This window comes from Archocentrus centrarchus, chromosome 19, assembly GCF_007364275.1.
Source record: "Archocentrus centrarchus isolate MPI-CPG fArcCen1 chromosome 19, fArcCen1, whole genome shotgun sequence".
NCBI classification, from domain to species: domain Eukaryota; kingdom Metazoa; phylum Chordata; class Actinopteri; order Cichliformes; family Cichlidae; genus Archocentrus; species Archocentrus centrarchus.
The window spans coordinates 11,108,899-11,180,987 of record NC_044364.1 but is presented as its reverse complement, the minus strand read 5'-3'; the positions used below and the strand labels follow the sequence as shown (position 1 = coordinate 11,180,987).

At 40.6% G+C, this 72,089-nt stretch overlaps 1 protein-coding gene and 2 long non-coding RNA genes across 3 annotated transcripts in view; 1 reads left to right on the top strand and 2 right to left on the bottom strand.

The window, feature by feature from the left end:
- LOC115798687 (uncharacterized) overlaps positions 1-440 on the bottom strand; it is a 2,338-nt gene extending 1,898 nt beyond the window's left edge. Inside the window, exon 1 of the long non-coding RNA XR_004021496.1 lies at positions 371-440. This is a non-coding gene — a long non-coding RNA (uncharacterized LOC115798687). The remainder of the gene's footprint in view (positions 1-370) is intronic.
- A 1,437-nt stretch (positions 441-1,877) lies between these two features.
- On the bottom strand, positions 1,878-5,764 carry LOC115798686 (uncharacterized). Its single transcript, XR_004021495.1, has 4 exons — positions 5,362-5,764; positions 4,169-4,272; positions 2,883-2,926; positions 1,878-1,980 (listed from the first exon to the last, which is right to left on the bottom strand). It is a non-coding gene; the product is annotated as an uncharacterized LOC115798686 (long non-coding RNA).
- A 14,525-nt stretch (positions 5,765-20,289) lies between these two features.
- On the top strand, positions 20,290-65,741 carry LOC115798696 (glycylpeptide N-tetradecanoyltransferase 2-like). The gene is made up of 13 exons (XM_030755638.1): positions 20,290-20,411; positions 58,419-58,570; positions 58,679-58,787; positions 59,018-59,162; positions 62,205-62,323; positions 62,493-62,584; positions 63,169-63,285; positions 63,420-63,590; positions 63,831-63,939; positions 64,062-64,232; positions 64,355-64,522; positions 64,608-64,745; positions 65,125-65,741. Exons 2-13 carry the CDS (start codon positions 58,560-58,562, stop codon positions 65,146-65,148), a joined length of 1,374 nt encoding a protein of 457 aa, XP_030611498.1. The 5' UTR covers positions 20,290-20,411; positions 58,419-58,559; the 3' UTR covers positions 65,149-65,741.
- The last annotated feature ends 6,348 nt before the right edge of the window (positions 65,742-72,089 follow it).

The window sequence follows — 72,089 nt, the reverse complement described above, 5'->3', positions numbered from 1 at the left end:
GGAAACACTTTTTTCACATGTCCACATCTCTGGCAGACCTGGATGTGACATAGTCAATCTAAAGTCATCAAAATCTAGTTTCCAACTGTTTTGGCCTAATTAATACGAAGTAGTTGTCCTGTAACACGACCTAATCATTTGTCCATTTTCTTCAATGTTAAGATTTTGTTTTTCATTGTTTTGAAGAGAAGTCTCGCAGGACAAGATACAAAGAGTTACAAGAATTACACACACACTCGAAAAACAGCGATCAGTGGAAACACTGACCCCCTGCAGCACTGTCTTTATCGAACTTTCAGAGATATGATTTTCTTTTGTGCAAAAGTGTCATGAAAATACAGCTATCGTTAATTGACAATTTCATCCATACCTGGTGATCTGGAAGATGAAGTTGCAGCATCCCTCTCAGCTGAGTCAACCTCCTCTTCAGTTTCTGATCCACTGTCCACAGACATTTTCTCTGAAAAACAAAGTAACATCATCCATCATATTAAACTATTAGATGTCTAAAGCCACTTTAAGCAAAACTAAAAAGGCCAAAAGAAGAGGAGTAATGATAGAGCTAGTACTGAGCAACTAATAACGAAATATATATGCTGCCATCAAAAAGTTAGCGCTATTCCTTGTTTTATTACCATTCAAGTGAGCAATTTGCAATGGAAAATTATGTGGTAAATTGCCCAAAGGTTAAAACAGAACAATAACAAAAAACTTACCAAAGACTACAAGAATTAGACTATATAATATGTAAAAGTGCCCACTGGGCTACTTGTTCCTACAGGTGTCAATTAAAACTTTTTTTTGTGTGTGTGTGTACAATTAACTTGATTTTGTATCTCTAAATCTGTGACTAGGAAAGCTCTTTGGGAGTAAATGTCTTACGCTAAAAACAAGCTTAGGTTATTCTTATGGTACAAATAATTTTAATTTCTTTGGCAAGAGAGTCAAAAATAGAGGACATATTAAAAAAATATTGGGTTCCTTTGATTTATTAATTTTCTTCACTTTTTTAAAAAAATTTCTTTTTTTTTTGAGGCAAATGCATCACAATCCATATTTAGAGAAATGAAATTAACTTACTAATCATAATCAAATCATGAGTAAAGATTCACACCAACAAACAAGGTTACCCCAAAAAGTGACAGATTTACCAGCACATGGCCACTAACTGAGTTAGACAATTTGTTTTTAAATAGTGTAATAAAACAATACAATAATCCAGGAAAAATAGAATTTAGGTGAAAAGACACTGAAACTATGTAAATTGATTTTATAGTTCAATTTGACAGGTCATGAAAATTTCATAGACTGGCAGTTAATAAATCCTTCAGAGTGTTTTGAGTTTAGTCCTGATTAGTCCATGTTTGTATTGTAATGGACGCTATATAAATAAAATTAATTGAATGACAAAGGTGGGTCCCCCTCAAAGAAAGCTCCTGTGCACATTCTCAAATTTCATGTTGCAGAGATTCATCTGCAACGTGATTTTGCTCAGCTGCCACCACCACATGCATTTCTTCTGATAAGCACAGTGGCTGCATCATGATGTTGGCCATTTGAAGTCTTGTAATGGATAACTGAATGCAATTTTTGTTTAATGAAGTTTTAAAGTTGAAAAGACTGTTTTATCAAACATTAATTATGGCTGTTTAAATTTGAGTTGATTTCATAATTATAGCAGGTACTAAGAAATTTGCAACTCCATTTTACAAAATATTTTTACAAAACTAAGTCAAAACAGCTCAAGCCATACATACTCTGGTACATTTACTGATGACACACCCATAACAGTTCTCATCTCTGGGATGTAAATCAGAAAAAAGGTGAAGCAAAACTAACCATTAAACCCTTCTCATGTAGACAAGAAGTCCTCTCCTTCTCTTCATTTGCCATCTTTACACAGGCTGCCTTGTAACTAGCTTCACATGTATCATGATGGGCTTTGAGTTTCTTGAGGCGACGAGTGTGATGTGTTTGATCCTATAAAATACAGAAAACAAGCATTTGTAAATGTCCACATTTGTGAGGTGAAACAGACCGGAAACACAGTAGAAGACCTCGGATGGAACTGAAACCTGACCACAATGAGAATGATGCATCCAGATGAAACTTTAAGTCAAGGATCAGCAACTCTTGTCCTGCAGCAGCACACCTGATTCAAATCAAATGGTTCTCCACTAGCTTGTTATCACACATTTGTTAAAGATCAATTTTGGTCAAGTGCAGTGGAGCAGGCAAACATCTAAAACAAGCAGGACACCAGCCTTCGGAGACCTGAGCTGCAGATCCCTGTTTTAGGCATTTATCTACTTGACAGTTTGAACACAGATAGTGATCTCATGTGTCTCAAACTTCTTGTGATCAATTTTTAAAAAAAGCCAAAAAAAGTGAAGCAGTGTGGCTTTAAAAAAACTTCACATTATTTTCAAAATCAGAGACATCTTAACAGGCCTGATTTCAGTGGTTATCTATGATCCAGACATAACATCTGCTTTACACCTGAAATGTCAGCTTGGTTGGAGGCATATTTTCAAGATATAGCTTACTCCCAAACTCAATACCACAAGCTTATATCACAAGTCAGGGACTTTAGACATCACCTTTTACTCCAGTTTATCTTTTTTAGGCATTTCTCTACATAACAATATAGACAACCTCTCTACAGTGAAAATAGATATCACCACTGTAGGATTTGTAAAGTATTATTGAAAATACTGATGAATACTTTGGTCATGTTCAGTGGTTAAGACTAGAAAGCAACCTTTCCAAACTTAAATTTAGAATAAGATTTAAATCAACTTTGCAGTATGTAGAGTACAAGTGAGCTAGAATTAAACTGAAATAGTGTCACATCATTTGGACTTCTTCATAGGCACACTTACCTTTTGCCTCTGTTCAAGATCAAGCTCATTTGTCTCATCAGTGGCTGAAATAAAAAAAAAAAAAAAGAGAAAAAAGTTAATTGATTTAATAACTGGTCAGTACCACCTTGAAGCCATTCAGAGGTTGTGCATCTAGATTTGTTCTTCTCAAAATAGTTCTGGGCCTTATCCCTAGGTCACGAATGCTAAATTTGGGATTAGAAATTAATACCCTCCCTTAAGGATTCAATAATTCAGGTAATGCTTTAAGATTTCTCACTTTATCCATTTAATATTAAAGGTTGGCAACTATGAAGGACTGAAACTGACAATATAAAATAAAAGCAGAAATATATATATTTTGTTTTGCCTTTTCCTTATTCAAGCACTTGTGCTTTTACATTTCCTTGTCTCTTCTTTTTACTTTGCCATCTGCATTTCTGCCTCATTATGCAAAGGAGGAGGGCTGCCTTCTTGGTCCAACTCCTCTACTATTGGTCAATAAACGGGAAGGAGCAGGATCCATGTGCAGATCAATTGTGTATCCCTAATTTTTGGCCGTTTCAGGACAATGCCTTATTTGAGAGGAACTGAAGTCCTCGCACTATACTTAGGTTGCCTAACTGAAGTCAAGGGTGCAGGCATGCACAATCGATCTGCACATGGATCCTGCTCCTTCCTGTTTATTTACCAATAGTAGAGGAGCTGGACCAAGAAGGCAACCCCCCTCATTTGCATAATGAGGCAGAAATGCATAAGGTCAAGTAAAAAGAGGAGACAAGGAAAGGTAAAAAGTATACATACATTTCTGCTTTTATTTTTAATGATGTCAGTTTAAGTCCTCCATAGACAACAACTAGACTAAGCCTAATTAAATAAAATTTGCAAAGCCATGACAAATCAACAATGGAAGCATGCAAAAAGTAAAGCAGTTGAGCTGGGTCCTAACAAAACATTATTCCCCCATCAGAGATGACATCACTAATCTTTATTTCCTCTGATATTCATAAACAATTGGCATTTGAAATAAAACTGCTGAAGGACAGATGTGCTGAGTCTTTTCTGGTTTGACAAGAAAAACTTGAGTACTCTTAAACATTAACTGATATTAGTGGTACCTTCTTCTAGGCAACTAAAACCATGTGAAAAAAAATTATAATTTTATTAGACTTCTTGTTACACCTCCCTTCTCTCACCTGTCCAATTATAAGTCACATTATATTAATTTAGCATAAACATTTATGCAAAACAACTTACAAGTGAGAAACATATTGTGGGCTAATGTATCTTTCCCTAGGATAATTCACCTTTTGAACTGGGACAGCTGGGTGTAGACTCGTCAAACTTCTCCCACGCTACAAGCTCTCCACCGGCACTCCCATCACATGATCTAAAACTCTGGTTGGCATTCCTTGAAGAAAAAAAAAAGTGTAATGTTTAGAAGTCAGTGTCAAAGCCCTGAAATTCATTTTTCTAAAACAGGTGCTCCTGCCCCCAAGTTATGATGCTGAAGTTAGTTCCCAATTCACAGCTCCTGATTCACAATAACCCCCCCAAAAGACAAAAACAAAAAAAAAACTCAACCTTTATAATTCTACAAATAATGTAGGGTCTGGTGTAATGTGGTCTGCAGGCCCCACCCCAGCAGAATCAACCTTTATGCACAATGAGTCATCCATTAACTTCAACCTCATGTTTTAGCTCTTCATGTCTACCATCTCTCCATTCAAAACACATGCAAAAATGTATAACCCTTTTCAATAACACAAGCAGGCTGACTAAAATAAGTCTTATATTTCATGATTTCTGCTCTATTAGCTTTGCAGGTTTCAAACTTTTTTTTTTTAATTTTGCATTCGGGTCATTTTTGTGAACAGTCATATTTAACTAACTTCTGTTTTTTGTGGTTAATTGTGACTTTCATTTCTATTTATTTGCTGTAAGACTGGACCTCAATAAACTGAAATTAAAATGTGCACACTTCTCATTAGCTGTAGCTTGGCTAATGTCAGCTAGCCATCCTAATAAGTCATCCATTAACTTCAGCCTCATGTTTTAGCATACCATGTCTATCATCTCTCCATTCAGAATACATGCAAAAATTTATAACCCTTTACAATAACACAAGTGGGCTGACTGAAATAACTTGTATATTTCATGATTTCTATTCTATTAGCTTTGCAGCTGTCAAACTTTTTTTTTTTATTTTACATTCAAGCCCTTTTTGAGAGCAGTCATATTTAACTAATTTAACCTTTTTTTAGGTTAATTGTCACTTTCATTTCTATTTATTTGCTGGACCTCATTAAATGGAAAGCAAAACATGCATGTGTCTCAATAGCTGTAGCTCAGCTAATTTCAGCTAGCCATCCTAGCGAAACTCGATTGAAATATAGCTTTTATGGATCAATACGTATAAACAACATTTAAAAGTATATCTAACTGGTGCTATGACATATAGATAATAAATAGGAGCTTGTTAAAATAAGAAGAACCTTACCATTTTCTTCAGTGTGGCACAGCTAGAATGCTCCTCATTCCTCAGACATTAGCATGAAGGTCTGAATGCCGTCGTTGGTGCAGGTGTGAGGCAGTGATAAAGGAGCGCTTGATTTAGGCTCCGGCACAAACCGGAGTTCCTGCTTGGATACAAAAAGCAGCTAGCTGAGGCTGACGGCTCAGCCCTGTGTAAACAACTAATGACACTTTAACTCAGCCTTCACAACGTTACCACGCATCAATTAAGTAATAAAACTATGAAATTAATTAATAAAATTCGATAATCTCCCACAGTAATGCTTCAGGAGACAAAGTTATTCGTTATAATGGACATTTTGTAGGTTTCACACCAGTCAAATCTGCAAGATTTGAGAGTTTCAGCAAGCCATGGAGGGAGTGTTGAGGGGGGATGGGCGTGGGTGCGGTGGGGACGTCAAATCTCAGGATGCGTGTGAGATGGCAGCCATTACAGAGACTGGGTGGAGGGGCTACAGAGAGTGAGGGCTCCACTGAATTATAAAGGGGGGTTCTGAGGTTTTATAAGGGGGTACAAAAAAATTTTTACACCTCCCATCTCTCACCTGGCCAGTTATGACTCACATTACATTTTTTTAGCATAAACGTTTATGCAAAACAACTTACAAGTGAGAAACGTTGTGGGTTAATGTAGCTTTCCCTGGGATAATTCACCTTTTAAACTAGTACAGCTGGGTTAACTCAGCCTTCACAACTTTAACACAGATCAATTAAGTAATAAAACTATGAAATGAATTAACCCCTTAACTGGCAGCAAAAAAATCACCTGACAAAAACTACATAACGCCTTCTGGTTATTATTGGCTCTGAAAAACCCATTTCATAGCCTATTAATCAGCTGCGTCTGGTCCGCGGGCCGAATGAAGTGCATTTATATGGCAGGCTAGACCCGCCCATTTTGACTGACACCTCATTCGGCCAATAATGTTAAGAAATGGGTTTCCCAGAGCCAATAATACTCAGAGGGCGTCACGTAGCTTTGTCAGGTGATTTGGTGCAGCCAGTTACATGATTGGCCGAATGACGTGTCAATAAAAATGGGAGGGTCTAGCCTGCCATATAAAAGGGACTACAAACGGCCCGTCACCGGGCCTTTGCCAGTTAAGGGGTTAATAATATTCGGTAATCTCGCACAGTAATGCCTCAGGAGACAAAGTTATTCATTGTAATGGAGATTTTGTAGGTTTCACACCAGTCAAATCTGCAAGGTTTGAGAGTTTCAGCAAGCCATGGAGGGAGTGTTGAGGGGGGATGGGCGTGGGTGCAGTGGGGACGTCAAATCTCAGGATGTGTGTGATATGGCAGCCATTACAGAGACTGGGTGGAGGGGCTACAGAGAGTGGGGGCTCTACTGAATTACAAAGGGGGGTCCTGAGGTTTTATAAGGGGCCCAAAAAAATCTTGATGCAAAATAAAACAGGAAGTGACCAACATAACATGCAGACCTTGACACTGAAAACATTACACAAAGAAAGAGGAAGGGCACTAAATACAGAAGGGCCACACACAGACAATACACACAGGTTCTGGTTCTGGGGATGCAGAGTAGACCAGAACCAAAAGACCTGAGTGGTCTTGAAGGTTGATACAATGACAACAGGTCTGTAATGTATTTTGGTGCTAAGCCATTCAGTGATTTATAGACTAACAGAAGTATTTTAAAGTCTATTATCTGAGCTACAGGTAGCCAGTGGCAGGACTTTAGAACTGGGGTGATGTGCTCCATCTTCCTGGTCTTAGTGAGAATATGAGCAGCAGCATTTTGGATCAGCTGCAGCTGTATCTGTAATGGTCCAGGGCCCTTTTAACCCTGTGTGTTATTGTTTTATTTTTTCTGTTCTGGGTTTCTTTTGGTTGTCGGGTTTAGATGTTCTAGCATCACCTGTGATCCCACCTGTTTCCATTCCCTCGTTATCCCTCTGTGTATATATTGTCTGTGTTCTCACTCGTTCCTTGTTGCATCCTCATCTCTGGTCAGTGTTGTCATCCCTGCCCTGCTGTGTGCTTCGTGATTCATGCCATGTTATGTTCATAGCTATGTTAAAGTTTAGTATTGTGTACTGCTGGCACCCGACTAGCCCCACTTTGGTTCATCGTTATAAAGTTTAAGCTTAAGTATAAGCTCTGCCTCTGAGTCCTGCTTTGGGGTCTTCTGCCTTCCCTGCACCAGCAGAACGTGACAGTATCACTGTAACGAAGAGGTTTTTCATTATTTGTTTTTTATTCATTTGTATGGTTTGGGTATTAAATGTTGGAACACATTTACACTTTATTAGCACTCAGCACTTTTTGACAGACTCAAAATGAGGGCTCCTAAATATTTGATTCTTTATTGAGTATTTTACTTAGTATGGTTCTGTCTTCCAGGCACTTGAGCAGCTACTTGGTGTGTGGCAGACAGATGCTGTAAAATAAACTAGTGTTAGCCACAAATGTAATTGACATGTGATTAAGAAAAGTTTAGGTATTTACAGTTGTGTTCAAAATAGCAGTCCAACATGAGTAACTAGATCAGTCATTTTACTACATGGCAAACAATTTACCAGTAGGTGTAGTAGAGTCATAGAAAACCAATAGACCCAACATTCATGATATGCATGCTCCTGAGTCTGTAATTGAATAATTAATTGAAAAGGGTGTGTTCAAAATAGCAGTGTAGAGTCCAATCGGTGGTCATTCATACTATGAAAAAACAGGTGTCAATCAGGTGGCCCTTATTTAAGGATGAAGCCAATACATGTTGTACATGCATTTCTCACTGAAAACCTGAGAAAAATGGGCCGTTCCAGACACTGTTCAAAAGTAAAGCGTTCTTTAAAATGTTGACTGAAAAGGAGAAAACAAAGTGCAGAAAACGATAGGCTGCTCAGCTAAAATGATCTCCTGTGCTCTAAAATGGAAAGCAAAGCCAGAGAGAAATGGATGAAAATGGAAGACTACCAATTCATTGGCTCGAATAGCCAGGATGGCAAAGACTCAGCCAATGATCAGCTCCAGGGTGATCAGAGACAGTCTGATGTTACCTGTGAGTACTGTGACAATTAGAAGACACCTGTGTGAAGCTAATCTGTCACCTAGAGGCCCCATAAAGTCCCACTGTGTAAAAAAAAAATAAATAAATAAAAGGCATATGCTAAGAGGTTACAGTTTGCCAAAGAACACATTGACTGACCTGTAGAGAAATGTAGAAACATTTTGTGGACTGATGAAATTAAGATTCTTTTTTTGGTCCAAGGGCCCCAGACAGTTTATCAGATGAACCACAAGCACCGAATTCAAGCCACAGTATGCTCTGAAGACAGTGAAGCATGGTGGCGCAAGCATCATGATATTCAAATGTTTCTCTTACTGTGGTGTTGGGCCAATTTATTGCATACCAGGGATCATGAATCAGTTTGCATGTATCAAAATCCTTGAAGAGGTCATGCTGCCTTACGCTGAAGAGGAAATGCCCTTGAAATGGGTGTTTCAACAAGACAACCCCAACCACACCAGTAAGTGAGCATCATCTTTGTTCCAAACCAACAAAATTAAAGTTATGGAGTGGTCAGCCCAATCCCTGGACCTTAATCCAATAGAAAACTTGTGGGGTGCCATAGAAAATGCTGTTATTAAGGCAAAACCAACAAATGCAGAGGAATTGTGGAAAGTTGTCACATCCTCCTGGGCTGAAATACCTGTTCACAAGTGCTAGAAATTGGTTGACTCCATGCAACACAGTTAAGAAGTTCTAAAAAACAGTGGTTATACAATTAAATATTAGTTTAGTGATTCACAGGAATGCTAATCAGAATCAGAAGGTTTTTATTGCCATATGGGTGAACAGGTTGACAGCATTAGGAAATTGCTGCGGTACTTCGTGCTTACATAAAAAACAAATAAGTATAAAAACTATAAAACAATATACAAATTACAAATATACAGAGATATTAGAACTATAACTATAACACAATATTACAAAATATACAGTGCAGAGAATAATTAAAAGATAAAATGTAAACTGTAGTCCAGTATTATACACATTAGTGCAATTCCTAAAGATTTGTCAGTTCATAAAGTGAAATTTGAGTTTATAAAGAAAATGCAGACACTGCTATTTTTTTTGAACAACCCAACATTCATTCTTTATTTCCTGTTAAGTAATTGGAAAAATTATACATTTTTCTTCTTGTTTTGATTTAGAATATAATGTGCAGTGTTCCCAATGTCTGTAAATAAAAACAATTTAAAGATTCCAAGCTTTACTCATGCTTTTAAATGCACTGCTATCATTTTGAATACAACTGTAACTTGTGCAGTGATTGGATGCGGATATAGTGCAAGTGGGTTTGTGGTATAGCAATTACTCACCTGTTTCTTCTTTTGTCTTTCCAGGGTGTGTTTAGGCAAAAATGTTTCCTAGGCTGTCTGAACACAATTTAAAGGTTCCGGGAGAGACCAAGGAGGAAATTGGGTGGGGGACTTGCTTGGGATTTTTTGGGTATTTTTGTAGATGTTTTGTAGGGGTATCTGGTTTTATTGTAGATAATGGTTTATGGAGATGTTTGGGTGATGGTTTTAATTATAAATGCTGTTGTCTAACTGTTCGTGTATTTTTATTGTTGTAGGGAAAATGTGTGATGCTCCTGCAAGATGTGTAGCAAGGTGTGGCTCATCAACAGCTGGGTATGAAAGGGGGTGCTAATTGCCCAATTGGCAACTTCTGCTTTACTTGGCTTGGGGTTGCTGAAAAGCTTACGCCTGCCTCACGAGGCAGCTGAGTTAATGGTTTATATTGAGCCTTGAGAAATAAAATGGAAAAAATGTGGTACAGAAAATAAAGTCTGCCTGCAATGATTTAAAGCCTTGTTGCTCATGGTCATCTCTGCGTCACAATCACCAATCACCTTTAAGAGCTTGTGGAGAAAACCACTGGAAGAAGATAAGGGAAGTTGAGCAAGATGTAATATTAATTTGTGCAATTATGTTAAGCATATGTTATTGAAATATTCATAAGAGCCTGTTGATTGATGTAAATATGAAGTGCTTCATGTGGTGTCAGTCACAGCTCAGTTCATTTTTATAGATAATTTCTTCAATCAAGGAGGATATTAAAGGCAACTATGAGATCTCAGTTGGGTTAGCTGTCTTTGATGTGTTGTTTGATGGCCATTAACAATGGCCAAAGATTTTGGGGGACCAGGCATGATATATTTTTGACTGACAATGCCTACTAAGCAGAAACGCAGACTGTCAGCTCTGAAATTAGATTTTTGTTTATGTGAAATTTTGTTTTGGTGAGCCGCTTAAAGCTGCAGTATATAACTCATAAAAACAATATTTTTCTACATATTTATTGAAATTGTCACTATTTCATGACAGTAAGGTAGGAGACAGATAATCTGTGTCTCAGGGAGGAGGTGGAGGAGATTGATCTTTTTACAGGTTATCTGTCTCATAACATATTGTCACAGCATGGTGATAGTGAAATATGTGGAATTTAGAGCCAAACATATTGCAATGGCATGACATCTGACTTCGCCACGCCACCACGGCCAAGCAGGTCTTTGATAATGTCAGCATATGACCACAAAGTATCGTTGGGGATCCCACATGGATGACTCATACCAAGATTGGTGTAAATCAGTCTTTCTTTATGAAAGTTATAGTGTTTCGAAATTTGTGGCGTGTATGTCAATTTTGAGACCTGGCCACGCCCCTTTAAATTGCACGAAAGTTCATTGTTTTGATAGCTATTACTATCTAATGTCTTAAGAACATATTGACCAACTTTGAAGCTCAAAATCCCTAGGAGGAGTTCATTAAAGTTTAACATTTAAGAAAAGTCAAAAATGCTTAAAGAAAGCCCTTTGACCCAAAAAGGCTGACTTCCTGTTGGGGTTAGTGCATACTTCCAAGAAACTTTTTTTTAATTGTTTCAGTGCATTCTACCCACATACCAAATTTCAGCTCTGTATGACTTACCAGTTGGCCTTGCTCATGTTAGGGGGTGCTGTAAAGCCATTTGGTGACACCCACTTTCAATTCCATCAGTTTTGGGACAAGTATAGTGAGTTTTAAATTATGTTTGGTCCCCCAAATTAGTGCTTATTTTCAGAGGAGAATCATAATAATAAACATTTGAATAACAATAAGCCTTTACAATAATTTTGTTAAAATAAAAAAGTAAATATTCAATTTAAATAAAAATAAAATAAGTTAAACGAAAAATACTGTATTAATCCCAGACTGTAAGAAATAAAGGTAAAAAGTTAATTATAAAAGTTAAAGTTTAATTTGACCATTAAATTGCAATACCCTTTCTGACCAATAGGTCAGAAGGGCGCTAGAGAGTGAGCAGGCAGTTACGCACACTTCCCGCACACCAACCTAATGGGGACTGCAGTACTCGTGTGTGTCCACAAGGAGCGCATGCCTATACACTTCACACAAATTTTGTCTTGAAATGACGTTCATGGGGACTTTCTAGAAAATTGCATGGGGCATATCTACACACTATTTTCTGCTTGAAAATGGGGTTGTGCCGGTGGGGACCTCAAATGTGGTCCCCACGGGTAAACAGGTCCCCATGTGTATGTATAGAGTCAGGCCAAAGTCCCCACGAATGAGGAAAAACGAGTACACACACACACACACACACACACACACACACACACACACACACACTCACACACACTCAGCTGGACTGTGAAACAGTCGCCATCATGCAACATAATGTGTTGTATGACTAAGTCAAGTTTAGCACAAGTTTAACACATCTGTACACCCACCAATGGAAATTATGAGCATATGGGTGCTCATAATTACATTTATTTTGCTTGATCATTCTTAATTGTTTATTCTAGGCTACAGAAGTCTTCACCTGGACCTATCAAGCCAGAATTTGAATACTTCAAAGTTGATGTCATTTGCCCTCCATCAGAGAGCTCAAACTTCTCAGATCGTCCGAGAAGTTGGCCACAACCTTTTGAATGTTGGACATATGCTACAGAGGTGCTGACACAGGAAGGAAGGGCTTTCCTCACTATGTTTATCGAGCAGTTGGTGGCTCACATTTGTAACAGGAGCCACACATCAACAGGAAATGTGGACATGGGTGAAATAGAGGCACTTGTGAGAGCACGGACAGCGAATGAGCTGCGTTTTTCTGCCCCACAAACCTTTGACAAAATGCACATTCCCATCTACAAACACCTTTGCCAACAGTTTGGCTCTAAATACCTGCTGCGAGAAGCCGTGGTATTGGGGGGTGGTGCTTTTGAAGCAGCTGTTGCAGAAAGACTGAAAGCACAGCTTAAAGCATCTGCACAGAAACCTGACAGCCTGCTGAAGAGACACTTCTTCAAGAGGTCAACTAAGGTTTCTCTATTGTGTGACATAAAATCCTGTCACAGTGATGAAAACGTCCAGGAGAACAGAGCAACGCCCCCAACTCTGACGAGGAGAATGGCTGTCCGGAGTAGGCTGTCCTCCATGGCTTCAACTGTGAAAAAGACATTTAATAGCAATATCATTGCCAGTGAATCCTAAAAGTTTGATTTTTCTAATGGAAAGCTTCAGCTTTTGATTGCTTCCATTCTTTAATGTTTATCCTGAAAGATTTAAATTGTATCTATTAAATTTGTACTTTTTGTAATATACATCCTAGAATGTTTACTCAGCTGTATTTAGCTAACAATTTTGACACCTCTGTTGGAAGATTGAAACAATTAAATCATTTTTAACTTTTCAGCATCACTGGTTTATTATTAAATTCTTGCTGGATATTTCAGGCAAAGGAACACTGAACTGAATGGAGCAGGTTTGAATCTCCTCAATTCATTGTTGTTAATTTGGGGTCCAGAGTTGATGAAGATGTATAAAAATCAAGATATTACATGTCAGTATATTATGTAAGCATCAAAGCAGTCAGTTAAAGTGGTTAGTATATCAGGAAACACTGATGCTGATGAATTTTCTCACTGCTCTGAAATCACATGTCATCAGGAAAACCCCTGCAATTTAATAGCAGTTAATTTCTTCTCTCTGGCTTTTAATTTGAGCTAATCGTGACATTTTTATATTATGTTATTATATTTTGTTTGGATCTTTGTTTGTTTGTTTTTTTTTATGTATGGCCTTTTTATTTTTTGGCTGCCTGTAAAGCACTTTGGTCCACTCAGATTGTTTAAATGTGCTATATAAATAAATTTGACATTGACATAATAAAGCCATATCTGCAGTCTATGAAAAAAAAGGTCCTAAGTTAAAAAGTGATAAAGACCCCTTCAGTGCTCGGGGCCGCAGTAACCAAAGTCCACATGCTCTAAGACAACCTTTACAATCAGAAGAGCCGTTTTAAGCAATTCTAGACTCGAAAAGAGCTGCAAAACTAGTCTGAGCCTTATCATCCCTACTTATTTAAGCTATTTGTTATACGTTTCTTTTATTTAACCTACAGTAAATACCCTCTGGCCCTCTAGTGATTCTAAATGGTGTTACAGCAAGTGCTGTAACACCATTTAGTGTCCTGCAGGTTTTAGATGTTTCCCTGATTCAACACCCGCACCACAATGTGGCATATACGTGTGGTCACCTGCTCCACCGCTGAGCTACCCGGGCGCCCACGGAATACTGCATTTTTAAATCGCCTAATATTGCTATCGGTCTTATCAGTCAGGCTTCATTAAAAATCTAAAAGTGTCACCCGGGTTTATGCTTCACCTTCTGACCTCTCTTTTATCTTTAGTGTGTCCAATACCGTTCTCATCACCAACAGATGAGATTATATACGACAGAATTTTAAGATTTCAGAAAGGTTCGTAATGATTTGGTCAAAATGCACAGAGGGATATATGGATCAAGATAGAATTCTGATGCACTTATGATTCATCCACACTGACTTTGCAATGATTTTCCAGCCTAAATATGGGATCCTCTCAGTTTCCACATGTTGAAGCACTTTGTGAATTAAGTACTTACTTTTGGATTTCCTCTGATAACTGCTGCACACTGGTATCCTCCTCAATCTCTTGCTGGCTGAGTTCAATGTGTCACTGAACTCCAATATGGTAATGAACACCCTAATTTCCCCAGGGAGCCTTTCGCGTGCCGCGGTAATGGTGCATTGCCTTTTGTGAGGCCTAAGTGAAAGCATGAATAACTTTGGCACTATATTACACTTGATATGTTGTTGGAAAAGGCATGGGAGGTGATACGGGCGATGCAATGCAGAATGAATTTATTAGTTATGCCACCTCAACAGGGATCTTCTGCTGCAGCTGTTGAAATGCTCTTAATGGTTATTTTTTTTTTCAGCAAAGCTTCATATATTTGGAAACTTGATGGCAACAAGAGAAGGCAGTAACCAGCATTATAGAGTTCCTCCTATATAGAATACATTTGTCATGCCCTTAAAAAGAAAAGGTTTCAGGCAGAGGCAAAGAAAAATGACCGTGATGGAGTAAAAGTATTTTTGCTAATTCAGACCGACTCACTCAAGCATAATCACAAATAATTCTTTGTTAATCAAACTAACATGAAAATGCATTTTACTGACCAGCACTATTTATTGCCGTGTCTTTCTCTCCTCCCCAAAAGCCCATTCTAAGCCACGGGAAAACCCTGCATTCCAGCTGCTCTTCTAAGTCTGTGTTCCTCCAGCTCCGTTTACTCTTGGCTGGATGTCCTGAGCAGTGTCTGCTGCTTGTTCATCAGCATTTTAAAATGATTGATGGTTCCCATATCCTGTGAGATCAAGTCACTCTGGCCGATGTCAGACTTTTATATTTGGGAAAATGGTCTACACGCTTCTCTGTTCTTGCACTTAAGATATAAGACCTGACATGCACTTAACTTTATGTACTGCAGACAAATAATAGTGAATAATTCCTGCAGAAGTTAGGTCTCAATAAATCACATATAAGTCCCAAATACGCTATCTTGCCATATTTGTGACACTATTTAATATGGTGGCTTCGTCTGTCAGTAAGCAGATAGAACAGACAGAGGCGAAGCCAGAAACCAGAACATTTTAGGTGAGTGCAGAAAAAGTCAATGATGTTCAAAAAAGTAGAAGGAATAACAGAAACACCTCTGTGCATACTGCAGTGCAATTCAATAATACCACAGACTGCACCTTCAGAAATCACCTCTATAAGCTCAATGGTTATGGAGCACCGTTCTGGCTCCATAAACGTGCATCTCTATCATACAGTTTCAACAAAACCTAAACATTGTAACATGCACTCATTAGCCACTTCATTAAGCACACCTGTTCTCTAGGGTTTACAGAGAATGGTTCGAAAGAGAAACTATCCAGAAACTATTTTCTGGGTGAAAATGCCTTGATGATGCCCAAGGTCAGAGGAGAATGACCAGACAGCCTCAAACTGACGGGAAGGCAACAGTAACTCAAATAACCACTTGTCACGAAGAAGGTATGCAGAAGAGCATCTCTGTTAAACCTTGAAGCAGGGTGCTACAGCAGCAGAAGGCCTCACCAGGTGCTACTTCTGTCTGCTAAGGAAACTGTGGCTACAATTCACATGGGCTCACCAAAACTGGACAACAGAAGACTGGGAAAATGTTGAAAAATGTTGCCTGGTCTGATGAGTCTTAATTTCAGCTGCGACATTCAGCTGGTACCCATTTCCTGACGGCTGCTTCCAGAAGTATATTGCACCATGTCATAAACTTTAAACACTCACTTTAAACAACGTGAAACCATGGATAATCCTGCCTTGTATCAAGGATACAGGCTGCTGGTGGTGTCACTTTACTTGAGCAAGACAATAAATTCTTTCTACTCCACAGTCACCAGATCTCACCTTTAGCATGTGGTGGAATGTGAAATTTGCATAGTGAATGTGCAGCCAAGAAATCTGCAGCAACTGTGTGATGCCTGTGTGTACCTAACAAAGTGGCCAGTGGGTGTATATAATCTGTATAAAACTGCATTTGTGTTTTATTCAGTGGCTGAGTTTACCTAATAAACCAGCAGCTATGTGTAACAGTCCAGGTAGATGGCAGAAAAACTAATTACTTGGCACTTCCTAACAAAGTCACAAACTGAAGCAAGCAGCACAAACAAAAAAAAAAGAATACACACAGACAAAGGCATGAAAAAAAGCAGCCTACTTAAAGCAACAAAGAGCTCAGCGTAGTGGCCAAATTACCACACGTCAACACATCTGGCAGGCGCAGCAATATCTTCCACTTGCATAATAATCTGTATACTGCTGTCTTCCCAATTAAGCACAAGTTTACATAAACAAAATGTCCCTCATAAGCTAGCTTAAAATCACTTACTATTGATGTCAAGAACAGTCAGATGAGCATCTTCTCTGAAGAAGATTACTGAGTGAGAGATATGTGTCATGTGTGTTTCATCCAGGAAAATACCAGCCTGAAGTCCCTGGCCCCTTATTGGTGCATTAAATACAAACAAAGTTGGCAGGAGGTTCTAGGGCTAAATAAGCAGGCATGTTTGTCCACCTCCTGGCTGAAAGGGGGGAATGGTGCAGGTAGTCTTTTTATTTAGAAACAAGCCACAGAACTGTTTTTCTCTTTGAATTGTTTAGTGAAACCTCAAATAACCTTTTCCGGTTATAAGAGGCCAGCTACTCTCAGCCTCCCTTTTCTCACAATGAAAAGGACCACAGGCACTTGAACTGCTAACAAGTCAGAAACAGGAGCCTACAAAAACCAAATAAAAGAAGCTAAGAGAATTATTGAACTGGCATCACTTTATGTATTAATCAACTCTTATTATCGATGAAAAACAGAAGTGCTTTATACATTAAATAGTATATGAAAATTCACATAAAATATAGAAGGCTCACTTTCAAAATTTCCAAACCCTAAATGTCCTCAAACTGTTCTTCAGCATTAATACAATTTAATAACTGCATTCTTAATAGAGAATGTGGGTGTCTGCAACTGCTACTATGTTATGTATTAATCAATTCAAATTATCTGTGAATAAAATATAAATACCTATAAAATACAAAAGAATGATCTCCAAAATTTGCAAAGCTTATGTCCTCAAACTGCTACTTTTACTTTAAAAATGTATCACTTCATAACAGCAGTCTTATTAGAAAAATTAGACAGCTATTTATTAATGTGCCTGCTTTTCTCTTAGACTTAAACCCATCCTTTTTCTTTGATAAATAACTGGCAGAGAAGAAATCAGAAAATAAATAAAGTTTTTTTCCATTAATACTTGCTTTCATTTTCTCATTTTTCTCCTTTCACTGGTCCTCCTCTCTGAATCTAAAGAGAAGAAAATCCTCCCACATGTTTTTTTTTTTGGGGGGGGGGGGACTTGCATCTATGACATTTCCACGTTTATTTTAAGCTTCTGTAGACTTCATTGCCACCTTCATCCAAACACTACAAATAAATCTGAGATTTAGTGATTAAAGAGCAAACATCTGTGGAGGCGCAATAGCATCAAAATCTTGCAACTAGTTTTCTTTCCATTACTCTCTCGATATTGGTTGAATGTCAGCGCTGCCAAACATGTGCCCAAATGACTTGGGTGCACAGGTGGTGTAGGAGTGACAGGTTGTGGATTCTCAGCTGACAGAATTTGGCATAAATTAGGTTCTGGTATTTTTTTTTTATTTATTTATTTTTGGTCGCTGTAGAGAAAGTGAAATGGGTGAGTGGATACAATGCATCGGTCCTTTTGTACATATGCCAACAGAAATATGGTAAAGACGATAGATTTTTGCATGTGGATTCAACCGGCTCTATGAGTGAGATCTCAAAAAAAAAAAAAAAAATAGAAGAAGAAGAAGACACGGGAGAGGAGAGACAATCAATTAGAAAAGAAGAACAAGAATAATCTCTCTCTGAATGAGATCAGTGACTGCATGTGCACACACTGAATGTGTTACACATTTGGAATTCATAACCAAAACATGGAAAGAGTGATTCACATATGCTACTAATACTTTCCCCCACAGCACTTCACGCTTTAACACACACCTCACCTAACCTATTTTACCCCATAGTGAGAAAACTAATCATGTCCAACAACGATTCAACTGTCAAGCCCTTCCTTTGGCAGTCGCACAAATATTGCCCTGCTCGCCTCTTATGTTCAGCCATCTGTTGGAAGTCCCTGAGTCACCACAACACAGGATCATCACCTATTCTTCTCCTTTTAAATCAAACAGACTCCACTGAGGATTTTTCAGTGCAAACCTAATCCATCATCAATGCCTGACATCACTTCGCTGCATTGGAGCCAAAGAAATTCATCATCTTCACCTCTCTTCACACAAACAATGCAAAATTTTAATAGATTCAGCGGCCTAATATTGAAGGCTATCCTTTCTAGCCCAGTGGATGTCAAATGTTTTCTCAAGTGCCCAGACTCATCTCACTTTTTTTGATTGCTGCTTCTTTGTATATTCTTAATGCTCCCACTGCTCTACAGAGATCTGAGATTTGATGGCACAGATTTGTGTTTGCATGCCGAGCCCACAGTCCGGAACTCACAACTTAGAAAAGTTCTCAAAAAGTACAACAGAGAAGTACACCTACACCTACCGTATTTTCCGGAGTATAAGTCGCACTTTTTTTCATAGTTTGGCTGGGGGTGCGACCTATACTCCGGAGCGACGTATATGTGACATTTATAACACATGAACCAAAATACTTCAGCCACTTGACATCTCCGTGAACTGCAGCTTTATGGCAGTCTTGTGTAACCTGTGGGCGCAGTGGATGGTGGATGGAGAGCACAGCTTAACGGCAACTGGGAGAATGCGCCACCCAACTTTCCTGGAAGTCATTGGATGGATCAAGAAAACATGGGCTTCAGTGACAAACCATCCTGTTGGGATTCAGAAAGGCTGGAATAATTGGAACTGCAGCTGACGACGAGTCTGACTAACGCGACACAGAAGAGGAAGCGGCGCTTCGTCTACGGAGTGTACGGAATTGTTTAGAAGTGACACCGAGGATGAAGAATTCAATGGATTGATGGTTTGGTTAACTTGTTAGTATGTTCTTTATGCTATGGTTATCTGAATAACTTAATGTTACGTTAACATACTGTAGCGATTCTCTTAGTTAGAGAGCGTGTTGATGTTGTGGGATTTCGGACTGTTCGGGAGGTTCGTGAAGGCAGCATGGAGAGAGAGAAAAGACCGAGAGCTTGCCTGTGTGTGTGTGTTGCTGTTCCGCTGTTGTAGTTGTGGTTGGCGTGGCTGTGGCCTACAGCAGCCGTTTTTCTGTTAATAAAGACGACCTTTGTTGTGAATATCGCCGACTTTGGAAGTGTGTTTACAACGTTACAATACCGAACACGTGTTCGTTGTGCGTCATGTAGCTGAATGTGCTACGTTAGCATAACGAACACGGTTACGCCTACGTTATGCTAACGTAGGCGTAACCGTGTTCGTCCTGTTCTTTAATCCATTATTATTTTAAATTGCCGTTCAAGATGGAATTTGTGCTCTGAGTCTCGGATTCTATCAACCCCCCCCCCCCAAAAAAAGTGCGACTTATAGTCCAGTGCGACCTATATATGTTTTTTTCTTCTTTATTATGCATTTTTTGGCTGGTGCGACCTATACTCCGGAGCGACGTATAGTCCGAAAAATACGGTATATGTTTCTATTTTAATATGAGAATTATATCTGTCCAGAAGAGGATTTCATAAATAATCTACTATATTGTCATGCAAACACATCATATGGTCATTCATGTGCCAGTGTAAACAGGAAGCAGAATTTAAGAGCAGAATGCTCGCTGTGCATCACCGAAGCTCGTGGCTCAAATGTTGATTACAGACATTTCAGTTGCCTCCCATTGCCTGGGTAACCGTCTAATGTATTTACTATCAGGTCATATGTCAATTAATGGTATCCTGCCTTCTCATTGGTAGTTGATTCAACTGGTCAACTGAAAGTTGAGAAAAAGTTTATCTTGGGTCTCGCCCACTTCTTGTCTTTATTGACTTTCTTTGGCCTCTGAGAAAAGAGAAAGGCTACCTACAGAAAAAAGAAATCACGAAAGGTATGTCATAGTTTGATTTTTACTACTGGTAATTTTTACTACTGATAAGGCACAATCATATATCAAACGTGAATGTCAGCCTTTTCAGGCTAAGAATAGGGCAGCACCATTTCCCTTAATCTCTATTTTAGGCATCCTAAGGGCCGTTCTAGAATTGCAGGACTTTTTCTGTCCCAACAATGAATTTGAAAATAATCTGTGAGCAAAACATACAAGTGTACAAGGATAATTTTCACTAGTTATTTAAAAAAGTAGCTCCAAAATATTATTTAAAATACAAAATAGTTACAGTGCACTACATTCTACAGCAAACACGAATGCATATATAACAAACATTGCAAAAATATGTTAAAAACATATAAAATATTATTAAGAAACATTTCCATGGTCCTGAGTATTTATTTGTCACATTAATGTCATAAACTGCAAATAAAAATATATCTGTTCAGCCATGTTATCGCGTGTAACCACATTATTCTAACCCTGTTACCATATCATAAAAAAGTGCACCTTTGATGCCTGAGCTGGACAAATCAACAATTCTGAAGTTTTTATTACTCGTCTTTTATAAAAACATATACTGATATAAATGGAACATTAAGTTGATCCTTCATTAAAGTGTCCATTTTTCGACACCTAAATGAAAACAGACTAATAATTTGGATAGTATAGGCATAGACATATTAATATGTTTGTTTGTTTTGGGGAGGGTGGGGGAGGTTAAAGTAAACATGTTACTGTGGATGAACCCAGAGCTCTTAGAACAGAAAGTCCTTCAAAAAAAAGCATGAAATACTCCCTGGTCTTTACCAACGCATTTTGTTTAAAATAACAACTTCAGCTGCAGAGCATTGTCTGCTGGTAGTGTGTGATGTTTTTGCCCATTCAATTTCCCAGTGTAGACTGTGTCACTACAATAACTTTCAATGGACAAGAGTTATATTTTTATACCGCTAAGGAACTGTCACTGACTGAAGAGAGTTGTGTGAATGAATTTCAGTGCCCTGAAAGTGTCTCTCAGCCAAATGAAACTGAACTTTGAAACCTTTTAGGTTTTTTATTTTGAATTAGGAGAACTAAATTTGAATTCTGAGGAGTGAATGCAGAAGTATATAAAGATTTTAACTGAACTGAATCAACGAGGATCAAATACAGTTTCAGCTGAATTCAATTTCATAACATTACATTAAGTTTTTAAATTTATTAAAACTTTTACATGCCCATGGTAAAGTACTGTTTGTTTTGTATAGTTCAACTTTTGTAGATATAAATAAGATGTTGTTGTCATGCAGTTAAAACAACAGGATGGTTTCATTTGGTGCTGTAGGTGCATAAATGCAAAAACACATAGGCATTTCTATGTGGTTCCCAGGCAGCCTGATGCCATGATAATATATCAAGCATAATTTAAGTTTTATGGATATTAATCAGGTGTTACTGACATGAAGTATAATTGATATGATGCTATAGATGCATGCATGCTAAAAACAGGCCATTTTGGCCATTTGCTAGGTGGTTGCTAGGGAACATGATGATCTCATGATATCTGATATAGATAAGAACATTCAAGGGCCTAAGATGCATGTGCGTGCGGAGTTTGGTTTCTCAGCTCCTGATTGTGTAGGAGGAGTTTGCAGACAAAGAAACACACAAACACAGTTTTTGCGTGTTATAGAAAGATTCAGATTCAAAAGATTCTTATTCAATTTATGTGACTATTGCAATTATTCAGGTTGAGAAATTCAAATATTAAAGATACTAATTCAGTGTCTACTGACATATTTCAGTATAACAGCTACTCTCCCCTCCAGATAAAGACACGCAGTGAAAATCTCCCGAACGACACCCAGAAAACAAGCAGCACTGTCCACGAGGCCTTCATAGATGCAGCCAAACAGGCTCCACCAGTCCTAACCTTTCCAGGCCTATCTGTAGTATTAGGAACTCACTAAACAGAGGGAGCAACTCCAAAATGTCCATATTAATTATGGCTGCCAGAAGGCTTTTGTACTTTGTAAATGTAAATTGCTGAAATATTTGATGGTCTTTTCTCTTGGGAGCACACTCTGTATGTGTCCCTGACTTGCTGTCTGCTCTCTCAGTACTCGTTGAGAATGACTGAAGGTCTTGTAGACAAGCCAGAGGTATTGCTTTTTGTTTTGATAGTTCAGGATGAGTCACCCTCTTCACCCTTCAGACAAGTGGCAGCAGCTCATGAGTGCAATGCTACTTAGACCCTCAGGTAATTAGGCCCGAGCCGACGAAGTCTCGGCGAGGAGCCTATTGGATTCACTATGCCACATACCCCAAAATGCGTTAAAATCCCCACGGTCGCATGGGACGCGGTCGCCAGTGACCCCTGACCTCATAGGGACGTGGGTCAGGACGAGACGTTTCCGAAAAGGTATGCGTCGGGGTGACTGGGAAAACGCCTAATTGTTTTTGCTCGAATTCTCCATTATTCTTTATTATTTTTAGGCCCGAGCCGACGAAGTCTCAGCGAGGAGCCTATTGGATTCACTATGCCACATACCCCAAAATGCGTTAAAATCCCCACGGTCGCATGGGACGCGGTCGCCAGTGAGCCCTGACCTCATAGGGACGTGGGTCAGGTCAAGACGTTTCCGAAAAGGTATGCGTTGGGGTGACTGGGAAAACGCCTAATTGTTTTTGCTCGAATTCTCCATTATTCTTTATTAGGCCCGAGCCGACGAAGTCTCGGCGAGGAGCCTATTGGATTCACTATGCCACATACCCCAAAATGCGTTAAAATCCCCACGGTCGCATGGGACGCGGTCGCCAGTGACCCCCGACCTCATAGGGACGTGGGTCAGGTCGAGACGTTTCCGAAAAGGTATGCGTCGGGGTGACTGGGAAAACGCCTAATTGTTTTTGCTCGAATTCTCCATTATTCTTTATTATTATTTTTCTTTATTATTATTATACTTTCTCTCTCTTTGAACCCAATTTTGACCCCCTGAACATGCGCGAAAAGTCACCATTTTTTGCATGGTGGTCAGGTCTGGCGAAAAATTACGTATTTTAATGTCGCCACAAACTAACTCAAAAACACGGCTACACTGCGCCCCCTGGAAATTTCATTTTTCGGGCCCCTATGGGAGAGGCCAAATTCAAGTTTGCCCTAGATTCATGAAATTCTCGTCACACATAGATCATGTCAGGACAAACAAAACATCCTCTTGAGGCACCCCTGCATGACCCACAGGAAATCCACCAGGTTCACTTGAAATTTGGCTTTTGCCGAGTCAGCAATTTCGCTCACCTTGTATTTGCGCGAACTTCTCCTACAGCATTTGACCCACAAACACCAAAATGGCTCAGCATCATTTAGACACATAGGGCATCTAAAGTTATCGAAGGCTTCGTATTCATTTCAATTGTCTTGTCACACTAGGCCCCTGAAGTTGGCCTTCGTTTGACCAATAATTCCGGTCCTCTTTCCTGCCATCAATCGCACATGCTTTGCCCGATCTGCCCCAAAATGGAATCATTTATGAACACACCTACACTGAATCCATAAGTGCAGAAACCACGTCGATTGATGCCATAGCGCCCCCTACAGAACAAAATGAAACTTTGTATGGGGGTCCACAAAATTAGTTTCTCTGGTATGCATGAAAATTTTGGTACACAATCCTCAGATCCTCCTGGTCAGAAAAGGCAATCAGACCTATGCCCAATTTTGCACGCCACACGCGCCACCACAGCGCAAATGTGCGTTGCGTTTATATGGGGAGCCAACAATTTACTTTCTCAGACATGCATGCAATTCGAGACAAACATTCTTTACCCCAGCACGATCAAAAAAGTCAATGACACCCATGTCCACATTCCCACAGGAAATCCGCTAGCTTGGCTTGAAATTCTGTTTTTGCCAATTTTGCACTGTTGGACACCTCGTATTTGCGCGAACTTCTCCTAGGGCATTTGACCCACTAAACCCAAAATGGCTCAGCATTATCTAGAGACATGGGGCATCCAAAGTTATCGAAGGCTTCGTATTCAATTCAACGGGCTTGTCACACGAGGCCCCTGAATTTGGCATTCGTTTGACCAAAAATTTCTGTCCTCTTTCCTGCCATCAATCGCTCGTGCTTTGCCCGATCTGCCCCAAAATGGAATCATTTATGAACACACCTACACTGAATCCATAAGTGGAGAAACAATGGCGATTGCTGCAATAGCGCCCCCTGCAGAAGAAACTGAAATTTTGTATGGAGGTCCACCGCATTGGTTTCTTTGAAATGCATGAAAATTTTTTTACATGTTCTTCAGATACTCCTGATCAGAAAAGTCAATCAGACCTATGCCCTATTTTGCACGCTGCAGCCGTGACCACCACCCCAATGTCAAGATGACATCATTATGGAGAAACCACAACCTTCTCACACGTATTGCGCAATCACTCACGCACTCTTTCTGCACTTTGCTTGCAATTTCCTTTCCCTTATGTACTGGACAAGACTTAATTTAGATTTGTGGATTCAGAGCAACAAGTGCACTAGTGCCCCCTACAGATGGAACAAAATCATTAGATGGTGGGAATCACATTTAGGTTTTCTGAAATGCATGACAAAAAGGTAGAAAACTTCGCAACAGTCAAATAGATAGATTCAACAGTGTTATCATGTCCATCCTTGCCAAGATTTTCATCTTTTGCCAGTGGGGATTACATTTGGCAGAACAGGTGGCTCTCTGACAGCTTGAAGGGGGATCTCAGGTGGCTCGCAGGTGGGTTGCAGGCTGTTTGCAGGGCACGTTGTTCGCAGGGAAGGCAGGTCGCAGGTTGCAGGAGCAGCGGCTCTCAGGCGGCATGCAGTGGGGTTTGCGGGGCTCGCAGGTGGCTGGCTGGAGATTTGCGGAGCTCGTAGGTGGCTCGCTGGGGGTTCGCGGGGGCTCACTTGCGGCTCGCGCTGGGTTTGGCGGTCGCGCACGCAGCGAGGGCCGTAAAACGCCGCTTGCGGCTTTAATTATTATTATTTTTCTTTATTATTATTATTATACTTTCTCTCTCTTTGAACCCAATTTTGACCCCCTGAACATGCGCGAAAAGTCACCATTTTTTGCATGGTGGTCAGGTCTGGCGAAAAATTACGTATTTTAATGTCGCCACAAACTAACTCAAAAACACGGCTACACTGCGCCCCCTGGAAATTTCATTTTTCGGGCCCCTATGGGAGAGGCCAAATTCAAGTTTGCCCTAGATTCATGAAATTCTCGTCACACATAGATCATGTCAGGACAAACAAAAAATCCTCTTGAGGCACCCCTGCATGACCCACAGGAAATCCACCAGGTTGACTTGAAATTTGGCTTTCGCCGAGTCAGCAATTTCGCTCACCTTGTATTTGCGCGAACTTCTCCTACAGCATTTGACCCACAAACACCAAAATGGCTCAGCATCATTTAGAGACATAGGGCATCTTAAGTTATCGAAGGCTTCGTATTCATTTCAATTGTCTTGTCACACTAGGCCCCTGAAGTTGGCCTTCGTTTGACCAATAATTCCGGTCCTCTTTCCTGCCATCAATCGCACATGCTTTGCCCGATCTGCCCCAAAATGGAATCATTTATGAACACACCTACACTGAATCCATAAGTGCAGAAACCACGTCGATTGATGCCATAGCGCCCCCTACAGAACAAAATGAAAATTTGTATGGGGGTCCACAAAATTAGTTTCTCTGGTATGCATGAAAATTTTTGTACACAATCCTCAGATCCTCCTGGTCAGAAAAGGCAATCAGACCTATGCCCAATTTTGCACGCCACACGCGCCACCACACCGCAAATGTGCGTTGCGTTTATATGGGGAGCCAACAATTTACTTTCTCAGACATGCATGCAATTCGAGACAAACATTCTGTACCCCAGCACGATCAAAAAAGTCAATGACACCCATGTCCACATTCCCACAGGAAATCCGCTAGCTTGGCTTGAAATTCTGTTTTTGCCAATTTTGCACTGTTGGACACCTCGTATTTGCGCGAACTTCTCCTAGGGCATTTGACCCACTAAACCCAAAATGGCTCAGCATTATCTAGAGACATGGGGCATCCAAAGTTATCGAAGGCTTCGTATTCAATTCAACGGGCTTGTCACACGAGGCCCCTGAATTTGGCGTTCGTTTGACCAAAAATTTCTGTCCTCTTTCCTGCCATCAATCGCATCGTGCTTTGCCCGATCTGCCCCAAAATGGAATCATTTATGAACACACCTACACTGAATCCATAAGTGGAGAAACAATGGCGATTGCTGCAATAGCGCCCCCTACAGAAGAAACTGCAATTTTGTATGGAGGTCCACCGCATTACTTTCTTTGAAATGCATGAAAATTTTTTTACATGTTCTTCAGATACTCCTGATCAGAAAAGTCAATCAGACCTATGCCCTTTTTTGCACGCTGCAGCCGTGACCACCACCCCAATGTCAACATGACGTCACTATGGAGAAACCACAACCTTGTCACACGTATTGCGCAATCACTCACGCACTCTTTCTGCACTTTGCTTGCCATTTCCTTTCCCTTATGTACTGGACAAGACTTAATTTAGATTTGTGGATTCAGAGCAACACGTGCACTAGTGCCCCCTACAGATGGAACAAAAGCATTAGATGGTGGGAATCACATTTAGGTTTTCTGAAATGCATGAAAAAAGGTAGACAACTTCGCGACAGTCAAATAGATAGATTCAACAGTGTTATCATGTCCATCCTTGCCAAGATTTTCATCTTTTGCCAGTGGGGATTACATTTGGCAGAACAGGTGGCTCTCTGACAGCTTGAAGGGGGATCTCAGGTGGCTCGCAGGTGGGTTGCAGGCTGTTTGCAGGGCACGTTGTTCGCAGGGAAGGCAGGTCGCAGGTTGCAGGAGCAGCGGCTCTCAGGCGGCATGCAGTGGGGTTTGCGGGGCTCGCAGGTGGCTGGCTGGAGATTTGCGGAGCTCGTAGGTGGCTCGCTGGGGGTTCGCGGGGGCTCACTTGCGGCTCGCGCTGGGTTTGGCGGTCGCGCAGGCAGCGAGGGCCGTAAAACGCCGCTTGCGGCTTTAATTATTATTAGGCCCGAGCCGACGAAGTCTCGGCGAGGAGCCTATTGGATTCACTATGCCACATACCCCAAAATGCGTTAAAATCCCCACGGTCGCATGGGACGCGGTCGCCAGTGACCCCCGACCTCATAGGGACGTGGGTCAGGTCGAGACGTTTCCGAAAAGGTATGCGTCGGGGTGACTGGGAAAACGCCTATTTGTTTTTGCTCGAATTCTCCATTATTCTTATTATTATTTTCTTTATTAGGCCCGAGCCGACGAAGTCTCGGCGAGGAGCCTATTGGATTCACTATGCCACATACCCCAAAATGCGTTAAAATCCCCACGGTCGCATGGGACGCGGTCGCCAGTGACCCCCGACCTCATAGGGACGTGGGTCAGGTCGAGACGTTTCCGAAAAGGTATGCGTCGGGGTGACTGGGAAAACGCCTAATTGTTTTTGCTCGAATTCTCCATTATTCTTTATTATTATTATTATTATTATTATTATTATACTTTCTCTCTCTTTGAACCCAATTTTGACCCCCTGAACATGCGCGAAAAGTCACCATTTTTTGCATGGTGGTCAGGTCTGGCGAAAAATTACGTATTTTAATGTCGCCACAAACTAACTCAAAAACACGGCTACACTGCGCCCCCTGGAAATTTCATTTTTCGGGCCCCTATGGGAGAGGCCAAATTCAAGTTTGCCCTAGATTCATGAAATTCTCGTCACACATAGATCATGTCAGGACAAACAAAAAATCCTCTTGAGGCACCCCTGCATGACCCACAGGAAATCCAACAGGTTCACTTGAAATTTGGCTTTTGCCGAGTCAGCAATTTCGCTCACCTTGTATTTGCGCGAACTTCTCCTACAGCATTTGACCCACAAACACCAAAATGGCTCAGCATCATTTAGAGACATAGGGCATCTAAAGTTATCGAAGGCTTCGTATTCATTTCAATTGTCTTGTCACACTAGGCCCCTGAAGTTGGCCTTCGTTTGACCAATAATTCCGGTCCTCTTTCCTGCCATCAATCGCACATGCTTTGCCCGATCTGCCCCAAAATGGAATCATTTATGAACACACCTACACTGAATCCATAAGTGCAGAAACCACGTCGATTGATGCCATAGCGCCCCCTACAGAACAAAATGAAAATTTGTATGGGGGTCCACAAAATTAGTTTCTCTGGTATGCATGAAAATTTTTTTACACCATCTTCAGATCCTCCTGGTCAGAAAAGGCAATCAGACCTATGCCCAATTTTGCACGCCACACGCGCCACCACACCGCAAATGTGCGTTGCGTTTATATGGGGAGCCAACAATTTACTTTCTCAGACATGCATGCAATTCGAGACAAACATTCTGTACCCCAGCACGATCAAAAAAGTCAATGAGACCCATGCCCACATTCCCACAGGAAATCCGCTAGCTTGGCTTGAAATTCTGTTTTTGCCAATTTTGCACTGTTGGACACCTCATATTTGCTCGAACTTCTCCTAGGGCATTTGACCCACTAACACCAAAATGGCTCTGCATCATCTAGAGACATAGGGCATCCAAAGTTATCGAAGGCTTCGTATTCAATTCAACGGGCTTGTCACATGAGGCCCCTGAATTTGGCGTTCGTTTGACCAAAAATTTCTGTCCTCTTTCCTGCCATCAATCGCACGTGCTTTGCCCGATCTGCCCCAAAATGGAATCATTTATGAACACACCTACACTGAATCCATAAGTGGAGAAACAATGGCGATTGCTGCAATAGCGCCCCCTACAGAAGAAACTGCAATTTTGTATGGAGGTCCACCGCATTACTTTCTTTGAAATGCATGAAAATTTTTTTACATGTTCTTCAGATACTCCTGATCAGAAAAGTCAATCAGACCTATGCCCTTTTTTGCACGCTGCAGCCGTGACCACCACCCCAATGTCAACATGACGTCACTATGGAGAAACCACAACCTTGTCACACGTATTGCGCAATCACTCACGCACTCTTTCTGCACTTTGCTTGCCATTTCCTTTCCCTTATGTACTGGACAAGACTTAATTTAGATTTGTGGATTCAGAGCAACAAGTGCACTAGTGCCCCCTACAGATGGAACAAAAGCATTAGATGGTGGGAATCACATTTAGGTTTTCTGAAATGCATGAAAAAAGGTAGAAAACTTCGCAACAGTCAAATAGATAGATTCAACAGTGTTATCATGTCCATCCTTGCCAAGATTTTCATCTTTTGCCAGTGGGGATTACATTTGGCAGAACAGGTGGCTCTCTGACAGCTTGAAGGGGGATCTCAGGTGGCTCGCAGGTGGGTTGCAGGCTGTTTGCAGGGCAGGTTGTTCGCAGGGAAGGCAGGTCGCAGGTTGCAGGAGCAGCGGCTCTCAGGCGGCATGCAGTGGGGTTTGCGGGGCTCGCAGGTGGCTGGCTGGAGATTTGCAGAGCTCGTAGGTGGCTCGCTGGGGGTTCGCGGGGGCTCACTTGCGGCTCGCGCTGGGTTTGGCGGTCGCGCAGGCAGCGAGGGCCGTAAAACGCCGCTTGCGGCTTTAATTATTATTATTATACTTTCTCTCTCTTTGAACCCAATTTTGACCCCCTGAACATGCGCGAAAAGTCACCATTTTTTGCATGGTGGTCAGGTCTGGCGAAAAATTACGTATTTTAATGTCGCCACAATCTAACTCAAAAACACGGCTACACTGCGCCCCCTGGAAATTTCATTTTTCGGGCCCCTATGGGAGAGGCCAAATTCAAGTTTGCCCTAGATTCATGAAATTCTCGTCACACATAGATCATGTCAGGACAAACAAAAAATCCTCTTGAGGCACCCCTGCATGACCCACAGGAAATCCACCAGGTTCACTTGAAATTTGGCTTTTGCCGAGTCAGCAATTTCGCTCACCTTGTATTTGCGCGAACTTCTCCTACAGCATTTGACCCACAAACACCAAAATGGCTCAGCATCATTTAGAGACATAGGGCATCTAAAGTTATCGAAGGCTTCGTATTCATTTCAATTGTCTTGTCACACTAGGCCCCTGAAGTTGGCCTTCGTTTGACCAATAATTCCGGTCCTCTTTCCTGCCATCAATCGCACATGCTTTGCCCGATCTGCCCCAAAATGGAATCATTTATGAACACACCTACACTGAATCCATAAGTGCAGAAACCACGTCGATTGATGCCATAGCGCCCCCTACAGAACAAAATGAAAATTTGTATGGGGGTCCACAAAATTAGTTTCTCTGGTATGCATGAAAATTTTTGTACACAATCCTCAGATCCTCCTGGTCAGAAAAGGCAAACAGACCTATGCCCAATTTTGCACGCCACACGCGCCACCACACCGCAAATGTGCGTTGCGTTTATATGGGGAGCCAACAATTTACTTTCTCAGACATGCATGCAATTCGAGACAAACATTCTGTACCCCAGCACGATCAAAAAAGTCAATGACACCCATGTCCACATTCCCACAGGAAATCCGCTAGCTTGGCTTGAAATTCTGTTTTTGCCAATTTTGCACTGTTGGACACCTCGTATTTGCGCGAACTTCTCCTAGGGCATTTGACCCACTAAACCCAAAATGGCTCAGCATTATCTAGAGACATAGGGCATCCAAAGTTATCGAAGGCTTCGTATTCAATTCAACGGGCTTGTCACATGAGGCCCCTGAATTTGGCGTTCGTTTGACCAAAAATTTCTGTCCTCTTTCCTGCCATCAATCGCACGTGCTTTGCCCGATCTGCCCCAAAATGGAATCATTTATGAACACACCTACACTGAATCCATAAGTGGAGAAACAATGGCGATTGCTGCAATAGCGCCCCCTACAGAAGAAACTGCAATTTTGTATGGAGGTCCACCGCATTACTTTCTTTGAAATGCATGAAAATTTTTTTACATGTTCTTCAGATACTCCTGATCAGAAAAGTCAATCAGACCTATGCCCTTTTTTGCACGCTGCAGCCGTGACCACCACCCCAATGTCAACATGACGTCACTATGGACAAACCACAACCTTGTCGCACGTATTGCGCAATCACTCACGCACTCTTTCTGCACTTTGCTTGCAATTTCCTTTCCCTTATGTACTGGACAAGACTTAATTTAGATTTGTGGATTCAGAGCAACAACTGCACTAGTGCCCCCTACAGATGGAACAAAAGCATTAGATGGTGGGAATCACATTTAGGTTTTCTGAAATGCATGAAAAAAGGTAGACAACTTCGCGACAGTCAAATAGATAGATTCAACAGTGTTATCATGTCCATCCTTGCCAAGATTTTCATCTTTTGCCAGTGGGGATTACATTTGGCAGAACAGGTGGCTCTCTGACAGCTTGAAGGGGGATCTCAGGTGGCTCGCAGGTGGGTTGCAGGCTGTTTGCAGGGCAGGTTGTTCGCAGGGAAGGCAGGTCGCAGGTTGCAGGAGCAGCGGCTCTCAGGCGGCATGCAGTGGGGTTTGCGGGGCTCGCAGGTGGCTGGCTGGAGATTTGCGGAGCTCGTAGGTGGCTCGCTGGGGGTTCGCGGGGGCTCACTTGCGGCTCGCGCTGGGTTTGGCGGTCGCGCAGGCAGCGAGGGCCGTAAAACGCCGCTTGCGGCTTTAATTATTATTATTATTATTATACTTTCTCTCTCTTTGAACCCAATTTTGACCCCCTGAACATGCGCGAAAAGTCACCATTTTTTGCATGGTGGTCAGGTCTGGCGAAAAATTACGTATTTTAATGTCGCCACAAACTAACTCAAAAACACGGCTACACTGCGCCCCCTGGAAATTTCAATTTTCGGGCCCCTATGGGAGAGGCCAAATTCAAGTTTGCCCTAGATTCATGAAATTCTCGTCACACATAGATCATGTCAGGACAAACAAAAAATCCTCTTGAGGCACCCCTGCATGACCCACAGGAAATCCACCAGGTTCACTTGAAATTTGGCTTTTGCCGAGTCAGCAATTTCGCTCACCTTGTATTTGCGCGAACTTCTCCTACAGCATTTGACCCACAAACACCAAAATGGCTCAGCATCATATAGAGACATAGGGCATCTAAAGTTATCGAAGGCTTCGTATTCAATTCAATTGTCTTGTCACACTAGGCCCCTGAAGTTGGCCTTCGTTTGACCAATAATTCCGGTCCTCTTTCCTGCCATCAATCGCACATGCTTTGCCCGATCTGCCCCAAAATGGAATCATTTATGAACACACCTACACTGAATCCATAAGTGCAGAAACCACGTCGATTGATGCCATAGCGCCCCCTACAGAACAAAATGAAAATTTGTATGGGGGTCCACAAAATTAGTTTCTCTGGTATGCATGAAAATTTTTGTACACAATCCTCAGATCCTCCTGGTCAGAAAAGGCAATCAGACCTATGCCCAATTTTGCACGCCACACGCGCCACCACACCGCAAATGTGCGTTGCGTTTATATGGGGAGCCAACAATTTACTTTCTAAGACATGCATGCAATTCGAGACAAACATTCTTTACCCCAGCACGATCAAAAAAGTCAATGACACCCATGTCCACATTCCCACAGGAAATCCGCTAGCTTGGCTTGAAATTCTGTTTTTGCCAATTTTGCACTGTTGGACACCTCGTATTTGCGCGAACTTCTCCTAGGGCATTTGACCCACTAACACCAAAATGGCTCAGCATTATCTAGAGACATGGGGCATCCAAAGTTATCGAAGGCTTCGTATTCAATTCAACGGGCTTGTCACACGAGGCCCCTGAATTTGGCGTTCGTTTGACCAAAAATTTCTGTCCTCTTTCCTGCCATCAATCGCACGTGCTTTGCCCGATCTGCCCCAAAATGGAATCATTTATGAACACACCTACACTGAATCCATAAGTGGAGAAACAATGGCGATTGCTGCAATAGCGCCCCCTACAGAAGAAACTGCAATTTTGTATGGAGGTCCACCGCATTACTTTCTTTGAAATGCATGAAAATTTTTTTACATGTTCTTCAGATACTCCTGATCAGAAAGGTCAATCAGACCTATGCCCTTTTTTGCACGCTGCAGCCGTGACCACCACCCCAATGTCAACATGACGTCACTATGGAGAAACCACAACCTTGTCACACGTATTGCGCAATCACTCACGCACTCTTTCTGCACTTTGCTTGCCATTTCCTTTCCCTTATGTACTGGACAAGACTTAATTTAGATTTGTGGATTCAGAGCAACAAGTGCACTAGTGCCCCCTACAGATGGAACAAAAGCATTAGATGGTGGGAATCACATTTAGGTTTTCTGAAATGCATGAAAAAAGGTAGACAACTTCGCGACAGTCAAATAGATAGATTCAACAGTGTTATCATGTCCATCCTTGCCAAGATTTTCATCTTTTGCCAGGGGGGATTACATTTGGCAGAACAGGTGGCTCTCTGACAGCTTGAAGGGGGATCTCAGGTGGCTCGCAGGTGGGTTGCAGGCTGTTTGCAGGGCAGGTTGTTCGCAGGGAAGGCAGGTCGCAGGTTGCAGGAGCAGCGGCTCTCAGGCGGCATGCAGTGGGGTTTGCGGGGCTCGCAGGTGGCTGGCTGGAGATTTGCGGAGCTCGTAGGTGGCTCGCTGGGGGTTCGCGGGGGCTCACTTAGCGGCTCGCGCTGGGTTTGGCGGTCGCGCAGGCAGCGAGGGCCGTAAAACGCCGCTTGCGGCTTTAATTATTATTATTATTTTTCTTTATTATTATTATTATACTTTCTCTCTCTTTGAACCTAAATTTGACCCCCTGAACATGCGCGAAAGTCACCATTTTTTGCATGGTGGTCAGGTCTGGCGAAAAATTACGTATTTTAATGTCGCCACAAACTAACTCAAAACACGGCTACACTGCGCCCCCTGGAAATTTCATTTTCGGGCCCCTATGGGAGAGGCCAAATTCAAGTTTGCCCTAGATTCATGAAATTCTCGTCACACATAGATCATGTCAGGACAAACAAAAAATCCTCTTGAGGCACCCCTGCATGACCCACAGGAAATCCACCAGGTTCACTTGAAATTTGGCTTTTGCCGAGTCAGCAATTTCGCTCACCTTGTATTTGCGCGAACTCCTCCTACAGCATTTCACCCACAAACACCAAAATGGCTCAGCATCATTTAGAGACATAGGGCATCTAAAGTTATCGAAGGCTTCGTATTCATTTCAATTGTCTTGTCACACTAGGCCCCTGAAGTTGGCCTTCGTTTGACCAATAATTCCGGTCCTCTTTCCTGCCATCAATCCCACATGCTTTGCCCGATCTGCCCCAAAATGGAATCATTTATGAACACACCTACACTGAATCCATAAGTGCAGAAACCACGTCGATTGATGCCATAGCGCCCCCTACAGAACAAAATGAAAATTTGTATGGGGGTCCACAAAATTACTTTCTCTGGTATGCATGAAAATTTTTGTACACAATCCTCAGATCCTCCTGGTCAGAAAAGGCAATCAGACCTATGCCCAATTTTGCACGCCACACGCGCCACCACACCGCAAATGTGCGTTGCGTTTATATGGGGAGCCAACAATTTACTTTCTCAGACATGCATGCAATTCGAGACAAACATTCTTTACCCCAGCACGATCAAAAAAGTCAATGACACCCATGCCCACATTCCCACAGGAAATCCGCTAGCTTGGCTTGAAATTCTGTTTTTGCCAATTTTGCACTGTTGGACACCTCATATTTGCTCGAACTTCTCCTAGGGCATTTGACGCGCTAACACCAAAATGCCTCTGCATCATCTAGAGACATAGGGCATCCAAAGTTATCGAAGGCTTCGTATTCAATTCAACGGGCTTGTCACATGAGGCCCCTGAATTTGGCGTTCGTTTGACCAAACATTCCCGTCCTCTTTCCTGCCATCAATCGCACGTGCTTTGCCCGATCTGCCCCAAATAGAATAATTTATGAACACACCTACACTGAATCCATACGTGGAGAAACAATGGCGATTGCTGCAATAGCGCCCCCTGCAGAAGAAACTGAAATTTTGTATGGAGGTCCACCGCATTGGTTTCTTTGAAATGCATGAAAATTTTTTTACATGTTCGTCAGATACTCCTGATCAGAAAAGTCAATCAGACCTATGCCCTATTTTGCACGCTGCAGCCGTGACCACCACCCCAATGTCAAGATGACATCATTATGGAGAAACCACAACCTTCTCACACGTATTGCGCAATCACTCACGCACTCTTTCTGCACTTTGCTTGCATTTCCTTTCCCTTATGTACTGTACAAGACTTCATTTAGATTTGTGGATTCAGAGCAACAAGTGCACTAGTGCCCCCTACAGATGGAACAAAAGCATTAGATAGTGGGAATCACATTTAGGTTTTCTGAAATGCATGAAAAAAGGTAGAAAACTTCGCCACAGTCAAATAGATAGATTCAACGGTGTTATCATGTCCATCCTTGCCAAGATTTTCATCTTTTGCCAGTGGGGATTACATTTGGCAGAACAGTTGGCTCTCTCACAGCTTGAAGGGGGATCTCAGGTGGCTCGCAGGTGGGTTGCAGGCTGTTTGCAGGGCACGTTGTTCGCAGGGAAGGCAGGTCGCAGGTTGCAGGAGCAGCGGCTCTCAGGCGGCATGCAGTGGGGTTTACGGGGCTCGCAGGTGGCTGGCTGGAGATTTGCGGAGCTCGTACGTGGCTCGCTGGGGGTTCGCGGGGGCTCAATTGCGGCTCGCGCTGGGTTTGGCGGTCGCGCAGGCAGCGAGGGCCGTAAAACGCCGCTTGCGGCTTTAATTAGGATTTTTTTTGGTTTTGTTTTTAGAAAAAGCAGCAAGCATTCCGGCACGCAGAGAGCTTTATCAAAATGATGCAATTTTAACCCACGTTTATTAAATTAGCACCAATAGTACACAAGTTCTTCTGGCTACAAGAGAATGCATCATCTCATTGCAGGGTAGATGGCTGTGTGACAGTCATACAGTATTAGGAAAGCATAAATATGTGCGGCGTTTCCCCCAAGAAATGTGTTCTTGTACAGATTCATCATGACTCAGTTTGCACTGCCTAGAGCAAACCTGTGCCTGCTCACATCTTTTCTTTGACTTTATATGCAAAAGTGCTTTTCTTGAAATTCATCTTGCATTCACCATGAACATACCTTAAGGCTCTAAGAATCTTTGCTACCCGGTCTCATGTGCATCACCCTATCATGAGTGCAATGGATTTAATGGACAAAGTCGTTTGGGGAGCATAGCTATGACCTGGATTTGCACAATAATGGTTGTATTACACAGAAAGGAGGACATATGACATTTGAAGGGGGAAAAAAAATCTGTTTTTTGAGATCCCTCTGCTTTGGTCTCAAGAGCTGAAAGTCTCAAAAGGTGATGCACTGTAAACAGGATTTTTTTCTCTTTGCTTTTCTTGTCTGTATCTCACAGACAAGAAAAGCACGACAACTACATACCTCTGAGCTTGTGTATTTCTATTACTTGTGTCTTGGGCACCTTAGTTTGTTTATACAGTCACAAAAATTAGCTGGGTTGAATCCTGGCGCGAGGATAAGGCGAGGTGTGGTTAGGTTTAGGGGTTTAGAGGAGGGATCTTCAAGAATCACCGAACACATACACCGAATTGATGGAAACAAAACTGTGTTCGCATGCATGTGTGTACCTGATGGTTCTGCTTATTGCTACTTGAACTGGCATATTGCTAGAGTGCAATGGCAAATAGCAATGTCAACCAGTTCCATTTGTTTCAATCTTTTCAAAACGCGTGTCGGTATGCGAGTCTTTAGGCACATTCAGTCCTCAGCAAAGGTTTTGCACAATGCCATCAGCGAGGTGTTTGATGGAATTAATTCTGCAGTATGACAGCAACACTAATAATGGTATGGCTCCTACAAAGTCCTGATCTCAAAATTATTAAGCCAGTCTGAGATAACATAAAGAGACTCTGAGTCCGCCTGACGCCACAGAAGAGCTGTAGCAGGTGATGTGATTTTCTTTATTTTCCGTCAGCGACACTTTTATGACGTTAATTGATAGAAACTCTTCATGACATTGTTTTTGAAATCGTCCTCACTTCACTCGTAGTACTGTGTGTTTGATATTGTTTTATTTTTTTCTGCCCATACATTTTCCGTATTCTGTATACACTGGTGCAGACGTCGCTCTGTGTGTGTGCGTGTGTGTGTGTGTGCGTGTGTCTGTGTGTAAAGCTTCCCCAAATGCATGCTGTCTCCTCCTGTTGTACTGCTTCTCCATACGCTGAATAAATCAGCTAGGAGCAGGAAAGAAGCAAATCTAGAAAGTCAACGATCTTCTCGCCTCTCAGTAAAAGGTTATTACAGTAGAATGTGTGTCGCTGTCACAAAATGTTCTAAAGCTCCAGTTTTTGAGGTATTGCTTCTATTTAAACTTTGTAAGGCTCTATATGCCCTTAGGAACCATAAAAATCAATTCATATCCAGGTGATAAATAAACTAGCATAATGTTACTGTATAATCTTGGTCTTATTTTCTATATTTCATCATTTTACAACTACTGTATTCCCTTGAAAGATCAGAATTAGCTATTTTTTATATTATGCACAATATATTGTCTTACATTTACTTAGATTACCCATATTTTAATGCTACAGTCACACTAAGGGACTTGTGATCTCATTGCCTTTGAAATGGTTGCTTTGTAGCCAGGAACCAGGTCTGAGGCCACACGCAGTCAGTCACTTCAGAGATGGCAATCAAACTGCAAAAAGATGGAGTCAAGTTGGCAATTAGATGCAATCTGTTTGTGGTAATATGGTGGTTATCTATAATAAATATGATAAATTGGTGAAAATCGTAATTCTGTTGCCATCTGGTGGAAATCTGTTGCCATGCACACACACAGAAATTCACATTAATTAATGGATTTTAAGGTGACAAAAGTTGACTGATTATTATTTTAAATAGTCATTTCTTAGGTAAGAAAATGTGGCCCTTCTTTCACTCTGCCCATTGTGCAGCAGTGTACTGCTCAGCCAGAGCTGAAAAGTTAAACAGGGTTCACAGTATTAAGTGAGCTTCCCTTTACCCTCTAAAATAATACCCAAAAATCATATTCTCATTGCTACGCCAGTGGATTCATTTGGTCACTTTATGCCAATCCCTCTATCTCTTCCAGTGAGGCAACCAAGCATTGCCAGTCCCTTGTGCTAGTACTGGCTCAGGATACAAGATCCCTGCATGTACATGCACAGACTGTGTATGTGAGTGCAGATGAAGGTCCAGTACCTGTCTGCTTGCATAGAAATGCATGTATCTGCCAGTGCATACACTCATCTATGTGCATCTCATTTTTTCCCTGAGATTTCCATCCATTTCGTGTTTGTGGAGCATGGCTGCAAATTTTGGCCTGGAGATTAGTTTTGCGAGTAAAACACTATTCCCATATTCCTACCTTTTGTTAAGGTTATGGCTGCATCATCTGGACAGTAAGTCAGCTTGTCAGTTCATCAGTTAAACTCTTTGTTTGTTCGCAAATTAATGAACAGTTTCCTCTAAAATGCGGCTCAGAAATGCCAATGACCTGGGTGACATTTCTTTTTGTGCCACAAGCAAGTTATAATAGTCACTTAATGACACTTCAGTTCATGAGAGAACGCATGCAGCAAAACAATAACCATTTTCCCATTACATTTGCAGTCTGTCTATCCCAGGCTCAAGGTGACTCTGATGGATTTTGATCACCCCGTGACCTTGCCATCAACATAATGGCTGATTTTTTTTTTTTTTTACTATTACCTACGTAAAGTGGATTACACTTACGTTCTCTAAATAGATCCGTGCACCCCAGAGGATTCATCCTTTGGATTTTAACGACCAAACAACCTCTCTATGAGCACCATCTGCAGGGAAAGTATTTTCACCCACTGTGTCTAAAATTCTAAAGGGCAGATTGTCATAAGCAATTTCCTGCCTTCTACAGAAAGAACCACTTTACTATTGACAGCCCTCTGACCTTCTCACAAGCACCTCATTCAAGTTATCATTTACACTTGTATATAAAACAGATTCAATTGAGAAATTCAATTGAACTGAAAAATCAGTGTGATGTGTTTAAACCAATATTGACTAAATAAAAAGAAGAGTACATCATCTCTTAAGCATATTTTAAACAGCAGACAGTTTAGTCCTCCAGTGTCAAAACAGATTCTGGCTCCATTGCTCCATGTGAGAGCTATTGAAACTCAATGAGAAGTCTTACAATAACGTTTGCTTGTTTGAAAGGCATCTTGTCGCATTCAGATATGATAAGTGTTGTTTCCTAAAGCTATTGCACTCTATCCAGGGATTCCTGCCTCCTTAGCAGCTGTGCAGACAATGTTTCTTAAAGAAAAGAGCCTGCTTGCTCGCTAATACACAGTTAGCAACCAATGTGTCTTTGAGCGCCCTATTCCTTCTCAAGGTCTTCATGAATTAAGACGATGCATAATCCTGCATGAAAACAACTTTCTAGGCAGAAAGCACATCTAGCTTGCCAGCTACAGCAGTTCTATGAAAAGAACCTTCTGTACTAATGACTGATTTAAAGTACTGTGTTAAATCCAGGACATAGCTGTGTAGCCTGCACCGTAGCCTGAAGCACACTGCAACAAGTTTGTATTAATATGCATTGTTAATATTCACTGCCTTGCCAGAAAAAAAATTACCATTTGAATATAACAAATTAGTTATTGCAGTAGTGATTAATATGTTATGCTGGCTATGTTTAACCCTTTTCTTAAACAACTGTTGTGGAAAAGCATTTCCACATGCACAGTGCAAAGAGAATTCAAGGGATTGGGATTAAACAGCTGTATAGACTTAAGAAAACCACCTATCAGTGAGGCTACTCTGACAAAAGGTTCCAGTTTGCCATGCAATGGAAAAATGTCATGTGGTCTGATGAGCCCAGATTTATTCTGTTCCAGAGTGATGAGCGCATCAGGGTAAGAAGAGAGGTGGAGGAGGTGATGCGCTCATCATGCCCAGTGCCTTCTGCACAGACCTGTAGGGGTTGCTTCAGTTATTCAGGTCTAGGTTTAGTAACATGCCCAAAATACATGTTTTATATGGATGACTAGGTTTTCTGTCTTTTTTTTTCTTCCCTGATGGCACAGACATCTACCAGGATGCCACAATCCAACTAACTCAAACTGTGAAAAATGGTTCAGGGAGCATGAGACATTATTTTCACACATGGACTGGCATCGAAAGGAGCCAGTTGAGGTGGTTTGGGCATCTGACTAGGATGCCTCCTGGGCACCTCTTGGGTGAGGTGTTCCGGGCATGTCCTACAGGGAAGAGGTCCTGGGGCAGACCCAGGATATGCTGGAGAGATTATATCTCTTGGCTGGCCTGGGAATGCCTTGGGGTCACTCTGGATGAGCTTGTGGAGGTGGCTGGGGAGAGGGAGGCCCAGGCTTCTCTGCTTAGTCTGCTGTCCCCACGACCCGGCCCCTAATAAGCAGAAGAGAATGGATGGATGGATGGATGGATGGATGGATGGATGGATGGATGGATGGATGGATGGATGGATGGATGGATGGATGGGTGGCTAGAGCTAGAGAGGATGTGGAAGGTCAAGGCAACTGTGTCAAACTGTGAGCATGGCTCCAGCAGATTCCTGGAATGACATCTGAAATCTCTGTTCAGAAGAGCACAGTCCTAGGGACAGGTAAGAAACTGCACAGGACCCTCAATCTTCCAGGTCTCTGGTAGAGGACCTGAGTTTAACGCATATACAGGGGTTGGACAATGAAACTGAAACACCTGGTTTTAGACCACAACATCCCCTTCAGACAGCTTCCACAGTTAATCCTGTTGGATGTGGTTCGTCCTTCTTGGTGGTATGCTGACATTACCCTGGATACCGTGGCTCTTGATACATCACAGAGACTTGCTGTCTTGGTCACAGATGCACCAGCAAGACGTGCACCAACAATCTGTCCTCTTTTGAACTCTGGTATGTCACCCATAATGTTGTGTGCATTGCAATATTTTGAGCAAAACTGTGCTCTTACCCTGCTAATTGGACCTTCACACTCTGCTCTTGCTGGTGCAATGTGCAATTGATGAAGATTGGCCACCAGGCTGGCCCAATTAGGCATGAAACCTCCCACACTAAAATGACAGGTGTTTCAGTTTCATTGTCCAAACCCCTGTATATATATATATATATATATATATATATATATATATATATATATATATATATATATATATATATATATATATATAACATTATGACCACAGTCATGTTAATAACACTGATTATTTCTTCATCAGGGCACCTGATAGTGGTTGGGCTATATGAGGGAGCATGTGACCATTTTGTCCTCAAAGTTGATGTGTTAAAAGTAGGAAAAATGAGGAAGCGTAAGGATTTGACTCAGTTTGACAAGGGCCAAACTGAGTCAAAGCATCTCTGAAACTTCAGCTCTTGGGCTGTTAAAGCTGGTTCTGATAGAAAAGTATCAGAGTACTCAGTCCATCGCAGTTTGTTGCGTATGGTGCCACACAGCCACAGACCAGTCAGGGTGTCCATGCTGACCCCTGTTGATCGCTGAAAGCACCAATAATGAGCATGTGAGCATCACAACTGGACCACAGAGCAATGGAGGAAGCCGGCCTGGTCTGATGAATCATGTCTTTTTTTACATCACTTGGATGGTCTGGTGTGTGTGTGTGTGCGAGTCACTTACCTGGGGAACACCTGGAACCAGGATGCACTACGGGAAGAGGGCAAGCTGGAGGGGGCAGCATGATGGTTTGAGCAATGTTCTTCTGGGAAACCTTGTGTCTTGCCATTAATGTGGACATTACTTACCACACGTACAGCCTACCTAAGCATTGTTGCAGATCATGTACAACCTTTAATGGAAACGATATTCCCTGACGGCTATGGCCTCTTTCAGCAGGATAATGCACCTTGCCACAAAGAAAAAATGGTTCAAGAATGGTTTGAGGAGCACAACAACATGTTTGTGGTGTTGACTTGGCCTCCAAATTCCCCAGATCTCAATCTAATTGAGCAGCTGTGGGATGTGTTGGACAAACAAGTCTGATCCACGGAGGCCCCACCTCACAGCTTATAGGACATAAAGGATCTGTTGCAAACATCTTGGTGCTTCCCAGATGCTACAGCACACCATCAGGGGTCTAGTGGAGCCCATGCCTCAATGCATCAGGGCTGTTTAGGCAGCAAAAGGTGCATCAACACAATTTTAGGCAGGTGGTCATAATGGTATGCTTGGTTGGTGCGTACATGAAAGTATTTAATTCAAGTTTAATGCTATAAATTCATTTCTAAACTGGAAAAATAGACAAATAGGTTGTCAATTGGCTGTATTTTGTATAATTATGAGTTTACAAGAGAAACGTTATGCATGCTATGTTACAATGAGTTGTTTTGTGTTTGCGCAGTATGTTCTCACTTTACTCTTGCCGTGTTTTATTGACTTTCATGTTAAATTTGAAGTGCAGCAGGTAGCTGGTTTGACCATCCCCCTGATAAGTGTAAGTGAGCGATGTTCTGCTTGCTGATAAAAAAAAAAAAAAATGAGTGAGTGTGCTCAGCACAATTTGCAGGAGATATTTGCAGCTGTCAAAATCTTCTTTATCCAAATATTTAAATATCAGTGTTTTTGAATGATCTTAGTCAATATCTTTGGCTATTAGACATGTTCAGCCATTTTTACTCTGACCCTTATTCCCCTCTCTCTCTAAGCGAGGGATACAGCTTAAAAGGCTTTTTCTTTCTTTCACACCCCGATCTTTCCTTTTGTCCCTCTGTTTAAGGAAAACGGTTCTTTCCTGTTCAGTCACTCTTGGTCCTCCTGTCAGTTTTTACTGATGTCAAAAATAGACCTTTTCATTCCTGTTCCTGCCTTTTTCCCCACCTTTTCGCTCTCTCACCTCTCTGTTCCACTCTCCCTCTGTCTTTCATAGGTGTCAGAAAGACATTTGTGTGCTCTGAATATGGAGTGGAGCAGATGTTTGGATGTTTTGAAGCAGAACTGTCTGTCTAACCGTCTGAATACAGACGGAGACCTATTGATTGCTAGTTTACGAAGGGATCAGAAGCTAATCTGTATGGCCTACTCACATACACAGAAAAACGCACGCACACACGCCTGTGCAAAGACCACGCACTCACTGTCAGTGAGCTTTTCTTAGTTGTGTCTATGCACAAATACACAATATAAACAGGTTAATTTCTGATGACTTTCATGGAAAATCATGACCTTCATGGAAACAGAAACAGCTGCACATGCATAAACACACACACACACACACACACACTCAGGTGGGGGTGTGGAGAGTGTACTTTAGGGCATAGCAAAAATAAAAAAAGACTAAAGCTGATTATAGTACTAATAAAATATATTTCACCTGTGTAATTTTTTTCTGCTAGATTCTTATTTATAATCTATTTTCCTCACACACAAAAAAACAAACACATTTTATGATTCTACAGTTAGTTTATTCACAGTTGAAATGTGAAAAATGTGGTTATGGTGCTGAATATACCTCACATGGAAAAACCAAGACAATGACATGAATTCTCTTATTATTTTCCAAGCTAAGCAATTTGGGCGGCTCCCAGGATGAGTCACTCAATAACACCCTCAATAAGACAGCCCTGATCGTGAATTCTCCCGTCTCTCTCTCTTCTAATTACTCCTCCTTTCATTCATCCACTTCATCCGTATGTTCAGCCTGTTGTCACGATGATTTGTGGTAAACCTCAGATGGAAGCGTGAAGACCCCTACACTAAACCAGACCTGTATCCTCATCTGAAACAGACTTCTGACCCTGAAGATTTTTTCTAATCATACTTGGGTTTTAAATTGAATCTGAAGTTGACGTAACAGCAGAATTTGTCCAGTAATGCATTGATAGGATTACAGTAAACCTTTAAAAGAAGGGGATTGATTGTGGTGATCTGTGGAGTGTCCTGGTTTTTAAACCAAGGCTGAGAAGATAGTACTAATAGAGAATAAGTAGTATGTCTAAGTGTTGCGTCGACTGTCATGATGATTTGTGATGAAATTTAGATGAAACAGTGTCCCAAATGGAGCCAAACTGTTTCCTGAACTTAAGCAGCGTTATCTGTCTGACCCTAAGGCAGCTGCTGCTGCTCCCGCTGCTGTCAGAGTGAGAATTGTTCTCCTTCAAGCTTTAAGTTCTCAGCCTTTGCACTCCTCAAAAACTGGTGTAGGATCCGAATTTAGCTCATTAGCTTTTTTAAATGGGGGTTCTGGAGACATTTGTGCCAGAAAATCTATTTATAAATTTATTTTCATGGATGGATGGATGGATGAATGGGATTGCAAGCAAGATAAAGACACTAAAAAGACAAGAAATAGAACAAAAAAATATATATATTGTTGGAAGTGCCAAGTATCTATTTTCACATTCTTACACATACCTCACACTGCATACAATCAACATGGCAACATGACAATAAGACCCAACAGCCACTAAATGCTAGTGAATTTTGACTGCTGTTGTTAAGCTCTGTGTATTCCGTCACTGTGGCACGTATCCAAACTGGCATATGGTGGTTCACTTAAAGCACAAAATTACTTTGGCTGCTAGAATAATAGAAGTGACTGACGAATTTTGGGATGCACAAACCACTATGGCCAACTTCCAAAATAAGATTTGTTTTTCTGCTCAGAATATAATCGAGTAGGGCAGAAAGTTTATAGTTGCTTGAGTAGACAAAGCAGATACATGCTGATAGATTAGTTCAGAAAGTTACAGATGAAAGTTTTGTGGAGAAAAAGAAGTTGTTCCTCCGAGGAAAAGGGTCAAATGGAGTTGGGGTTTTTGGGGTGGTTTTTTTACACCACAAAAATAGAAAAGTAAAGACTGCCCTGGTCCAAGAAGCTATACCATAGGTTGTTGCTGGAAGATGATATAACAGCCTATAGACAGCCTTATAAAAGTGCATATAGATTTTATGGTTGCAAGGGACAAGAAGGAAGAAGACTCAAATGGACACCAGGAGGCAGATTCAAAGTCCAAATCTTTAATCCACAAAGGCCGTGGTCATACACAGGGGAGCAGTCCATGAAGTAAACAAGTCTAGCGAAAGCCAGGCAACAGGCAAAATCCAAGAACAGTGCAAGTAGTCATGCGCAAAGGGATCAATTATGAACACAAGGAAGATGCAATGAAGAGAAAATGGCTAAAAAGCTCGAGTAAAGACAATCCGGCAACTGGGGATCGAAAGGCAGGAGGTGAATATACTGAGGGGTATGGAAGCTTATTTCCACCACTGAAAAAAATAAATAGTAAGTAAGTAAGTAAGTAAATTTTATTTATTTAGCGCTTTTCACAGACACTAGTCACAAAGCGCTGTACATGCAGAAAAACACACAAAAACAGACAGTAAATAAACACCATAATATCTAAAAACCAATAATGTAAAGCTAAAAATAATAAAACACCATAATAGCTAAAAGTAAAATTCATTAACATTTCTCAATAGAAGGCCTTTTTAAAAGGAAAGTTTTTTAACTGCTTTTTAAAAGAATCCACAGAGTCAGCTGAGCGTAGATGTAGGGGTAGACTGTTCCACAGCCTTGGTGCCACTGACTGAAAGGCTCTGTCCCCCCTAGTCTTTAGTCGTGTGCGGGGAACAACTAACAAATGCTGAGCCTGCGAACGAAGACAGCGAGAAGCAGTATATTTCATGAGAAGCTGGGAAATATAATCTGGAGCCTGGCCATTTAATGCTCTGTATGTGAAAACGAGAATTTTAAATCGAATCCTAAAATCGATTGGGAGCCAATGTAAGGAACGTAAAATCGGAGTAACGTGAGCTTGCTTACTAGAATTTGTTAATAATCTGGCTGCAGCGTTTTGTATTGCTTGGAGACGTGAAAGAGATGATTTGTCCAAGCCAGTAAACAGGGCATTGCAATAATCTAAACGCGAAGACACAAATACATGAATAATTTTTTCCAGATCAGCCTTGGAGACCATATGTCGTAACTTAGAGATGTTTCTTAAATGAAAGAAGCAGGAACGAGACAGAGCTTTTACATGTGAGTCAAAGCTCAAAGAGGAATCAAATATTACTCCAAGATTACGGATGCTGGACTTAGCGGTAGGACAAAAAGAGGCAAGAGTCTGACTGACTTTTATATATAGCTCAGGAGGAGCTATAATCATAGTCTCAGTCTTATTGGCATTTAAAACAAGGTAATTATTGGAGAGCCACTCACTGATCTGGGTTAAACACTGGACTAGGGTGGACAACCTATCCAGCTGCTGGGGCTTAAAAGACATATACAGCTGAATATCATCAGCATATAAATGGTAAGAAATCACCTTAAAAGACTGAATGATGCCAGCTAAAGGGAGCATATAAAATGAAAATAATAATGGACCCAGGACTGAACCCTGTGGGACCCCACAATTTAGGGAGGCAATGGTGGAAGTGAATTTGCTGGTCCTAACAGAGAATGTCCTATCAGACAAATAAGAGGAAAACCAGTCTAGTGCTAAGCCAGAGATACCAGCCAAAACCTTAAGCCTGTTAAGCAAAATGTTATGATCAATGGTATCAAAGGCTGCACTGAGATCAAGTAAAATGATGACAGAATAATTCCCTGCATCAGAAGCCATTAAAACATCATTATAGACTTTCAACAGAGCAGACTCAGTGGAGTACTGCTTTCGAAAGCCAGACTGAAAAGGATCGAGAATCTGTAAATTGGATAGAAAAGATCTAAATTGACTATCTACAATTTTCTCTAGTAATTTACTAACGAATGGCAGTAAATAAATAAAATAAATGAATAAAATAAATAAATAGAGTGTAAATGCATAAATGCATAAACATCATGATTGTTGTCCCCTTTAGAAAGATCAGAGCTCCTCATCTTTGTGATATGGAAAGCTGAACTTTCTAATCTGTGCTTAAGGAAAAGGGCCTATTTTAACCCAAAACATAATACTAACCTAACCCTTACCAATTATTCTTGGTAATCAGCAAATGATAATGATAGGTTTTTGTTAGTTTGTTTGTTTTGTTTTTTAAAAGGGTAATTGACAGTGGAAAGCCAAGTGTGTTTTAGGAATGCTCATACAAATCATTTCAGAAACAAATGGCCAGATGAGTTTTCAGTTGCAGGTTTCACTGAAATAAAATAATGCTGTCTCACTCAGATCAATGCAAAAATAACTGACCTCTCATAAGCCAATGAACAAGTGAAGTTAATAATGTTGAATATCTTTAGGTAAAAGTTCTTGTAATTAACATGTTGGATGCAGAGCTTTGGGAAAGTGCAAAGATATAAGAGTACATATCCTAGCATGACTGAGATGGCAAAACCCGTAAAGAACTCCTGGCGTCAGCAATGGTAAATATCAACCAACACTGATCTGACAATGGACAAACCACTAACCTGCTACAGGGTGTCAAGAGATTTACTCGAACAAATCTCCTGGCAGAGAAGCAGCCACTTCAACTTGCACAGGATTTAAGAGATCTGCTGCTAATCTCTAAGGGCACAGGGCACAATCAGATATCTTTTATAGTTCTTAGTCTGCATAAGGAAGACAGAGGCAGAAGGAACCAAGACAATGTAAATGACACACTTAGAATAACCTGCCCAGCAAGTTCAAAAACAAAAGGAAAAAAACATAACAGCGTTACTTTTCTATGAGGTGTTTCTATGAGTATTAAAGCCACATTAAGAAAAAATAGTAGAAGGCCCTTTTTATTATCATTATTATTATTGTTGTTCATTTTGTGGATAAAGTTGAGATTTCAATATAATTATCAAAGTACTTTTTTGAGAAAATGTCTAAATGCTGATTCAAGAATAAACTTGAATTTCCAGTTTAATCTGGAAATAATATTTTGAGCTTGAGAAATATTATTATGTACACCAGGGGGCGCTGTGCAACTTCCCTGTTGGCAGAGAAGTATAAACGAGTAAACTACGACTTGTTGTGGCAACAAAACAAGTTTATTTTTAAACTGCCTTATCATCTTACTAAGGACTCAAATAACTACACAAAACAAATTTTAGGGAACTTTGTTTATGTTTTGTTGTCTGAAAGGAAAATAAATCAGCTGATATATGAGAATTTCAAGTCACCAATATCAGTATTGGTCTTAAAAATCAGTGTATTGGTTTGTGGACAGCTTGCTGTTGGTTTCCAGCATGCAGCACATGAGCAGAGAAAAAAACTCTTTAAACTTTGTTTAAATGTGTTTCTCATGAAATATGTGGGCTACTCTTTCCTGCTTGACAAGTGCAGATCTGGAAAAAGTAGAAACCACATATTCATTTACTATACAAACACAATTTCTGTCCTTTGATTTATTGTGGCCTCATACTTGCCAATGATTTTTTTTCAAAAAAGATGCATGCTGGTTGTTTTGTATCTGTCAGGGAGCGCGAGGGTTTTAAAGTGATGAGTCGCGTTAGTGAATATAAACACAGGACACACACAACAAAGCTCGGTCGATGTGCCACATGGTGGGATGAAATCATACGATGCCAGAAGACTGCCCCATTTCAAAGTTTGTCATTTTTTTTTTAACCGGACATCATATTTACTACTGTACCAGACTTGTAAAACACACTGACAACTGCTATTAAGATGAAAAGTACATTGTTAGTCAAAAACAAATCAAAGCTTGGCTTTCATCTCATTAGCTTATTTAAAGTGTGTGTGTGTGTGTGTGTGTGTGTGTGTGTGTGTGTGTGTGTGTGTGTGTGTGTGTGTGTGTGTGTGTGTGTGTGTGTGTGTGTGTGTGTGTACGACTGATTTAGATCCACTTTTGCCTTCAGGACTGCCTTAATTCTTAGTGGCATAGCTTTAAAAGATGCTGGAGACATTCCTCAGAGATTCTGGTCCACATTGACATGCTAGCATCACACAGTTGCTGCAGAACAGCCCAAAGGTGCTCTACTCTTTTGAGATCTGGTGTCTGCGGAGGCCATTTGAGTGCAGTGAACTTATTGTCATGTTCAAGAAACCACTTTGAGATGATTTGAGCCTTGAGGTATGGAGTATTATCGTGCTGGAAGCAGCCATCAGAAGATGGGTACAGTGCAGTCATAAAGGGATGGACATGGTCAGCAACAATATTCAGGTAGGATGTGGCATATAAACAATGCTCAGGTGGTGCTAAGGGGAGCAGAATTTTGCTGAGAAAATATCACCCACACTATTACACCATCAGCAGCCTGAACTGATGATAGAAGGCATGTTGTTTATTTCAAATTCTGACTCTACCATCAGCATGTTGCAGCAGACATTGAGACTTATCAAACCAGGCAACATTTTTCCAATTGATGCTTGGAGTGGTCTTCTGCTGCTGGAGCCCATCTGCTTCAAGTTTTGACATGATGCGCTTCTGCATACTTTGGTTGCAGCGAGTGGTTAGTCGAGTTACCGTTGCCTTCCTGTCAGCTCGAAACAGTCTGGCCATTCTACTGTGACCTCTGGCATCAGCAAAGCGTTTTCACTCAGAGAACTGCTGCTCACTGAGTATTTTCTTTTTATCAGATTGTTTTCTGTAAACTCTAGAGATGGCGGTGTGGGAAAATCCCAGTAGACTGGCAGCTTCTGAAATCTTCAGACCAGTCTGCTGCATTCAAAGTCACTGTTCTTCCCCATTCTGATGCTCAGTTTGAACTGCAGCAGGTCGCATTAACCATGTTGGCACACCTAAATGCACTGAGTTTCTGCCATGAGCAGTTGAGCAGGTGAACCTAATAAAATGTCCAGTGTATATGTTAGCTATACTGTATATTGTTTATACAACATATTTTGTGTTCATTTGGCAACTAATTGCATGATGTTTTTATTGAGTTTCTCTATCATGTCAAATGATATCAGGTGGGATTTATAATGTACAAGAGATTGCCTACTGCTGTTGAATACCATGCCAGGCCAAAAATAATGAAACTGCTGCTCTGAATGCAAGCCAGATACACATACTTAGGAGGACTCTGCATCATTCGCTCGAGACTTAACCCTTAATCCCAGTCTAAAATCAACCTTCAAAGCCAAAATCTAATCTTAAAATGTGATGTTTTTGCTTGAAAACGGTTCTTTTTTTTAGTGACTTCATCATCATTGTTACAGAAAAACACGTACAGTAACCTTTGTAGTAACTTTTTTGGGGTTTTTTTTTTCTGGGTTAGACTTAAACATACTTTAGAAGGGTACAGACCCAGACAGGTGATGTGTGTCTTTGTCCCATTTTCTGTTTCATTTCTTTGCCAGAATAGATAATGAGATTGCAGAGTGATACAGAAAGAAAAGGTGAGGTGAAGGTTGTCAATAGTAATAGTCATTACTGGAAAATCAACATTTCAATCTCACAGCATAGCCATTTTCTTGAAGAATTATCCACCATGCCCTTGAACAAGAAACTCAACACTGCTTGTACTTTTACCCATCAACCTGTAAGTTGGACAAACATGCCCAGAAAAGACAAGCTGCCAGAAACTCTGCTGACTAACTTTAATAATAAAAGTTGGGTCTCTTCTACAAAGGCAGAGAAAGTTAGCAATATGAGCTCAGAGGCAATTTTGAATGTAAATACTTTTGTCCAGTTCACTCATCAAGTATGGCAACATGGCCAAACAATAATAACAATGCCTTTGATTGCATGACTTACGAGGGAGGACACTCCAATCAGCACAAAACAAGCTTTTCATTTTCTGAGTTGTTGGCGACATCAAGGGCGCATCGTGGGCTCCTTGATGAAAAAATTATGTTTTGGAGCCAAAAACCAGCTTGGACTAATTTCACTGACAGGAAAGACATGATAATTTGACCAAGAAGTTTGGTTCAATGGTTAACTCTTCAAAAGTCCGAGCGTTCAAAGATTTGATCTCACTGGTCAAGACTCTTTAAATGTCAAAAAACACACAATATGCAATTCTGTGCGAAAGTCTTCAGCCACCTCTCATTTCTTCTATAGTTTGCTGGGAAAGTGGGAAATAGATGCAGTGATTCACTGAAACATGCAAGCATACACAGAAATGCAGTACATAAGGCAAAAAAAAAAAAAGAGTTTGAAGAGTATTTGTGTGACCAACTTTATTCTTCACAGCCTGAACTCTCTTATGCAGCTTCTTGTCATTTGTTTAAGCAGTCTTTGGGAATAGTTCCCCAGGCTTTTTGAAGGACACTCCAAAGCTCTTCTTTGGATGTTGGCTGCCTTTTTTTTTCTATTCTCTGTCAAGATGATCCCACACTGCTTCAGTAATGTTCAGGTCCGGGTTCTGGGGAGGCCAATCCATGACTGATAGTGTTAAATTGTGAGTTTTTCTAGCTTTTCTGCTTGTCACCACATGCCACTGACAGAGTATATTACTGCCATAAGGTTTTACTGTTTCCATAAGCCACTAGGCAACTGTTGTTGGACCATTCTGCAAGACAATGAATTGCAGTATTTGAGGATATTTTTGAAATATTATTGTAGTTGGGCAACTTAAGACTATTTTATGAAGAGTTTATGCCCCACAGTGGCAGTATCAAAAAGTATAACTGTTCTTCTGCAGAAAACAGCATTAAAGGTCATCTTTAAAGGCTATTATTAGGAGTTATTTTTCAGTTTTAAAGTTAAGTGACCAAAAGCCTTTAAAACAGAGCTTTGTCTTATATGTTTAACCTTGTAAACGGGCAAACTTCAACTCTAAACCGTGACATTTTCCTACCCCACACTAAGTGAAACCTACTTCCATTAGGCGATAAATTTACAATTTGTCACTTTTTGTTATATAAACTGCTCACACTTTACTGCATAGCCTTGCATAACGGCACTGGACGTAAGTTGTGTGCGGTGACATTGTCCATGTTCCGCTCATTTCTCTGAATGCTGGCTTTTATTGTAAGGGGAATCTCCAAACCTCACACCAGGTGTAACGCTTGGTGGTGGAAATGTTTGGAGCTATTTCACTGCCTTGGAGACTCAGCAGCTTGCAGTCCTTGATTCAACTATAAATATTCTATTCTGCATCATATCAAAGAGTATTTGAAGATAACGTGTGGCCATCTGTGCAAAAGTTGAATTTGAAATGTAAGTGGAACTTTCAACAGAAAAATGACACTAAATACACAGCAAAAGGTTTAAAACACAGAATTAGGGCCATTTTTAAAAATAAAAAATATAATAATTATAGAGTTGAGGAAGAAAGATGATATTTCAGTGGGAAATAGTGTTATAAATTCACAAAAACTTTATTTTCTAGATGATAAAGTCATACATTTGTGGGAGACAAAAGTCAGTATTTACATGTTTTCTTTTTCTTTTTGTGTCCATAATGACCCTAATACAGGATTATATGGATTGGTCCAGTCAAAAGAAATAACAAAGCAGATATGAATCTCTTAAAAATGACAAGTGCATGCAAGAAAACCCTTAGGCATCTTGCAACACGGGGAATTTTGGCACAGAAATATAATCAAAAATCTCAGCAAGCCGATGTCAGAGACTGGTAGACAATTATGCAAAACGCCTACAACAAGTTATTTTTCCTTAAGGGGGCAGTAGGAGCTTTTGAGGTTGAGAGAGTACTTGCTTTTCATACAAAGGAGTATTACATCTATTGATATTTCTGTTTAAAAATAATTACCACCTCCCACCTTTATCTTCAGGCAGTATTTCAAAGAGGATCAAATGTTTACTTGTCCAAATATGTCTAAAAAAGCCAACAATTTCCATTTATTTCACGTCTGTATCTTTATCTTGTCAAAACGACAATGAAGGAACCAAACATAGGAAAGAAAGGAAGAAAGAAAGAAAGAGGCAAGTGAACAAATAACAAAGCATGCATTCATGAGCCAATTCAGTTATTATTTCAGCAAAAAGATAAACAGATGTTTAATGGACTAATTATTGCTGTGTTCTTTTTTAGAAATATCTACTATATATCTGGAGATCGTGATGAGTCATTTGACAGGCATGGCTGCCAAGAAGTATTGAGTTGAGATAAAGAAATGCATAAGTGAGAGGAAGAGAGAATAAGACAAGGGCAGAACAACAAGCTGAAAAATAAATCTGAGAGACAGTGAGTCAGAGAAACTGAAAGACAAGAGTCAGCAGAGAGAAAGGGAGACGCTGAGATTGTTGCTCATTCATCCAGACTTGCAAACAACAGAGTTACAGACTCTGAGACAGACGAGGGAGATGGGGAAGAAGAAGAGAAAGCGAGGCAAAGAGAGGAGGATCTTGTTCGGCAGAGAGATCACAGCAATACAGATCTATTTACAGATTAGTAATGGTTCTGACTTTGTCGCAGTGTGTGTGTGTGTGTGTGTGTGTGTGTGTGTGTACAGCAAGTACCAACACCAACAATGTCAAACACAGAAACATTTACACACACACACACACGCACGCCAAGCATACCTTTGGCTGGCTATCGTCATACCCTCTGAGTAGAAAGCAACACCTCGCCACTCTCACATTTTGGTCATTATCAGTTGTAATGGGCTGCAGGTGTTTTTCGCACCATCTAGAGGCTGAGGTGTGAATATGACGCTTTGATTTTTGTTTTTGGGATTGCAATGCACAAAAACAGAAACCTCGAGTGGTTTTGTAAATTTATATACTTAATACTAGAAACAGAAGACCCCCTCAGTTGTGTTCATCCAGATCTGCCATTCTGTCTCTGGAAAATTCCACCCATTTTCTGCCACTCATCTGGGTTACGGGGGCAACAGTCTAAGCACCTCCTTAGCTCTTCTGTGGAGACACTGAGCTGTTTCCGAGCCAGCTGATAGATGTAATGTTTCCACAGTGTCCTGGGTCTACCTGCATTAGGACATAATTGAAACACCTCACCTGGGAGGCACCAAGGGGGTATACTAGTCAGATGGCCAAACCACCTCAACTGGCTCGTTTCAATGTGGAAGAACAGTGACTCATGAAGACTGGTTGGGCAAACTCTCACACACCTTCAGATATCTTAGAGAGGATAAAGAGCTGGTCCACTGTTCCATGACCAGGATGGAAACCGCATTGTACCACCTGGACTCTCCTCTCCTCTACCCTGGCATAGACCTTCCCAGGGAGGCTGAGGAGTGTGTTCCCCCTTGTAGTTGGAGCACACCCTCCTGTCCTGTTTCTTGAAAAGACAACAGAGCCACCACTGCAGTCTGCCAATCCAGAGGCACTGCCCCAGACCACCATGGAATGTCGCAAAGGTCTCTCAAGCACGGCAGCTCCACAGCAGAGCCTAGAGGTATTCAGAGTGGATTTCATCCACCCCAGGGGCCTCACAACCTCAGTGACCTCAGTGACCTCACCCCCAGTGAGGAGTCATTCCCTTTTGTCCCCAGAATCTGCTTCCTCTAGGAAGGCATGCCAGTACAATTTGCCAAAGTGCTCCATCCACCACCCATGTCCTCAGTAGTCAAAAGCACCTCAGTGCTCTGAGGCTGACTGAAAGTCTTGCTCCATGCGCCAAAGGCCTTCCACACTGTCAGTATTCCACTTGATCTGCTGCAAGCATGATAAGACTCCTTCCTCAGCTTGATGACTCTCTTCACCTCCAGTGTTCATTGTCTGGTTCGGGGGTTAATGCTACAGCAGGTAATATGTTACTCTGTACTTTTATTCTGATAAACATAAAAAAAACAAAAACAACAACAAGCATGGGCAAAATTTGGTTTGGTCTACAGCAACCAGTGACAATAAATACATTTATGTTGCTTGTCTCCTATCAGATGCACTAAAACAGAAAATGTCAAAGAAACATTGCAGAATGTAACAGATAGGAAGTATGACAATTCTGTCCCATAGGAGCTTGGCCTCCTCATCAGCCGTTTCCTAATATTCCCTTTCATGAATATGATAGTGTGGATTTGAACATTCAAGTTTTATCTACTCCAAATTTTATCCTTTTCATACTAGTTTCATACAGCAGATTTTAACAGCAGGTGCTGCTCAGCAAACACATGCTGATTTTGAACACTATTATCTTGAACAAGAAACTACATTGGCAAATGCAACACAGTACATTTGATGTCAGTTTATGACAGCAGACACCATAGACACATTTAATGTATTAGTTCACTGAACTTTACTTATTCTTGACAAAACTGGTAAATTATTTTCCGCGTGTGGATGTACCCCTTCAGACTCCTTCAGTACCTTGAGAGCACTGTGACTCCGTTTGAAGATTAAATTCTAATGACTTCTGGGAGAAACTTTTCAGCTTTAAAACAGAAATTTGATACAACTGGGGGGGGGGGCAGATATGGAGATGAACATAAATATAAAATGTATTAAAAAGCAGTTTCTGCTCACTAGAAATTTATTGTGTGCCCATCAGTTGGAAATGTCATCAACTCTTCTTCGTCTCCCTCCCCTGGTGCCTTCAGGTTGTGAGGCTGTGTCACCAGTTTGGCAATTCTGCCTGCCTATCAAGCTTTAGTATTGCTGTACTGGGAGAAAAAAAAAAGTGTAGTGCCCTTCAGTAATTTGTAGCTGTAAAGTGTTGCATTATGCTAAAGAACCTGAAAATCAAAAGGAGCGCGCTCTTCTGCCCACTCTTGCCCTCTGTCTCTTTGTTGTCACATCAGAAGTTGTGTCTGAGCAAACTCCACTGCCTCACCCTGAAAGATGACAGGTGTTAGTAGCATCCTTCTGTTGGCATTTAGCTTTGAGTGGCAGGATAATAACAGCAGAAGCAAGAAATCTAGACAAAAATAGCTTCAGGCTGCACAAATTAAAAAGGAAAAAAAAAAGAAAATGATGCAGGCTGCATCTATTTTACATGTATATTTCAGTTAAAAACATTCAGATCAAAGTGGAATGGACCATTTATAGCACAAATCATTATACAGATGAATTGAGCTCAGTACTCAGGAGGACGCTCATGTGAAGAATCCAAGCAGTATGCAACAGACTCCGCAGGGACTGCGCTAAACCTCCCCTGGGGTATACAGGGGAGAATATTTATCGTGCACAATATGAGAGATGTCAGAATTATTATTGTTATTAGCAAAAGCAGCATGCAGGATGAGCGGGTAGAAAGTGTGGCCCAGACAGCTGATTTGTTTTTTTTTTTTTGGTAATTGGTGGTCAGCTGTTTGGCATGGAGTTACTAAACTAAAATAAATTCAAACCAGAGAGCAGAAATATTCAGGAAAGGCATCAAATCTAATATATTTGTGTGATAACACATTTTGCAGTTAGCAAACTGTTATTTCCCTTAAGGGATTTTGCAAAAAAAAAAAAAAAAAATAATGTGAAGTTCTGAGTCATGTATTTTATTAAATTTAAAAAAACAAGCAAGTCCCAAAATTATTAATACTTTGCAGGCATAACAAAATATTATTCCACTCTCTGTTTTTACATAAAGACTTGCATAACAAGGACCATTACGGCTATTTGAAAAGTCTCCAGCAGCTGATGGACTGCATTGTTCATGCACTATGACATGAACAAAAGCCGTATTTTTATGTAACTATTTGATCTTTCATTTGCTTAAAAAGTCGAACATAAGAATGACATATTGCATAAATCTCTTTTGAAGTTAAAAATCCTTTCTCTGCTCTCTTACAAAACAATTAAGGCTCCCCTTCTCTTCAAAGAAAACGGAATAACTCTCCTTCTTTCCTGCATTAGAGTGATCAGTAACTTGATATTTTGATCTCTACAGATCTTATATTCAGAGTACAGATGTCTTGATAACTGTGTGTTGATGATAACTGTGGTATTTAAAAATTAAATATCAATATGCACACAGTAGGATAATATCATAAATATATCTGTAAAGTCGTGGTTTGGCCAAGAAAGACAACATACAATACACATATTTCTAGATGAATTTGATGATGCTAGTACTGGATCGGACCCTCTTTTATCCTCCAAACTGCCTGAATTCTTCATGGCATAGATTCACCAAGGTCTTGGAAACAATTCTCAGAGATTTTGATCCATATTAACAGGACAGCATCACACCGTTGCTGCAGATTGTCAGCCATGTGTGTACAGTGAACCCATTGTCATGTTGAAGAAAGCGCTTTGAGATTATTTGAGCTTTGTGACACGGTGTGTGATCCTGCTGGAAGTAGCCATCGGTGATCATAAGGGATGGACATGGTCAGCAACAATACACAGATAGGCTGTGGCGTGTAAACAATGCTCAACGATGCGCAGGTGGTACTCAGATAACATGAGTGGCACCTGATGTTGTCTTCTGCTGCCGTAGCTCATCTGCTTCAAGATTGGCGAACGTCCTGTGTGTTCAGAGATGCTCCTCTGCATATCTTGGTGGTAATAATGCAAATGTTATATGAATAACTTGCCTTCCTATCAGCTAGACAGAGTCTGGTCGTTCTCCTCTGACATTTGGCATCAACAAGGCATTTTCGCCTTGAACTGCAACTCATTAAATATTCACTTAAATCACCTTTCTTCTCCATTCTGATGCTCAGTTTAAACTTCAGCCTCCATTGTGATCATGTCTACATGCCTTAGTGCAAGGAGTTCCTGCCATTTGATCGGCTGATCGATATTTGAGTTAACAAGTAGTTGAACAGGTGTACCTAATTAAGTGGCCAGTGAGTGTATTTTACCCACATTGAGCTTTTATTATTTACTAATGCTATAAACATTTTTAAACTCATTTTACTTTGTGTATGTTATTTCAGATTATGTGATGCTATTATTTGTTTGTGTGCAAATCCTCACTATGTGTATGGTCAAATTAGCAGTGTAATCTTACATTGTGGTGAACACGCACAAAGATCGCTGAGTTCACAGGAGAAATAAAGTTTTGGAAAAGTGTTGAATTTTTAAATGGGCGCCTCTATGGGAACTCTGCAATTAGACATCCCCAACCAATTAAAACCGCTACCTGGATCAAGCTGCTATAAGCTTTAATCTACCAGAGGGCTCTATTTAGCAGCAGTCTGACATATGAAGACCGTGAGAAGTCATATGTAATTGTCTGCATTGTTCTCAGTTATCTACCCACTGGGTGGGAGCTGGGTTGGGTAACTGAGGCGGCCGCTCTCCTCCCCTCACTGCTTGCAGAGATAAGAGATGAAAAACCACAAAACACCACCAGTTCACCCTCAGCTCAAGGGAGTCACGCTTGCTTACAATGGCTGAGTCGTAAGTACAGCAATAACTTCTGTTTTCCATTAACCAAATATCTAAAGTTTCAGTATTGAGTACATAAGGATATAAGGGAACTTTAGGGCATTAAAAAATGTCTTTTAGTGATGAGAAGCTGGCAGATGACAAGAGCAGCAGCCTTAAAAGGAGCAAAAAGAAGAAAAAGGGGGATGATGCCTGGAGACCAAAAGGGCCCAAAGACCCGTTTGCCTTGGTTTGTTTCTTTGTGCATTTTTGACTATGATATTAAATATGTTTTGCTTGTGTAGAAAGCACAAAAACAAGCTCAAAACAAATATATTTGGCCATTGGAAAAATTTTGTTTTCAGTGCATTTGTCGTCGAGCAGATCTTTTTTTTTTTTTTAATCTGTGTGGCAGACAAACTTGTGCTTTCTTAGGTGGGATATTCACACAATGACCTGTCCTTTCCTGTTCTGCACTAGCTGGATGCTCTGCCAGAGAAGAAGCAGCAGGAGATCCAGAGAGCCCTTCACCTCTTCTCCTTGGAACCGGGACTGCCAAAGACCCTGCAGCAGGCTAAGAAACACACCTACTGCTTCTGGGACACGCAGCCTGTCCCTAAACTGGGTAATTCATATTTCAGCAAAATTCTACATACTCTTAAAACAAAAAGCACTGACTCAAGCAAAATGCTGACACTTTGGATTAGGTCTAAAGTCCTTGGTCCTCTTATGTCTGTCCGCTTGGATTGTGACAGCTACAGGTTAGTTTAGCTTAGCACAAACAGAAAATTTAAAGAAGCAGCTGGTTAGTTTGTCCAAAGGTAACAAAATCTTTATATATTTTTGGTTTTCGAAGATTAGACAAACGAAACATTACAAGGTAATTATTGAGCTTTAAATGCGCCAGTAGAGAAGATTTTAATTACCTTCAATAGGACTGGATTAGCTATTTCTCCAGTCTCTATTGTAATCTGTAATCTAACTGTCTACCATAGACTATAAAAATAAGGACATACCTTCATTTTTAAAACCCTACATGTTTTCCTAATGTCTAGCAACAGGCAGTTCCTGTGGCTGCAAAAATATTTCCAGTTATAAAGGAACTTATAGGAAAAGACCCTACTGTACACATGATCTGTGACTTTCCTGTGTTGGGTTGAGGGGTTTTAACTGCTAGTTTCCAACCCTCCTGAATAAACCATGATGTTAATTTTGTAAATTGTGGTCCACATAATAGTCAAAAACTGTACAAAAATGACTACACAGCAGGATGCCAGATACTGCTGATGGTTTCCAGCCCAAAATCGATTTAAAAACTGCCAGTATGCATACAAAACTGCCAAAAAATATTTTTAACTGGGCTTGATTGCCACTGTACTGCATCATATTCATATGTGCAATAAAAGCACTGTCTGTGCAATACAGTATTTAAGTAGCACATAACAATATGATGTGCAGTAACAGCGCAAAATGCTCTTTATTTTATAGTTATTCTATTTTATCAAATTATTCTATTTATTTGTAAAAGTACACTGTGCATAGTTTCTTTTGCGACTTGCACTGGAGGGACCTCAGAAGCTGAATTTCGTTTTTATCATGTTTTACATGAGCAGAATGACAACAAAGCTTTTGAATCCTTTTTGAATCCTTGAATATTCAAGCGGAATGCACACTGTGCTCTTCTACTATCCTTACTTCCATTTCGCAGGCAGAGAGTTGTACATTATGGCCAGCTTCTGGACCACAACCACTTAAGAAGAACCTAAATAACACACCTGTGCTCCAAGGAGGTTATGTTTTTGGTAGTGTCATTCTATATGTAAACACAAATAGTTCAAAAAGTTTTGAATGAATTGTGGTTAAACTTTGTAGGAGTGTAGAGTGGGGTCCTGCTAGCAATCCATTAAAATTTGCCTTACATCCACCAAGGTCTTCAATGTCAGCTTAATAATTTATAGGTCAAAAATTGTCAAACCCCTTATAAATTAGAAACTATGATTCTTACAGGTGTGATGTGCATTGTCAACATAGAAAGTACTGCATAAAGATTTAAAATACCATGTCACATTTGACCTCTGGCCTCTCCTTCAAGGTCTGTAGCTTGATCTGAAGGTCAAAATGATAATAATGCTATATAGAGCTATTTAATTAAAACTATGTTTCTTACTGCCATTCTTCCAGATATCATGTTACTTTGGACCTCTGGCCTCTCCTTCAAGGTCAAATCAGGTCAAACTTTCATAAAAATGTCTTTAAACTTTAAAACTGTCCTTCAAATTATACTGCCTTTGTTTGTATCGGCAACATTTAGGAATTGAACTGTTTATGACTTTGTTATGCACGTTACAGTACCAGGTTATAACTGTGTTATAACCGTTTAAATACATAACAATTTGAATACATTTTTTTTGGGGGGGGGGCAAAATAAACTTTTCTCACTTGATATTTGTTAATAAACATTTAAACACATTTTCATAAAATTAATGCTACACATGTGCTATATCTACTCAAATAAAAAAATGACTATACTAAATTCTGTCTAGTATATTAAAATGAGTTTCAACAGGACAAATAACAAAAGCCTGCACTTGTTTTTACTGCACTATAAACTTCTTAAAGTATGTTAAAAGAACAAAGAAAACAAAATGAATATATACAAAATGCAATACTATTCCCTAAAAAGTAAATACATGTACTGTGCAGAGAGTGAGCTGCCTTGGTGCAGGTTTGCGCTCTCTGAGTGCTTCTTGTTCTTTGCAAGCTTTCCCTACTATGAAAGCCTTAAAGTCTTTAAGGTGGTGACGTCTGATTGGGTGTCAAACATGGACTCTTGGGCTTTGTTTCAAATTAACTTGTAAAATTTATATGTTTGAAAAACCACCAAACTGGTCCCAAAACACTCCAAATTTTGTTCACCCGTCCAATCTGGCAACACTTTATTAAGTACAGTTTGAGTGTGCAGTGTCCCTGGGTTTTTCAGGAAGCTTCACCCATCACTTGTGTGATCTGGATTCAAAACACAAAGATGGAGACAGCCAAAATCAAGGCTACAAGATGAGGCTTTGCTAATCAAATGGGTGATGGGGGCTAAGTCAATCTTTTATATACAGTCTAGACTGGCTGCTTGCTATAGTCCTGTATACAGAGAGTGAGAGTAATATTGGTCCTCTTATTTCATTCTACTGCAGAAAATAAAATAACAGTTTGTCAAAATTGTAAGAGATATTGAATGATGCAATCCTGTCAATATTTCAGAAGCCATATATAATTTCCAACTGTTTTATTGGCACAATCTTACTTTTTACAGAAAAAAAAAATCCACAGATGTGGTACATCCATGGATGGTTTGTTAGTGGACAAGATGTTGGACTTATTCTGGAAAACACTGATTATTTTATTGTCTTCCACCTTTTACAGCATCTGTATTACACTGCATACTCATTACATATACAATATTTAAAACTGCCTCAGTCGCATACGCTTTTATGTTCATTTGACCTTTTATGGTAAGAAGTCCTGAAATGCTGACTTTGTGTTGTCATTCTAAAAGATATATTATGAAAGTCTATACATTATAGTATAAAAAGTACATCTTATTCACTTACATTGAGACTAGTATTATCTGAATGCCATTTGGTACAGACATGTTTTTTTTCTCTGCCCTCAGGTGACAGCATTACAATCCATGGCCCCGTAGTAGAAGGTGAGGCAAGTATCCGGAAGGAGCCTTACTCGCTGCCTCAGGGCTTCTCCTGGGAGACTCTGGACCTGAGCAGCCCTCCAGTGGTAAGTTATTTATTGTTGTATGCATCAACACAAAATATGTCACACACTAGTCAAATTCTAGCATTTGAGAAGTAAAGAACTGATTTCTTAGTGTATATCTCAAGGGATCAAATGGATACTATTCAATAAAATAAAATGAATCCAATTCAGTGGTTTTCCATCATTTTAGTTGAGAGAACTATGCAGTCTACTAAATGAGAACTACATGGAAGAAGATGATAACACCATCAGGTTGGACTTCTCTCCGGAGTATCTGCAGTGGTAAGCTCTAAGAAGATGCACTTAGTGGCTTTTGATGTCTAGCTTTGTCGCATTAATACCTTTTAAAACCTCTTATCTAACAGAGAAGCACGCGCACGGCTAATGTTCATAGATTTTTACAGATTCACAGCTGGTCACTGCTCAGTGTAATCACAGTGTGTTGTTTTTAGCCTCTGTGTTACACTAAATTAAAGCACTGAGTGTCTTTAAAGGACATTTTTTTTTCTCTATTTGACATTTTTCCAACCTGACCTAACACATCATATCTTTAACAAGCCTCTGCTTTAATCTCCTTGCTGCTGCCTTTTTTTTCCCCCTCAGTGATCTCCATAAAGCAGCACCTTCAGGGCCACTTGCATCAAAACATAATAACATTTACTTTGAAATGAATAATTAGCACTATCTTTCCAGGAATTGGCACATGTGTTTGGCCCTGAGGTTGAGAAAACTGCTGCATTCATTCAGACTGTGAATTTGTGTCATGCTGAGTTCTCTCCTTTTTTTTTTTTTTCCCAGAGTGTAGTGAACTATGTCTATATGAAATTAGAGTTGTGACGCGAACAGCATTATTTGTTTCTCTTCAGGGCTCTGCAGCCTCCTAACTGGGTATCTCACTGGCATTGTGGTGTAAGAGTAGACACCAATAAGAAGTTAGTCGGCTTCATCGCTGCTGTTCCTGCAGATGTTCGCATTTATGAGATGTGAGTGGCTCATAAATATATGCAAAGATATGTGTTTGTGTGAAGTCTTAGGAGTGATGCCGGTATTCAGAGCACGTAACCGTGGCAATTTTCCCCTGAATATCTCAAAGCTGAGACTCAAAATGTTTCTGCAGGGAGAGGCGGGTGGTACAGGTCAAATTCCTGTGTGTTCATAAGAAGCTCCGCCTCAAGCGAATGCCTCCAGTTCTGATCCGAGAGCTCACCAGACGGGTCAACCAGCAGGGGCTCTGCCAGGCTGTCTACACCGCTGGCATAGTTCTGCCGACACCAATAAGCTCCTGCAGGTAGTCGCTGCTGCACATAGTTGAGTCACAATTTAAAGGCAAAGCAAAGTAATACATATGAGTTTTAGCGCAGTGCAAAAGTGAATAAAATAAGCACTTTTTTGTCACCTGGCCATGGATGCCAATCTCTGCCCTCCCAACTAACCTCCAAAAAACTTCAGTTAGGTTACCTGAATATCAAATCTCGACGTTTGGTATTTTCTTTATGAAGGAACCTCTCTGTCATATAAATCTTTTTAGACTTTGGCATCGCCCGTTGAATCCACGCAAGCTAATGGAGGTCAACTACCCGGGACTGAGACAGAGCATGAACCTGCAGACAGCTCTGAAGTTCAACCGCTTACCTGAGGTTAGTCTGTGCTGCCATCTAGAGACAAAAGCTTCTTACTGACTGCTGCTGCTGCAGCCTTTTAAAACAATTCTGAAAGCATTTCTCCTGTTTTAATTTGTCTCTCTTGAATTATTTCCAAGGTGACAAAAGTACAAGGTCTGCGTCCAATGACCAAAGAAGATGTTCTGGGGATACACTCGCTACTCCAGGCAAACTTCTGCAACTTTCACCTCAGGCCCCTCTTGTCCATGCAAGACGTGGAGCATTTGTTGTTGCCGAGGGAGAATGTGATTGACACCTATGTGGTCGAGGTCTGATCTCACTGTATCCCTACTTTAAATTATATATAAGGAGACAAAACCTTTCTTCAGCATTTTAGGTAACATTTAAAATGATATGCTGCAGTCATTAAAAATGTATTCAACCCACACAGGGGGGAAATGGTGCTCTGACAGGTGTGGTGAGTTTCTACAGCATCTCCTCCAGAGTGCTGAATCATCCAGTTCACACTTGCCTCAGAGCAGCTCGTCTCCTTTACGTTGTCTCTACTGCCACGAAGCTGGTTGACCTCATGGAGGACACCCTGGTCCTGGCAAAATCTGTGAGTGTGTCAGTATAATAACATAATTCATGTAAAACAGTGGTTCTTAGACGTTAATGTTTTTCTTTTTTCCCCTCACTAACAGAAAGGTTTCGATGTCTTTGCTGCGCTCGATGTGATGGATAACAAGAGTTTCCTGGAGAAGCTCAAGTTCGGTGTCAGCGACCAGAGCATTCATTACTACTTATACAACTGGATGTGTCCTAATATGAGTCCAGACAAGGTATTTGGTGAATTAAGATTATTATCTTTTAAGAGCCATGGCTGTCATTCTTTACATTCACATGTGATCCACACCATCTCCTATTGCTGTTAGTGTCTTGAGCTTCTAAAACTGCATTGTGTAATCTTGGTACATAAAATAAAAGAATGATTCAGGATGTGACTGCGTTATGACTGACAAGTTGCTGCTTTATGAGCTGCTAGTGTGCTCGGTTTTTCATGTCTTTGTCATGTCAGGTTTAAAAACGTAAATAAATAAAATAGCAATGTCAAAAAAAATAAAAATCCTCAAAAATGTTTGTGAGTCCACACTGTATGTTTCAGTGGAGGTGCTTCTTGTCAGTGGTACCTGTTGTTTAACAGTAACGTGTGTTTCACAGGTTGGCCTTGTGTTCCCCAACTGACCCGCTACTGAACAAGGGTAAAGTGGCAGAATGGTGAAGGACTGGCAGGACACTGGACATCAAGCTGCATCAACATCAACAAACATGAATTTGGGTTTTTTTTGAAAAAACGCGCATTCAAAAATCAAGGAAATTGATAAAGATTAAATTGCATTTGTAAGTGCTTCCATCATCTTTATGGAAGTTATTTACTGGAAAATATTGTTTTTGACATAATCCTAACACCAGTTTGTGTGCGTGCACTCAAGGCTGTATTAGTCTCTGATCATTTTCTCACACACACACACACACACACACACACACACACACACACACACACACACACACACACACACACACACACACACACACCAATCTGTCCTCTCATATTTCCATGCAATTCAATTTCAGTTTGCAAAGCAGTAAATACACAATGTCAGAAATAAAGGCAATCAAATTAAATCGTTATTTGTTTCAGAAGTGTGAAAATGAAACATCAGCAAGCTTTTTTTTTTTTTGAGACCAAAAGAAAAATGCTTTAAAGTCAATAATGCTTTCACAAGCTATAAATCTGTAGCTCTCATGCAGTGTGAGATTTTGTTTTTGTTTACATTTAAGACACTCTGAAAAATAAATTTGCTGAGTACATAATTTCAAATAACTGGCTACATCCATCTTATTGTGTTTTTGTTTTTTTCAAATGCAAGTTACAGATTTAAACTTTTTTTTTTTGCTCCTGAAAAACAGTAATGTGTAATACAGATGTGCAGTACTGTGCAGAGGTTTTAAGCTGCCCCTCTTATTTTTGATTTGTTTTTTTCCTCGTGTTTTTGAGCAATAGTTCTCCAGGCTTTCTGAAGGTCTTTCAAAGTTTTTCTTTGGTCATTGGCTGCTTTTTCACTCATTTTCAGTCCAATCCTTGTACTATACCTGACCACTTTCAGAGGAATTTTTTTTTATTGTTGCTGTTGCTTTTTGAACCACTTAACTCTAACCTATAAATCATAAAAAAAAGGCACTTAACTCAAGGGATGAAACACTGTTGTGTGTACACATAACAGACAAATTAGCAAAATTGCATTTTTATTCTCTTTGTTACTAGCAGCCTGTCCCGTTTCTTCAGTTGAATCTATGAAAAATGCCAAAGATAACAGTTTCACAGACATAAAATTTTTGCACCAACAAGCTGATTTCCAGAGAGCTGATAACCAAAACCAAATCAGCAATAAGTGTCAGGCCTAAAAATGAGAAACGGTCACAGGGTGGCTGTCAAAAATTCCCGTGGAAGGGGAACAGGGAGAAAAGGCTGAGGTGTTGAGGACTTTTTGTACATACAGTTTCTAACTATAAGCAGTAGGGTGCGCTGCAATGTAAAATCACGCCGAGCCTTTGCTTAGTGAGCAACTATAGAGCCAGATGAGAAACTCACCTGCTTTGCATTATGTGGTTGCACGTGTGAGAAAATCAGTAACATATAAAGAAACAGTGAGAGTAACACATACAGAGAAAGGAAAGAGTTTTAAGGTTAAACAGCTCAGGCTCCCGCGTTTTTAATTAAGAAAAGTATGAAGCAAAGGATCAACAGTGTTAGTCTGCTGAGGGAACAATAAACAGGAAATACAGAATTTTGCTGCATAATTGAATCGCTTTTGGGATGTGGAATTCCCCTCCATTCTTTTTTTTTTTTAGTTTATGGGACATTAAATGAGGTTAACTCTTTCAGCCCGTCACTGACAGATCATACATGTTCCCACTTGTTCAATCTGTTGTTTTTACTTTTAAATGAAAATCATCTGTGTAGTACACTACACAAGCAAGAAATGCTTAAGTAAGAAATAATGCAATAATGTAGAGCTAAACTTAATATGTTATTATTTTTTTTATTTTCTTGCTGTACGCAGACACACAAAAAGGCGTTTCAGACGGAGAAAGGGGCGTTTACTGGGAGCACACGAACGCACCGCCGTGCGTATGTCTCGACCAATCAGAAGCGAGAGAACATTTTAAGTTTGAAGCGACTCGACCTGCCTGTAGTAGCTATATCACAGCTTTCTGTCAGTGCGTTATATCCATGCATACTGAGCAGGCAGGACCCAGCTTCGCTAAAGGATGGTCACGGAAAACCTGTCTGTCTTCTGAAGAAGGCAAGTGCTGATTCATGTTCTCAGTTTGCTTTCACTTCTGTCACGGAGCACTCGCTCTTGCCGGTGAAACGTTATCTGACGACTAGAACTACGTGCTCAGGTTAACGTTAGCGCTGCCACTGAACTTTCCAAAACAGAGCGAATGTGCGGTTCAAACGCGCTGCGGCTGCGTCGCGTTTTGTTTGAACAGCTGTCTCACTGAGGTTCATCTCAGTGTGTGTGTGCTGTCTGCACAACGGGTCACAGGTACGTTTATAAGTTAGCGGTTTGTTTTTGTAATGAGCGTGTTGTTGCGGTGTAACTAACTCCTGTGTCGTCACACTGGGTCTTTGAAGGCATTAGCACAAACCGTGCGCTTCCTGTGAACAATTTGAAGCATTTAATGGGTGTTTGAGGAAATGCTCACCTCTGACAGTCGTTCAGTTTTCTATAAAAAATGTTGCAAGCAAGAATATGATGCGTGTATTGTGTCGAAACGCGCTGTTATGACCGCTGACTAAGGCTGTCATTGCCTTAGTTGGTATAGCTTGATTTCATAATAGTTATCATGTCAGCAGTATGAGTAACTCTGGGTAATACTGCCTTTGAAAACGCCTACAGCTACCGGCCTTTTCCCTTTAACTACATCCTGTGAACTAAACAGCTCCCAATGCTCTTTTTCCGTCTGTACGCTCTTTTGTTGTTGTTGTTAAGACAGTCCCATGTGTGACACATCAAATTGCATGTAAAAGCTAGCTGTTTTCATTCTCTCTCACTGTTTTACTTAGGTTTCAGCAAATTAGTCAATAGAGAGTTGTTGAGCCCTCTTTCCACAGAGGGGGAACTAACCCTGAGCGCAGTGGCTTTGCAAACACTGACAGAAGGGAGTGTTCTGCAAAACCACCTGTGAAAACAAAGTGATACAAAAAGAAAAAAAAAAGTGATAAAACTAACAAGGCTTCAGGCCCCGCTGCTGTTACAGTAATGTCACTCCAGCTGGCACAAAATAGTTTGGAGTCAGACTCGTGTTTATCTGTGTCACATTGAACTGGCTGTGCAAATACTCGCAGGCTGGTAGACAGACGTGCATGATTTGCTTTAAAATATGTTGACTGTAATCTTTGTGAGGCACAGCTTCTTTTCAGAGTGCATTTCTGTCAGCAGGGATTTTTTTTAATTTTTATTTTTTGATGATAGGACTGGGCCTGGCACTTATCACATGTCACCAGGCTACAAATTCAATGGTTAAGTTCAAAATAATGTCACTTTTTGAGAGAAAGGTGACCCTGAAGTTGATTACACTCAATGAGACTTGCTTTTCATCTTTCAAAAAGGCTGTGACGCCCCCCCTTTCAGCGCTATGTATCTTTTCAAGAGTTGCTTTTACTTTTTCTGAAACGATGAATAGAAGCTTTATATCCAAGAGCTACGGTATTTAAGGCCTCCAAGACTGTAATTTTCCCACTGTAAGGCATCTCAGTGGCTTGTGTCACAACAGGCTTCCCAGGACCATCATGAGCCAGCTGGTGTTGAGCAAGAGAGGAAAAAAAAAAGCCCTGATGCATGCATTGATAAGACGTACTAGATGTCTGTGTGTCAGGCGCCGAGCAGGACACTACATGTTTAAGTATTGGTCATAATCTAACAGGGCATGCTTCTCTGTGGAGAAATACAAACCCACTTCTGAAAAGCTTGGGTTGGATGTGTAAAATGTAAATAAAAACAGAATGCAATGATTTGCAAATCTCCTAAACCCGTATCTTATTCACCATAGAGCATAGAAAACTTATCACATTTAAAATGAGAAAACGTACCATCCATCCATTTTCTTTGGCATATCCTTTTCAGAGTATTTTGAATTTGATGGCAGCAACATGCCTCAAAATTTGGGACAGGGCCATGTTTACCATTGTGTAGCATTCCCTCTTCTTTTAACAACCGTTCATAAACGTCTGGGAACTGAGGAGACCAGTTGATGGACTTCTGGGAGAGGAAAATTGTTCCATTCTTTACTGATATAGGGTTCTAGCTGCTCAGCAGCCTTGGGTCTACTTTGTCGTATTTTTTGTTTTATGATGCACCAGATGTTTTCAGTTGACTGCAGGCAGGCCAGTTCAGCACCTCTACTCTTCTGCCATGAAGCCATGCTTTTGCAATAGCCGCAGTATGCAATTTAGCATTGTTTTGAAATATGCAAGGCCTGCAAAAGATGTCACCTGGATGGGAGCATATGTTGCTCTAAAACCTGTAAATGCCTTTCAGCATTGATGGTGCCTTTTCCAGGTGTCCAATTCCATTGGCACTGATGCACCCCCATACCATCAGAGTTGCAGGATTTTGAAGTGAACGCTGATAACAAGCTGGATGATCCCTCTTCTCTTTAGTCTGGAGGATGAGGCCTCCATGTTTTCCAAAAAAAATTTCAATTTCAATCCACAGAACAGTTTTCCACTTTGCCTCAATGCATTTTAAATGAGTTTCAGCCCAAAGAAAACAGCAGTGTTTCTTCAGCTTTAACCTGCATTTGTGGATGGCATGTTGAACTGTGTTCACATATGATAATTTCTGTAAGTGTTCCTGAGCCCATGCAGTGATTTCCATGATGGAATCATGGCTGGTTTTTTTTTTTTTTTTGGTTTTTTTTTGCAGTGATGCCCAAAGTTCACGGGTATCCAATAATAATTTTTGGCCTTGTCCTTTAAACACAGAGATTTCTCCAGATTCTCTGAATCTTTTGATGATATTATGTACTGTAGATGATGAGATATTCACAGTCTTGTTCCACTATTTGTAGATGCAGTTTTTTGCAGATTGATGAACTTTTGCCCATCTTGACTTTTGAGAACCTACCTCTCTAAGAAGCTGTTTTTACACCCAATCATGTTACTGACCTGTTGCTAGTTAACCTAATTAGTTGCAAAATTTTCCTCCAGCTGTTTCTTTTTAGCACAGCTTATTTTTCCAGCCTTTTGTTGCCTAAATTCTTTATTGAGATGTGTGCAGCCATCAAATTCAAAATGAGTTAATATTTTTTTTCCATGAAATAGTAAAATGACTCAATTTAAATATTTGATGTTTTATGTGTTAAATATGGGTTTATGGGATTAGTAAATTGCAGGATTCTGTTTTTATTTACATTTTACACCGTGTCCCAACATTTTCAGAACTGAGTTTGTAACATAAAGTTGGCAGACAGGACACAGTTGCCACTGAGTAGGGTCCAGGCAATGCAGAGAGCTGAGCAGGAGGAGCAGGGAATGGTTCTTTTGCTTTTGCTTCATCTGCATAATACCGGCCTTTTCTTTGGGCTGTGCAAAGATTGCAGACAAAGACAGACAGACAGACAGACTATACTGTTGTCAAGCAGAAGTGAGTGTTGTGGTTGTATTAGTACTTATTATCATTCATCTGAACACTTCCTTTCAGTCTTGGGGTGGTGTTGCATTGTCCCTGCAGGTATCTTGTTACTCAACACTGGTTGAGGAGTGTGCCATGGTTGAGGGTTTCTGCTACACAGACTTGCTTTGTTCTAGTCTAGAAAAATGGAACAAAAACTTCTTATTTTTTCTTCTTCAGAACAAGTTATTATGAATGAATCAAGTTTCAGTTTCTGGATCATTGCCATCACAAGAAAACAATAACAACACTCGATGTGCGAGGCTTTAAATCATATACCAGTTCCCCACAGTTTGATTCTGCCCTGCTGCTTGGTGGCTGTACATTTATATCTATTTTTTTCTTCTACTATCAGAGGAATTTCTCCCTCATTTGCAAGCAACAGATGGGTTGAAGGGCTCTCATTAAGGCTTGTGTGGCATTTTTGCGAGTACGCTGTCAAAATGTTGAAACTGTTTGTTTTTTTGTTTTTTTTTTTTGTGCGTGTGTGTGAGTGTGTACCTTGCAGAGTGTTGCTTAGCTCAAAAATAATTGGGTGGATGTAAAAAAAATTCCTCTTGTAAAATTAGGGCTGTAAGTTAGATTTATATGAGCAATTAATGTTTTTAACAAGGCTCCACAGGCAAAGAACCAAAATAAGTACACTGGGGTTGCCTTTTTTTTTTTTTACATAGAAAAATGGCCAACTAACTAAAATAACATTGCTCTATATTTGCAGTGTGTTTTTATCAGTTGTCAGAGGGTGAAAGAGGGAGAGTTTTGTGGTCCCATATTGGTGTCTGTTGGTTAGCTCTCTCAGAGGAATACATGATACAGAGATGTATAGTCCTGTGCAAAAGTCTTGAATCACCCCTCATTTCTTTATAGAGTGATGATGCTGTGTGCAGGTAAAATGCTGACTGGCTGAAGCATTGGTTTGAACAAGAATGGGGATGACAGCATAGAGGAAGAGGTGTGGAAAAAATATATATAAAAAATGAAAAAAGCATAGACAGGAAACCGATATTGACTGCAGTGGACATTTTTCATAACTCCCTTAACTACAAAAAATATTTATTTATTATAGCTTATACATTTTATCACCTCTGTCTTTTCCACGTCAGAGGCTAACAATACAAAAGCATTCACCTTTTTTGGCCTTTTGTTGCCATGTTGCCACAAATGCTTCCAGTGTATACACAGCTTCAGGCTCACTTCACAGTGTATCCCTTTTGATTTTTTTTTATATATTATACTTTATATGTTAACTTTCGGGCTGAAAAATTAAGCAAAAGAGGTGCCAAACAACTGCAGTTCCACAAGTGGCCACTTGAGGCTGACCTCAAAAGCCAGGCAGTCCTCAGAGGCCCTTTTTCCACTGACAGGGTTCCAGTGCCGGTGTCAGCATCTGAACCGTTAAGGGGCTTTTCCACTGCGACCACACTCGGTGCTCGGCCGAAAAGT

Coding starts and splice junctions, on each gene's coding strand:
- LOC115798696 (XM_030755638.1), top strand. Junction 59,163..62,204: donor GCAGCCTGTCCCTAAACTGG/GTAATTCATATT, acceptor CTCTGCCCTCAG/GTGACAGCATTACAATCCAT. Junction 62,585..63,168: donor TCTCCGGAGTATCTGCAGTG/GTAAGCTCTAAG, acceptor GTTTCTCTTCAG/GGCTCTGCAGCCTCCTAACT.